The sequence below is a fragment of the Neovison vison genome, chromosome 8, assembly GCF_020171115.1.
Source record: "Neovison vison isolate M4711 chromosome 8, ASM_NN_V1, whole genome shotgun sequence".
In the NCBI taxonomy this organism is placed as follows: Eukaryota; Metazoa; Chordata; class Mammalia; order Carnivora; family Mustelidae; genus Neogale; species Neogale vison.
The window spans coordinates 65,062,699-65,134,787 of record NC_058098.1 but is presented as its reverse complement, the minus strand read 5'-3'; the positions used below and the strand labels follow the sequence as shown (position 1 = coordinate 65,134,787).

The 72,089-nt window shown below is 41.4% G+C and overlaps 1 protein-coding gene across 1 annotated transcript; it reads right to left on the bottom strand.

Annotated features, from left to right (window-relative positions):
• Positions 1-12,809: 12,809 nt before the first annotated feature.
• LOC122915682 (sulfotransferase 1C1) lies at positions 12,810-41,980 on the bottom strand. Its single transcript, XM_044262434.1, has 8 exons — positions 41,932-41,980; positions 37,852-38,034; positions 35,498-35,626; positions 18,876-18,973; positions 15,723-15,849; positions 14,713-14,807; positions 13,156-13,336; positions 12,810-12,922 (listed from the first exon to the last, which is right to left on the bottom strand). The coding sequence occupies exons 1-8, from the start codon at positions 41,978-41,980 to the stop codon at positions 12,810-12,812; spliced, it is 975 nt and encodes a 324-aa protein (XP_044118369.1).
• Positions 41,981-72,089: the final 30,109 nt, after the last annotated feature.

Here is a 72,089-nt window from a genome sequence, read left to right as displayed (position 1 = left end):
CTGAGATTTTCCGGCTGGCCTGGGCTGGGAGTGCCTGGTCTTTCTGGGTCTAAGAGCACCCGGCTTGCATGCGCCTCTCTCAGGGGAGGGTGTGGGTCGTTCACGCATCTCAGGCTCTGAAACAATCCCGGGGGTCTAAGAGCGCTGGGGCTTGGCCTTCCTGCACCGCTCTCAGAGGAGGGTGAAGGGCGCATGCGTCTCAGGCTCTGCAGGACAACTCGGCCCTCTGCCGGCTGGTGAGGTTCCCAGCCCCTCACAGGAGCTGGACCCCACGTGTTCTCGGGCGCGCTGGCAGCTCAGGGACCAAGACCTGGTTTCTCCGCCGCACTCTCTCTGGCTCAGCGCCAGGGGAGGCTGTCCTGGGTCCGGGGACTTAAGCCCCTGTCCCTAGCCGCCCCAATTCCCAAAATCCCCCCCCCCCACGCGATCCTTTGAATTTAGAGTCATTGTATTACGTATAAAGTCACTGTTCTTGTAGGTTGTCTTCGTTCCTTTGTAGTCTTTGTTAGTTCTGGTCTCTCTTTCCACTGAGTCCCCTTCAATATTTCTTGCAGGGCTGGTTTAAGTGTTCATAAATTCCTTTAGATTTTGTCTTGGAAACTTTATCTCTCCTACTATTCTGAATGACAGCCTTGTTGGGTAAAGTGTTCTTGGCTGCATATTTTTCCCAGTTAGTATATTGAATATATCATGCCAGTCCTTTCTGGCTTTCCAGGTCTCTGAGGACAGGTCTGCTGCAAGCCTTATGTATCTATATTTGTGGGCTAAGGACCTCTTCTCCAGAGCTGCTTTAGAATTTTCTGTTTATCTTTGTAATTTTCAAGTTTCACTATGATATGTCATGGTGATGACCTATTTTTTAATTGTTTTAAAAAATATTATTTCTTTATTTTGACAGAGAGGGCACACCCATATGCAAGAGAGCACAAGTGGGTAGGGGAGGAGGAGCAGAGGGAGAAGCGTGCTCCCCAGTGAGCAGAGAGCCTGATGTGGTGGTCTATCCCAGGATCCTGGGATCTTGATCTGAGCTGAAGGCTGACACTTAACTGACTGAGCCACCCAGGTGCCTCTATTTTTTGTTGACTTTGTTGGGAGTTCTCTGTACATCTCGGACTTGAGTGCCTGTTTCCTTCCCCAGATTAGGGAAGTTCTCAGGCATAAATTGTTCGAATAAAACTTTGGCCCCCTTTTCCCACTCTTCTTCTTCTGGTACTTCCATAACACTGATATTATTTTGCTTTATGGGAATTGCTGAGTTCACTAAGTCTAGTTTGTGATCTAGTAGTTTTCTTTCAGCTTTATTATTTTCCATAATTTTATCTTCTGTATCACTGATTCACTCTTCTGCTTAATTCTTCCATGTTTTTATGGCCTAACTTGGGACTACATCTTGGTTGTAACATTTTAAATTTTGCTCTGACTAGATTTTAGTTGTTTTATATCTACAGTAAGGGATTCTCTATTGTCCTTTATGCTTTCTTCAAGCCTAACTGGTATCCTTATAACTGTTGTTTTAAATTTTGTTTCAGACATCTTACTTATATCTGTATTGATCAAATCGCTGGTTGTGAGTACTGCTTCCTGTTCTTTCTTTTGGGGTGAATCTCCCCATCTCATCATTTTGTCCAGAAAAGAAAAGAAGAAAGAAAAAGAAAAGCAACAAGAACAAAAACTAGATCCTGGGTGTGTTTTGGTCTGCTTGTTAAGAGAAACAAGATCTCAAAATAAGAAAAAAAGAAAATATACATGTAAATAAAATAAAATATAACAAAAGGAAACAAAAAATAAAATATGTGAAGTATATATAAAAATTAAAATTAAAAAAGAATAAAAAAGGATTAAAAAAAAGAACATAACTGAACAATAATAATAAAAAATGAAGATTAAAAGTACAGAGAATGCTATTACTGTTTTCTCCCAGAGCTGAAGTTTTGCAACCCTCTATGATCAGTAAACTTGGTGAGAGTGAGTTGTTTGTGCTGGTCTTCTGGGGGAGGGGCCTGTTGGGTTGATTCTCAGGTAGACTTACCCTCATGGAAATGGGCCTCCAGGGTGCAGAGGCAGGGCTCAGTGTATGTGGCTCCGGATTCCAGTAGGTGATACTGTTTTGCTCCCTGAATGCTTTCAGCATTGAATTGAAGGGATGAATATGGCAGTGCCCAGTTCTCTAGCCCTGGAGCTGAAAATTTGTCCTCCCCTCCCTACTCTTCAGTGAGCTCTAACAGAAGAGCAATCAACCACTCTTGTCAACCTGGTTTCTGTCAGAATTCTGTATTCATTCTGATTGTCTGAGCTTTTAAATCTCAGGCACAAGACTAAATCTCAAAACTCCAAATTTTTAGGACTCCCGTGGTGCAGACCCATTCTGCTCCTCCTGGGGGAGGGGAGACATCTGGCCATGCTTCTGCCTTTTGCTGGACCCCTCCCAAGAAAGGGGTGGCAGGACCATGCAGCAATTTGCGGTATATGGAAACAGAGAGCAGAAAGCCAGCACCTAGACATACTATTTTCAGCCACCTTCCCTGCTCCTGTGCCTGGGAACAATGCCGCACTTAGGCATCACCTGTTCTTGTGACTCTGCGGATCCTCCTGCTGTCAAACCTGGGATTCCACCCCACTTCACCACCTGAGCCCCTTTAATCCAGGCACTTCTTCCACCCTAGCAGATTTCTAAAAGATCCAGTTTTGCACTCCACTGCTTATAATACTTTGTGGTAGCCTCCTTAAGCAGGTTCTCTCCCCTCTGTCATATCCTCAGATATATCACCCTGAATTCAAGTCTCCACACCTTTACCTCCCAAAAGGTGGTTGCTTTTCTACTTGTAGACTTGCAGTATTTGTTTTCTCAGAACTCCAGTTGATTTACCAGGTGTTCAGAATGATTTGATAACTATCTAGTTGTATTTGAAGGATGAGACAAACTTAGGGTCCCCCTCCTCCTCTACCATTGTAACTCCTGCCCACCTGGAATTGGGTTTTTAATAATTTTTAAGAGCCTGTAGGGATCCTGAAATCAGAAAATGTGGGAACCACGGATGTAGAGAAAATGGGGGGAGAAATGGAAATATGCTACCATGGCTTTTTTAGTTTCTCATGACAGTGTGTGATTAGTTTGGTGGTCAGCGGGTTACTGTTGAAGGGTTTGAATAGAAGAACAACATACTTGGAGATGGTTTTTAAGAGTAATAAGAAATAGACTATAAAATGAGTTGGAGAAACCAGAGTAAAGGCTGGAATTTTAAGGCTGCTCTAGGAGTCCAGACAAGAGGTTATGTGCTACTGAAGCAAGAATGAGAGTGGGAAAGAGAAGACCAGCAGAGGTGGACATTACCGGACTCAGCATGTGACTAACATGGGGATTGTTAGAGTGAAATATGAAGAATGCATGACTTCAAATGCTTATGATGGTTAATTTTATGTGTCAATTTGATTGAACCATAAAGTGCCCAGATATTTGGTCAAATATTCTGAGTGATTCTGTAGGGTGTTTTGGATGAGATTAACATTTAAGTTGATAAACTGAGTAAAGTAAATTGCCTTCCATCATATGAGTGGGCCACATCTAATCAGTTAAAGGCCTGAATGGAATAAAGGCTGACTTCCCCTGATTAGGAAAGAATTCTCCTGCCTGGTGGGATTTGAACAGGGACACTGGCTCTGCAAGGTTCTGTGATTATATGTACCAATTCTTTTTTTTTTTTTCCAATTTATTTATTTTCAGAAAAACATTATTCATTATTTTTCCACCACACCCAGTGCTCCATGCAAGCCGTGCCCTCTATGATACCCACACCCTCTATGATACCCACCACCTGGTACCCCAACCTCCCCCCCCCCGCCACTTCAAACCCCTCAGACTGTTTTTTCTTTAATACATATACTGGTTCTGTTTCTCTGGAGAATTCTGACTAATAAAATTTTGGTACAAAGAATAGTTCTGGAGGAATAGAAAATTTTTAAAAATTTATTTATTTATTTGAGAGAGTTAGTGAGGGAGAGAGAGAGCATGAGCAGAGGGAAGGGCAGAGAGAGAGAGAGAGAGAGAGGGAGAAGCAGACTCCCTGCTGGTCAGGAAGCCTGACATGGGGGCTCTATACCAGGAGCCTGGGATCATGACCTGAGCCAAAGGCGGATGCCTAACCAACGAGCCACCCATGTGTTCATGGAGGAATAGAATCTTAGCAATGAATTTTCCAAATTGGCTCTGGGAGTTTCTGGAATTGGCTTTCTAATTTGATAAGATTTAAAGACAATAATGATGCTATTTAAAGTAGTAATGAGAAGATTGGCAGCCCATGGCAATATTTAGCTGTAGAGATATACAAAATATCACCATTGGACACACCTAATCAAACACTTGGAAGGAACAAAGATCTGAGCAATCATGCATGTGATATACTCAAACAGTTGTCATTATAAACTGGTGAGTATAATGAGACTGGCTGGTTGTTTGCAATGTCACTGGACAAAGATGTTGCTGGATGAAGTGGGGAATGAAAATGAAAATCTTAGGAGCTTGAATTTCCAGCTCAAGATCTGCATACCTGACCTGAAAGCTTCTATGTCTTCCTTTAAGAAGAATTTCATCTCCTTTAGGTGCAGGGCTAAGATGCTGAAAACCAGACCCAGAATCTCATCCAGCACATTGCTGGATTACAATGCAACCTGATGTAATTATTACAATACAAATTGAATACCCAGCTTCATGGAGTATCTATTGTTAAAGTGAGAGTATTGATGGGAAGGAATGGGACTCTGAAAGTTGGGAAGAGGATGTGTGGGGAGACCTTGGTGGAGCCAGAGACATCGAATCCCTAAATTCTGATGAAACTTCTTTCCCAGCTGAATGGTCTCTCTATATCTGTTGAGGGGATTGACCCTGCATTGCTTAAGGAAAACTGCATTGGCTTTCCCTGAGGCAGTCCTCCTGCAAGATACTGCCGTTTCTCCTCAGGACCCACTCTAGCTCCCTCTGTGCTTCTAGAGCTATAATTAGATTCAAGTCTCAGCAGGGCCTTTAAGGGGAGGCATAGTGTGACCCATGAGGAGATGATTACACTCTCAAAGAAGTACTGGAATTTTTTAACTTATAAGTATGGGGAATATCTGTAGGGATGGATGTAAGGGTGAGGAGTAATGGTGGAAGGAACATAAAGTTTAATTAAGCCAAATTCATGCATGAGGACCCACTAAGCAGATATTCTGCATTTACTGATGCAACTTCAGGGGTTAGGGAGGGCTGCAGCTGTCTCAGTGGTTGCCTAAAGCATGGCCCAAGGCATGGCCCACTCTGAGAGAATGGGAAATGCTGGACTTGCATTGGGGAATAGTTGGATTCTGGGGTAGTGGGACCAAGTGGTGGCACTCAACCACCAGAGACAAAGTGGGTGTGGTTGTCACCAATCAAACTATCACAGTCACTAACTCGGGAAACAAATGGGTGAGCCCTGATGCACTGCTACAGCCAACTTCTCTGACCTAGGGTATCCCAAGGGGGCTGGAGAAATGGAAAGAAGAGCACCTGGCTGGGTTTGCCAACACTGTTGCTGAACAAACTCAGATACGCTCGAACCAAGAGAAGCCAATAACTCAAGAGATAAGAGTTTGGAAAAGAGACAGGGAGAAATTTATTTTGGGTGCCAACAGTTGGGGGAGGTGGCAGGCTCAAGCCTGAACAACCAATGTCTCTAGCAGCAGGATGGACACCTAGAGATCATGCAGAGAATGCATGATCACCAGTGGGAGTTGGTATGTGTTCAACACAGGATCATGGGCAGGGAAGGGGACATGTTAGATGTGGTCTTCTAGGCATTCTGTTTCCATCAGGGCTTCTCTGGTCTGGTCATTGCAAAACATTTGACTTTGTCCATGTCTGAAGAAAGGGTGATAAGAAATAAACACAATGGGTTTCAGTTATAGATGAGTTAAGTGGTCTTCTCTCTTTCCACTTTTAGCTGTTGGGGGCTATTGTTGAGCAAGATGACTCACTGATATAGTTACCACAAAAGATAGCTGAGTCAAAGCAGCACTCAGAATACTCTGACGTGTAAAGACTTAATGGCATTGGCTAGTTGATTGCAGTGTCCCTAGAAGTGAAACACATAAGAATCCTGCTAAATTCTCAGTTGATCTGTATAAGCAGAAAAGTTCTAGGTCAAGTGAACAAAGTCTAACCTCATTTGTCAGAACAGAAAGTCAAGGTTTCTCAGCCAATTCTGAGATGTGCATCTGTTTGCAGATCTAGAATCCCATGGAATGAAGGAAGGCTAGGTTCCCTTGAAGAAGGACTCTGGTAAACTATCAAAAATATATCTTTACTCTTTCTCCCAGCCTTCCCCAAAGGGACCTGTAGCCATTTATTTATCAGGGTAACCATGCATCTGGAAAAAAGGAAAAAATCAGACCTTTCAGGGAATATTGGACACTGTCCCTGAACTGACACTGACCCCAAGAGACCCCAAATATCACCATGGTTCCCCCAGTCAGAGTAGGGGCTTATGGAGGTCGGGTGTTTGATGGAGTCTGTCTCATATCAGTTCCCTGAGTCCTCATACCCATCCTGGGGTTATTTTCCTAAACTCTGGACAATAGGCATAATGTAAATAGGCATAATCAGCAGCTGGCAGAATTTATCCTCATGTTCATTTTCTGATTTGTGGAGTGAGGGCTAGTATGGTGGGAAAGGCCAAGTGGAAGCCACTAGAACTGCCTGCACTCATGAAAATAGTAAACCTAAAGCATTATTACATTGTTGGAGACATTGAAGAAATTAATGCTATCATTAAGGAAAGAAAGGATGCAGGAGTGAGATTCCCACCATATCCCCATTAAACTGTCATATTTGGCCTATGCTGAAGATAGCTGAGCTTGGAGCATGCCAGTGGATTTCTTTAAGTTCAACCAGGTGCTAATTCTAATTGCAGCTGCAGTACCAGATGTGGTCTCCTTGCTTGAGCAAATTAATACATTGCCTGGTACCTGATATATGGCTATTGACCATGCAAATGTTTTTATCTCCATCCTTTATCTTCATAAAAACCACCAGAACATTTGCTTTCAGCTGGGAAGGCTGTCAATATACCTGCACTGTCCTACTTCTGGGGTATAACAACGGTTCTCTAGCTGTATGTCATACTTTAGTCCTTAGGGACCTTGATCACCTTTCTCTTTCTCAAGATAACACATTGATCAATTACATTGATGATATTATGTTGATTGGAACTATTGAGCAAAAATAGCAACCCCTCTAGACACACTGGTAAAACATTTGCATGTCAGATGGTAGGAAATAAACCAATGAAAATCCAGTGGCTTTCTACAGCCATGAAATTTCTAAGGGCCCAGTGGTGCAAGGCATGTTGAGAATTCCTTCTAAGGTGAAGAATAAGTTGTTGCCTCTAGCTCTTTTCTCAAGCAAAAAAGAAAATTTTCAGCTTTTTCTCAGAAGTTAAGCATTTAAGAGGTATTTAATATATCCAGAAAATAAAGCAGCATTTTGTCCCTTTAGTTTAAGTGGTGTTCATCTCTTTGGGAATTTTGCCATCACTGTACTTTAAGGTTCTGGTATTTCCCCCCCAAATCCTTCCTGATGCTCTCTTTCCCCACCCCTCTGTCCCCTTTCCCTGCTTCTGTGCTCCATCAGCTTTGTGTCTCAGTAGTGACCCACACTGGGGCCCTCTCCAGGCCATCTTCTCTGGACATCTTGTCTCAGTCCCTCAGACTTAACTCTTGACTCTGTTCTCTTGATGACAGTAGAACGTATAGTAGGCCACGTTTTCCACGGACCCCCACTGGGTGGGACCCCTTACCCTCTGCACCATGGAAGGGGATTAGAGTGTGTGTCTCAGGTTCCAGGTGGTTTCCACCTGAGTGGCCACACACCAGGTGTTAAGGAGCAGGGTGTGGTGGGAAAGAATGGGGACTTGCACTTGCAGCTGAAACCCTTCCAGCTTGGGTGGCAAAGGCCAAGGCGGGGCTCATGATGCTGAACTGGCAGACCAATCCCTTGTGTGCCCCTACTGCCCCCTTCCTCACACTGAACGTCCATCCTAGACTGTGTTCACCTGACTACCCAGTTCTCAGCTTCAGAATGAAGCATTCCAGTGATGTAGAGCTCAAGGTTCTTGGTGATACCCCATGGTGTGCTTTTCATATGGGACTCAGAGGTGGGTTCCTCCTCACTAAAGTTCTCTGGAAATGGAGCAGTGATTCTGGTGCTGTGCCTGGATTCCTTTAGATTGGCCCCACCAGCCTCTGCCTCATGTTACAGCTGTATGCTTCCTTCCTACAGGCCTGGGCCTGCTTCTTCACAGAAGGAAGTCTGCCCTTGGGCACTGGGACAGCTTTGCCCAGAGGCTCTGGGAGCACAGGAGTCTGGGAGTTGACATATCCCTGGGATGGGATGAGGGCAGGAAGTGAGAGCCCAGCTCCCTGCCCTGCCCCTAGGAGGGACTCTCCCAGGAACCCCTGAGAATGAGGCTGAGGCTGGGACTGTGTAGAATACCTCTCCACCTTCCTTCTTCACTCTCTAATGGTTTCTTCTGGAAACACTTTTTTGAAATGTTGCTTGCACAGGAATCCCCATCCAGGGTCTGCTTCTGGAAATCAACCATAAATAGAGGATGCCATGGGATTCAGGAGAGCCCCGAGAATGTCCTGCTTTGCAAGGCAGCCTGTGCTCAATTCTAGCAGGAAACTGCATCTTCCTACTTCTTCTGGAAGCAGGGTGGTAACCTGACATTCCACCAAATCCCATCTCCTTAGGACCTGAGGGGGCAGTGCTGGGACATGTTTTGTGCTAGCATCCTTGGCTCAGAGCACAGGGTGCTGGGGAGGACACTTGAACTTCTATTTGGGTGTCACAGCCAATCCTGTGCACAGACCTTCATGTGGGAAGCTTGTCCAGCCCACCTTTCTGCACACCGCCTCTCTTCCCTGCTACACATTGCTGATCTTGGTGATGGTCAGGGAGGAGCCAGTGACCTTCTGGTTGAGGCCATGATAGATTGTGAAGTTTTAAGCACAGTGTGGACCAAGCCCTAGCCAGTCCGTCCAACTTTTCCTACCAAACTTTGGACCTGAGCCTGACCCCAACAATGACTTCTCCTGGGAGACTGGTTGCCCATAAGACCCTGGCAATGCAGGGGTTCACTGGGGTGACCTAATACATAGAGAACTACCCATTAGCAACTTGCAGCCCTTCCTGATCCTTGACTTCTTGTGTTTAGGGACACTGCTCCCCCTACTGCCTGAAATCTGTTCCCTGTACTTGCTTCAGAATCCCTCCTAGCCTGGTCCACATCCACCATGGGTCCCTGCTATGCCCACTGGCTTACTCCTAGAATCTGCAACATGTGTACTGCTTCTTGGAGGTACATTCAGATGAGGTTGGCAGAGAAGACCCCGTCTCAGGGCCTGGACATCCCTGCTGACCTGGGCCCTCCCTGGGCCTATATGGATGGAAGTACTACCTGCCCAAGTCTCAGGTGGAGGTGGCTTTCCACCCCAAATGCACACACACCTATTGATGGAGGTGCCACTCACTGATCTTTGGGCAGCAAAGGCAGAAGCTCTGGTAATATCTAGATTTCTGGGGCTTCAGTGTGATCCCACTCAGGACCTCGGCTCTCAGGTTCCAAATGTGGAAGCCTGAGTCTTCACAAATATGGAACTTCAGGATGCCTCCAGACTCATTCACATACAGTCCTGGCCCAGCTAAAGCAGGCCCAGAAACTCAGCTTAGAGACTGGATAGTAGAGGATATTTCAGGCTTTGTGGGTCTCTTCTTCTTTGTTGATGTTTTTGCAATCTTTTTAAAATAGGAAAACCCTCTTAGCTCCTGGGCATACCAAATGAATATCAATTTGGCTCAGGAACTATAGTTTTCCAACCCCTCCATGACCCTATACTGACAATCGAGAAGGAAGAGAGAAGGGGAAGGCACTGACAAAGAGGGGATGGGTGCTTGTCCACTTAAGAGTAAACCTCTCGTAAGAAAGCTGGTCGTTAGACTTTACTAGTATAAACTTGAATTCCTCCAAGCCAAAGGAAAAAAAAAGGGTAGGTACCTAGAAAGATTTGAGTTTTTATTCCTATGACCTAACTTCCTATCTCCATCATTTGTCATTAACATTTAACATATTTGAATTCAGAATATTCCAGCTGAGACAGACTAAATTTGCCACAGATGTTTTGAAGTTCCATTACCAGCAAACCCCACACTTGTTTATTATGAATGAGATGGGAGAGGACAGACGGTACATAGATGCAGAGTAGGGAATGAAGTCCTCTCTCCTGAGGGCAGGCAATGGGCTTGTGCTCATTGGGTTAGGGAAACTGTAGAATACCTAGGAGAAAAGAAGGGCCCAGGAGCCCAGGACAACAGGTGGCTCTGAAGAGCGCATGGGCCTGGCAGGCTACACTCAAATTTGGAAAGGGTCAGTTTTTGCCCAGGGCTACCTCCTGCTCACAGACTTTTCCATGACAACGACATTCTAATCCAGGGCCCTCCCAGGGAAGAACTGCCTTTCTAAAGATATTTCCACCAAGGCTTGTTATTTTTCTTTTTCTAAACGTGCTAATTAGGAAGATTTTGAGATTTGTTAAAAAATCCGACAGGATTCCTTGAATCCCAGGTTGTGATGACACCAATATGAGTGTCCAGAGGAACAGCATAAGGGCCCAGTGGAGCCCAGGGGGAGGTGTGGACCATGGGCAGGGTTCCATGAGGGGGCTTCCTGGGGTGGGGACCCAAGTTCTCAGCTCTGCTGGTGCCAGCCTGTGGATTCGTAGTCTCATCCCAAGTGAGGTCACTGGATGGTGTGACCTGATTCTCCAATTTCTCGTTCTGAAGTTTCAGGATTCCAAGGTCAGTGCCATTTCCCACTGCTTTGTATTTCTCTCCTTCTGAAAGCTTGCCTTCAAATTCCCTTAACCGTGGACATTTATGATGTGATCTTGGATGCCTGTAGTATATAGAGGAGTGTGTGTGTGTGTGTGTGTGTGTGTGTGTGTAAATGTGTAACATGTGATTAGAATAAAAGTTATTTAAAATGTACCCATGGGGTTCACTTCATCACATCTTTCCTCAGAGCAGCTCAGCAGTCTGCAGAAATCCTGTATTGGATTATTTGCCACTGAGGTTAATGATTTTCATACTTACTTTAGAAAGGAGAACATGATAGAATGCAAACAGAGCTTTGTTCCTGGGTGGGGTTGTTATTTTCCTCTATCTTAAGATTTAGTGGCACAGGAAAGCACCACTCCCACAGGCTGCACCTTCCTGGCATTCTTTTAAAATAATACATTGATCTTCACACTACTTATGTAAACAATGCTGTCACTTTCTTGAGACAGGTTTTATTGAAAAAAAAAAGGCAGAACATGATTACATGTGTAGTTGAATAATTTAGCAATCCTGATAATTTTGAAAAGAGCCTCTTTTTTTTTTAAAGATTGTTTTATTTATTTATTTGACAGAGATCACAAGTACACATAGAGCCAGGCAGAGAGAGAGGAAGGGAAGCAGGCTCCCTGCTGAGCAGAGAGCCCGATGCGGGGCTCAGTGTGGGGCTCGATGCGGGGTTCGATTCCAGGACGCTGGGATCATGACCTGAGTCGAAGGCAGAGGCTTTAACCCACTGAGTCACCCAGGCGCCCCCCAAGAGCCTCTTTTTAAGAAACATGAAATGTGATCTTCATAGTTAAGATTTTCTTGAAGTGCATGTGGTGCTGGTATTTTATTTTATTTGGGGGAGGGAAGACTAATTTAAGGATTTTTTCCCCCCTTTCTAGCCCATCTGAAATATAAATATTTTCTGCCTTCCAGCTTTGTGTTGGCCTCAGAAGTGAACTGTTTATTGTTTGTCATGTGCTGCTCATCAGTCATTCCCACTCTGGCCCTTCTCTTTGGTCTTGAGACCATATCCAGCTTGAGACCACCTGAATCAGGCACAGCTCACTAGCACTATCTGTGTCTCATAACCTAATACCTCCAAGAGCTGGACCATCTTCTGTGTTTCATTCTTATTGGTTAAGGATAAACCCTGGTTCCCCTTATGCATTCTCCATAGCATTCACTTCTCCTCTGCTTCTCGTTCACTTTCTCTTGTGTTGAAGTCCTATTATTTATTTCTCTGCTTTCATGAATTCTGCGTCTGTACAGCCAGGCTTTTTTGAGCTAGTGATGGGGTTATGTCATGTGTCTTTCACACACCACCATCCCTTCACATGGTCATACCAGGAGCCCCACAGCACTGGAGGGAAAAAGAGAGAAGGAGGGGGGGACATCAATATCTACTTGAAACTTACAAAATGAGCATGGATATCTCAAATAAAAGGGACAAAGGCAGAAGACAAAGACCCTGGCCAGAATTCCTATTTGCAGAAGACAGGACTTTTTAATATTTAGGGAGAGAATAAAAAGTATTCTGAATTCCTTGGTTTATATTTCAGCTCTTTGATTTATGGCCACATGAAATATTGTGTAGTAGCCAGGAATCATAATCTTTCTTTCCCCTGCATCACTGCATGGTGCCTAGATTAGTGTTACACAAAAGATAATTGTCTATGTGAATGGACATGTTATTTAATTTTAAACTTCTACTCAAGACTTTATTTCATCAATCTTCTACCCAAGATTTGATTTTACTGGGATGAAGTATATTATAGTGGCATAGAATCTATGGGTAGTGTAGGAAAGGTCGGGATTAGAGGATGGGTGTATGGTAGTTTTAAGTATCCTTGATTATGAGGCTCACATGTCTAAAATCTAGGAAGGAAATCCTGACTGACAGATTATCCTCTTGCCCTCAGATCTCTGTGCGGAAGGTCAGGGTGCTCCCTGCCATCTTCTTCTGGTAGTCCTTGTCAAATTCTTCATTCTGGGCCACAGTGAAATAGTTCTTCCAATCCCCAGGCATCCCTGAAATAAGGCAAAATCTCAGAGGTTGCCGTAGGAGTACAGGGAGGAAGGAGCATGCATCCTTGGAACCAGCACAAGAATGGGGGAAAGAAGGAAGTTTGCCTCTGAAAAATTATGCAGTAGTGTCATTGACAGGAATGAATAATGGGGCATAAAACATGATTGGGAAATCTAAGCAGATGATGGATATCACAGAGTCCAATCTGGCACTTGAGAATATAAATCTTACATACCTTTCCTCATAAAAGGGGAGATAGATTGGTCCATGAGGATGGTGGGCAAAGTGGTGTAGTTGGCCATTGGGTTTTGCTTCATTACGTCGAAGGAGGTGTGATAGAGGATTTTATTCAGGACTTCTTCTGGCATTTCTTTCTCTAGGAACTTCAATATCTTCTGAATTTCCCTCTTTGGGTCCTATATGTAGAGCAATTATACAAAGCAAATAAATTTGGGTCTTCTATTACAGATGACATTCTGTTTGGACAAACAATATTTGGGAGGAATAAGTTAAAGGATCAGTTCAAATATATTCAGCAACTACTCCTTAGGTGATAACTATGCGCAAGGCACTGTACCATCTCAGTTGCTGCCATGACACAAAAATGAGAGCTGTTCCTGCCCTCAGGAGTTCACCCTGCAATAGAGGGATGAATGAAGACATAACTAACTGCAAAACCTCACCCAGTGCAGCAGCTCGCACACAGAGAGTGTCATGAGATTTGTTGAAGGGAGTAATTGTGTGTCTTGGCAGAGATCAGGAAAGGTTGAATAAAGGAGGGAAAAAGTTGCAGGTGAAGCACAGTATGATATACTCTTGTATTTGAGCTATAAAAGATGGCAAAAGTATCTTTGAGTTTAATAGAAGCTCAATAAGGGGATAGATACAAGAGATCTCAAGTTGACCCAGAAATGCAAATTATTGTGCACTGGTTCTTTCTGATCAAAGAGTTGCAGAAAAGGAGCTATAACACTTTTTTAAAAAAAGATTTATTTATTCACTTGATAGAGGGCAGGGGGAAGGGCAAAGGGGGTGAATCCTCAGCAGATGACCCACTTAGCATGGAGCTGGACACAGGGATCATTCCCATGACCCATGAGATCACAACCTGAGCTGAAACCAAGAGTCAGACACTCAACCGACTGAGCCACTTAGATGCCCCAGGGAGCTATAGTCTTTAAGTGTATTTCTCAGCATTGGCATGATCAGTAGTTTGCAATTCTAGGATACTAACCCTCAGAGCAGTGAGAGTGAATCTGTCATGCTTCTCATACACAGTGACTTGAAAAGCAGAAATCTGTCTTCTGCCACAGTATGTGGGACCAATCCTGCCAATGTTTATATGGACTAAACTTCATTTCTGATGTGGGTCTGGGTGTGGAACAGGGAGAAGTAAACTTTTCCTGAGCATTCACTGAACACAACTAGGCACTTTACAAATGTAATCTCATAAATCCTTATAATAATTTCATGAGATCAAAATGAGATGATACCCATTTGTAGCTGAAGACACATAATTCAGGAGTGTCAGGATTAATTCAACTATAAAGACATGTGATATTTCCTTAGGGGGAAGGATCTTCTGGAAACTGTGAACTGAAGCAAAGAAATTGAGAAGAGCAGAAAAGTAGCTAGAACTTTTGAGGATAACACTGAGTTGGGAAGAGTGTCATGGAGAGAAAGGACTTGCACTGAAGGCTCTTCTATGACAAGCCCACATGCCAGGGTCCCAAATGTGGTTTGCTGCACTGGAGAACATGGTGGGGCTAATGGAGATTGTACTGCCTTTCACCTCCTTCATGTCCTCATAGAAGAGGTAGAGAATACGATGCTTGTCTTTCGCATCCCACCATCCCTTCACATGGTTATACCAGGAGCCCCACAGCACTGGAGGGAAAAAGAGAGAAGGAGGGGCATCAATATTTACTTGAAACTTACAAAATAAGCATGGACATATCAAATAAAAGGGACAAAAGCAGAAGACAAAGATCCTGGCCAGAATTCTTATTTGCAGAAGACAGGGACTTTTTAATATTTAGGGAGGCAATGACAAGTATTCTGAATTCCTTGGTTTATATTTCGGCTCTTGAATTTACTGCCACATGAGGTACTGTGTAGTGGCCAGGAATCATAATCTTTCTTTCCCCTGCATGGTGCCTAGATTAGTGTACACAGTAAACACTGTCTCCTAGAGGGCTGATTTTCATTCTGAAAAATCTGTACTTACTAGATATTTGGGCACATTTACTCTCTGTAATAGTGACTTGGAGGAAGAGAGGTGCACTGGGTGTCTTTTGTTGGCCCTGCCAAATCCATTCTGCACCCTCCTCCACCCTGCAAGGTTGACCTCGAAGGACTATGTCAGTGGGCTCCTTTGTGCTCAGGCTTCCACCTGGGATTTGCCAACAAATGGCCCTGAAAGGCTTTGGAGGCAGGAGGAGAGTGAGAAGGATGTGTTTATTTCCCTGATGCCCTTCCTTCTGACTCACTGTGCTGGATTCTTTCCCCTACTGGAGGCCTCTGCTCCTATTAAGGGGCCTTGTCCTCTCTCCAGGGGGCAATGGCTCCCTGCTGGTGTTCACCTCAAAACCTGGTTTCTTTAAACTCTGCCTGTGCTTTCTAAATAGTCTCTTAGCTAAATTCTCCCCAAATGATCCAGTTTGTATATGTCATTGACATCCTCCCATGACCTTGATGACCACAATCATTCAGTGAAAACTCTTCCTTTCTGATGTCAGTAGTGAACAAGGAAACGCGAAAAATGAATGAGCAAACATGAGCCCATAATTTCCTTTAACTTACCTTTTCCAGTTTTGAATGACTCAATATACTCCTCCCATGTACCAGGGTCAGGCATCATTTTAGTCATTCTTGAGAAATGGTAGTAGGACACCAGACAGTCCTTTGGATTTCTAGCCACATAGATAATCTGAAATCAACCAGCAAGGCGATTGAGACAGACAGCAAACAAAATAAAGAAAATTATTGCTTAATGCAGAGGACCATGACATTAGAAGAATCTTAGATTATCCTATTTGAGTAACTGAACTTGCATGCATTTTCTGCGAGCAGGATGACCACATCTTCCAATTTGCATAGACAGTGTTCCAATGTATATCTGTTGTCTTAGATAATGATTAGGAGCATGCTTCCCCCCCTCTCAAAAGTATCCTGGTTTGAAGGAGATATACTATAGTTGCCCTAATTATGGTATTTCTGAAGGCTAACTAGGCCACTGTTGTATTTTCCAGTAAGTGAAAAGTAGGACTTCCCTGGCTCATACTAAGCAAGGACTCTAATTCGGTTATTGCACCGGGGTTAGCTAAAGCAGTCAGCCGTCTAGTCTAGTCTCCCCTGTACATGATGATCTTCAGCCTTATAGATGAATGATCATTCATACTTTTCATTTGTGGTAAGATTGTAGGATCTTTGAAGGCAGTGCTAAGTCTGCTTTTGGAACTGCTTGTGATGGTTCTTCTCATTGGAAAAACAGGGTTGTGGTATGGCTGGGGAGAGCTGACCTCTTGGCTTCTTATCCTGCTGTTTCCTGCCCACCTGTGTTGCTGTGTGCACTCTCAGCAGAGCTGGGATGGAGGTGCACATTAATGGTTTCTCAAGCATTTCCACATGATTCACTGAGCAGAATTTCTGTGTCCTAACAGAACCACTCACCCACTGACATTTCCTTCTTAGGCAATTGTCCCAAGCTCTTGCTTTCCCTACTACCTTTCCATAGACTGCTGCTGTATAGGAACATGGACCAGGTCTGTTTCTCTGCCTCTTTTCCTACTGCTCAATTTTTCTCTGATATTTATGAGAGCATGTAGGGAACCCAAAGGTGTGACACAGCTGTACCATCTTGCCATAATATAAATGTCTTTCTTTCTTTTTCTTTTTCTTTTCTTCTTTTATTTATTTGAGAGAGAGAGAGAGCAGTAGCAGGGGGAGGAAGAGGCAGAGGGAGACGCAGACTCCCTGCTGAGCCGGGAGCTGGATGTGGGGCTTGGTCCCAGGACCCTGAGATCATGACCTGACCTAAAGTCCGACGCTTAACCAACTGAGCCATCCAGGTGCCCCTGTAAATGATTTTCTTAATGCTTGTGTTAGTTATTGCCTTTTTGTAAGCCTGAGTAATTGCAAAGGGGAAGTCTGGGCTAGACAGGGAACATATTCATTGTATTTGTGGTAAGAGTCGGATGACCAGGTGTGACATAATGTCCAATACATTTTTTGCTGATCCATCTGTGTGATCCCCTCTGGTTGCAGTAACAAATTCCCAAAGATATTGTGGCTTAAAATAATAAGAAATTTATTTTCTTATGGTTCTGGAGGCTCAGGTCAAGCTGTTGGCAGGGCTGGTCCCTTTGGTGATGTTAGGGGAGAATCCCTTCCCATGCTGTTGCTAGCATCTGGAGGCAACCTACATTCCTTGGCTCTTGACCCAATCCCTGGCTTCACTTGTCACATCTCTAACTTCTTTCTCTGATCTTCTTGTGTCCTTCTTATAAGGGTCCTTGTGATGATATTTAGATCCACCTAGATAACCCAGGATCTAACCTTCCTTCTCAAGATCCCAAACTTAATCACGTCTGCAAGCCCATTATATCATATAAGGTCACATTAAGTTTCTGGTGACTAGAACATGGATATCTTTAGGGGATGAATATTTAGCTTACTACTGTATCATAAAATGAAAATCTTGGGCTAAGCTCTCTAAGGTAACTTCCTACTCAAATAATTCACAACACTGAGAAGATAAAGGGAGGTGGTGTCATTGAGATTTTTACATTTTTAGAAGGCCTAATTTTATAAAAAGAAGGTGCTGGTATGATGACTAACAAGATGTTGTTGTGTCTTCTGACATTGAGTCTACACTATCATTTGGAAACAATATTGCTTCTTGAGCAGCAACAGGCACATATGAGTGAAATTATCGATGTGTGGGCATAAAGCAGAAAGTTTTCACAAGTCAAGGTGATCTGGGTGTAATCCCAGGGAAGCAGGTCAGGAATGGGATAACACTTCGATATATGAAATCCCATTTAATTGTATTGTACCTTGTTTGGAGATGGGCAAGATGAAGAGCTGGTGATTCAGAGAATCCCAGAAAAAAGAGAGTAAAAAACAATCACTTGCACTGTGTATCGTAACACTGCATGGAGGAGAAAGTGTTTTGGCTCACAGACTTGACCCTTATGGTTACCTTGGTAAGGTTTCAATCTGGGTTTCTAAAGTAGCTTGTTCACAAGGAGAAGACATGCTGGTTTAATTGATATAAGCATTTGATTCGGCTGGATGGCTACACTTTTTATGGCAAATTTATAAGTCAATATTTGACTTATATTCCATATATCATTGACTTTAAGAGTCCCTGATGAAGCAGATTAAAAAGAAACACTAGTATATTTGATGTACATTGCACATCAAACCTGAATTTGAAAGTGTCAAAATAAATGAAAATTTTTGAAAATGGAGGACACAGTGGTATAACAGTTCCTAGGAGCTTTGCTCCATGAGATTTTCTCTAAGGGTGGCCAGTGTGGTACTATCTTCCTTTGTCTTGCTCTACCTTTCTCTCCACAGGTTTTCCCTAAATAAATCCCTTTTATGTCTTCCTTGGACTTGACTTCTGCTTCATAGATGATTTGAACTAAGGTAATATCCTTCTTCAGGAAATATGTGCTTTGTTTCACCTCTTGCTCTCTGGCTATAGCATAATCAGCAGCTAGTCAGAATGATTTTGCTGAAAACTTCCTAGTATGTACCCAGAAATAATATTTTGAAGGAAAGCTGGATCCAACATGGAGTATGTGGGAATGTGGGAGTAATCCCACCGTCTGCCCTATACCTCCACTGGTTATTTATCTTTCAATGTCTTTGATTGTTTCTAGTTAGATGGAGATATTCTCTGTCCTTACTGACTCAAACTGGGTTTGAAAAGTTGGCTTTTCCTACCTTTGAATTTTCTTTCCAGAAGGAAGGTGGCAGCAACTGAGCAGGCAGGTGAGTCTTCAAAGTTCTAGGAGAAGGCATTTTGCTGGCCAGATCCAGACCTGGGAAAGAAGGCCACACCATTTAGCTGAACACTTTTTATCAGCTCCACAAATTCAATATTATTGTTTTGTCAAATATCTGAAATGAGGTTTATGAAATAGCTGGCTCTACCTAAAATTATGGTTTTACATGCTTACCTCCTAATGACAACTTTACCATCTACAGATAGAGGAAAGCACTAATGAGATACTGGAAACCATTGAGACAACAGCACTCTCCTTATTTGCTGGGTATTGGTTATACTTGTGTGGGAAGATGAAGATGTTTTGGGAGGTATGAGGTTGGTGCAGCTGTGATCCCAACAAGCACTTGGATATTTTGTCCTTTGGGTTTTTCTATTACTACAATGGGAAGTAGGTTAAGGCTGCTGGAGAAGAGCTGGCTTCCTTAAGAGAGGTGGGTTATTGGTCAGCTCTATAAGGCCAGCAGTTCCATGTATGTAGCTTCAGGCTTTCTTTTAGACTTTAGTTTCCAGGCCAAGAACTGCAACAGCTGCCAAACACCAGCACTGTGCTCTGTGCTGGGATGTATTTTCAGATGAAAAATTGAGCCTTACAGTGGTCAAGTAATTTCTCCAAGTTAGTAAATGTGACAGCTAGGACTGGAAATCCATTCATCTGTGGGTGTGGAAAGCCATAGAGGGGGAGGCCTAAGAAACTTTATGGAAAGCAGCAGAGAGGCAAGGAACAACTAGGTAAATCACAGATAAAATCCTCCTTGGAAACAGAATGTCCAATGCTGAATGTTGAAATACCAAATACAGGCACACATGGGTGGCTCAGTCAGTTAAGTGTCTGCCTTTGGCTCAGCTCATGATCTCAGGGTCCTGGAATCAAGCCCCAAGTTGAGCTCCCTGCTCAGTGGGGTGTCTGCTTCTTCTCCCTCTGCCCTTGTGACTTCCCTGCTTGTGCGCACTCTCTCTCTCAAATAAATAAAATTTATTTCATACAAATAATAAATACAGACTGGGATTTGGCCACACGCAGCACCAAACTCAGGGGAAGTGGCTTGCAAATGAGGCAAACTGGCAGCCTTGGTAGGAGAAGCACAGTCTCTGTTGGAGAATCAGATATATCGAGAAGAGGAGACATCCCCTGGAGACCCAGTGGTGATAAGAAAGAAGAAAGTAAGACAAAAAAAAATTAAAAATCCTGCAGAAACAGAAGACATAGCCCCTAATTCCCCACCCCTCCTCGCAACCACCAATGAATAAAATGGCACAGCAGAGGACAGATTGGACAGAAAATTATGCTTTCAAACTAGGAACTATGGCAATGAAATGAATACAAACAGAAAAAAGCAGGTCTCATGAATGCAAAACTGCTATAAAAACCAGAAAAGGCAAATCAAGGCCTTAACCTGATAAACATTCTACCCCCAAACTCAACTATAAACCTAAACAAAATTGTAACACGATACTCTAAACTTAATTAAATATCCAAAACAAACATTTGGAAATATGAATAACTAACTCAAAAAAATTAGAAACCAAAATAAAATCCTCCACCCCTCTCCCCCAAAAAAGAGGAAAGGTGACAAATGAAAAAAGACTTGATGGAACTCAGGAGAGAAATAGAAGAAGACACAATAACATAATAAGTGAAGATTAAATCATAAGGTTGACAATGAAGGATAGGTTTGAAAGAAAATTTAATGAAAAGGGAGTTGAAGAAAAGCAAGAGATAAACAAGCAACAGGCAGTGAGGAAATAAAGGGGGAAAAATGGTCAGAGAGAAGGTGTCTGAGCTGGAAGACAGGCGCAGTGGCTATAATGTGAACATATACTGCAGTTCTTGAGAAGAAAATAAAAACAGTGAAATAGAACTAGTATTTCAATCTGCAATCTGAGCAAACTTTCTGAAAAGAAGACTTTAATTTGCCTCTCTTGAGATTTTAGCTAAACTACTCTACAATGTTGTCATCTGTTCTGTGTGGTCAAGCAGCCTGCTGAGGCGTTGAACTGAATCTGTCCCTCCTGCAGTTCATGCACCAGCACCAGCTGTACAATAGCCTGCAGAGACACCTCCATGGCCCTGGGATCAACAGTCTCCCCTGCCTCCCAGGGCCTTCCCTTGGAGCACTTCCTTGGATAAGACCTCTGCAGAGCTTACCAAAAACTTCTCCTTTTGGTTTGAATTGACCAATATGGACTTAGCCCAAAAACCCCCAAATTTTCTACATAGGGACACTGATAAGGGCATGTGCCTCATGTCCTGTCTCTCTGCCTGCACTCTGTCTCTACCTTCCTGTTTGGCCCCTAGAGGCATGCACTGTACTTCTTCCAAGATGTGGGAGCAGTAAACCTATTTCAATTCCCTTTGCCCTTTTCTTAAGCTGGGGCTCACCAGCCCACCTGGGGCTCTACTTAACAAATGTCCACATAACAAAGTCACAGTTGGCTTCACAAGTAGAATGGATTGAATTAGTTTGCCTTTGATAATGAAGAATGCATTTTAGCTGCAGAGGGTTTACTGACTAGCTTTCTCAGGTAAGTAGTCCGCTGGGGAGGAGTCCCTTGCCTGCTGGAATTTAGTCGCACTGCTTGTGCTGTTGCATGCTCTCTGTTCGAAGGGCTGCCTCAAGTTCCTAACCCAAAAGTGAAGCTCCAACAAACAAACAAAACAAAACAACCCCAAACCAACCAGAGTTCTCTCAAACCTCAAGACCTCAAGAGTATGGCTAATTGGAATTCATTTGAGAGGCTATAGATGTGTTTCCCATTTATTAATAATGCCCAGGTGGTATCCGCACTGGATGTTAGACTTTGAGTGTGATTCTCAACTCTTTGTACAGATCCAGAGGCTGACTGTTAGGGACAGCTGGCTAAGAATTTGGCAAGGTTCTATTGCCCTTAGTTAACAGAGGTGAACTTGTGAGTTGCAAATCTTGCCCAAGTGTGGGATAAGATAAAGGTGCATTGCCCCTACCAGGAGAGGGAGACTCTCCTGACCTGGTTTTGCTTGTGGGAGGCACTAGGATTCTGAGTTTTAACTTGGATGATAGGGATGCCCTCCCTGGGGAAGTCACAGTCCCTCAAAAAGGCAAGAGTGACTGAGACCTGTGGTCCTTCTGTCACTGGATACTTTGCTGCTGCGGCAGCTTGTCTCCTGACCCTGTGGAATATCGTGGGCCCCACTCCTGGTGTGTAGTCACACAAAATCTAGTGACTAATACAAATGACCTGAACACCTGCTGCCTGCACCAACTAAAATGTTCAAGGAAATTAGCGGGCTCCCCACTAAATGTAAAACACTTGGGGTGTACCAACACGCCAAGGAGCTGGTTCTATATAGTCTTGGGTTCTAGGGGTGAGCCTTAATGATCCTGCCACCACTGGGCTAGTGGAGGATAATCCCAAACCCAATGGGGTGGATTGGGACACTCTGGAGTGGAAAGAAGCTCACAATGACCACTGGGGATGGCTGCCACAGTGACAATTCACAGGGTCAAATCTGTGGGGAGTAATAAAGAATTAGAAACTGAAATTTGAAACTTTACATGACTTAAGATTAAAAATATTTTAGAAGATTGTAGGCAGGAGGAAGGAAAGGGGCTGACTGGCTGTTGAGAGTGTTTAATACTGGCTCTGAGCTATTCAACCCATGGATGTGAGTCAACTAGCCAGTATTTACAAGAACCCCCCATGCTTAACCTTTTAAAAGACCCTCAGTGAGCACTGGATGTTACACAGAACTAATGAATCATTGAACGCTACATTAAAAACTAATGATGTACTCTATGCTGGCTAACTGAACATAATAATAAAAAATAAGTTTAAAAAACTCAAAAAGGAAAAGTTTAGCAGTTACAAAATAAACAAACAAATAAATAAATAAATAACCCCCGAAGCCTGAAGGTCAAATTCTGTAGAGACGCGTGTGACCCAACCTCCAATCCCTCATAGGGACTGTTGCAGGACTAATTCATCCAGAGTTAAAGCAAAAGCTTGCAGCCGCGGATGATCTCAGTGTCATAATTGGGATTTCTAATCACAAGGGAGAATCCAAACCCAAAGACACAAGCCCTAAAGATATAGAGGGACAATCTTGTCTTCTGCTTACTTGGATTTTTATGGCTAGGCAGAGAGTCTGCCCTTCTATCCCCATAGTTATTAATACAAAGACTCAAAGCCAGTGGAAGATATTAGATGAGGCCCAGCCTCTTCCCCACATGACTGATATGGTCCAGTGGGTCTATCACTTCTTTGGATATAGCAACCCATTCTGGATTTCATTTCCAATCATTGAGGAGGCCCAATTGACCTTGAATCCAGAGAGTTCTTTTTCCATGGAGGATTGCCTCCCCTCATGGAATGACAGGGCCGAACTTCATTTTATGAGACCCTCCCATAATATTCAGGAGCCATGCTGGGAATAGACATGACAGCTCTTCATGATGGAGTCCATCTCCCAATTTCTGAAATTTTACAGCACATAAAACATGCCCTCCCTGCAAAATAGATGTGCCCACAACCTCAAGGCCAGCCTGCGGGTGCCAGCACCTTTCTCACAACCTTCCTGTAGCCCCCATTCCAGTCCCAACAGGCAGCAACACCCAGAATGGTCATAAATACCACAGGGATTTATCTTGGCAGCACTGTCAGCTGGGTGTCCCCAATGATCTCATATTTGGACAGTTCTGGCGCAAGTTCCTCTCAAAAACTAGTGATCATCTTGGAACAGAACCCAATTCCAATGGCCCAGATCCTTGCAGGGGGTCCCAAAGCTCTTTCTGCCCCAAACAACATCACTGGCCTGCAGGCCTGATAACCTCCCAGGGCATTATCCTAGAACTGAACAACTGCTGAGCTTGTCATCGCTTGGGGACAACTGCATATTTATGACTATGGTATTCCATAGGAACAAAGGCAATAACCAGATATCCTTGGCTCTCTTAAACATCAGAGACCAAGTCATAGTAATTCCAGGCAATCCTTCTAAATTCCCCAAAGAACCTCCTACAGCCTAGAGTCAGAATAGGTAAAACCACAAAGGTAGTACAAATAAAGTTGGATATGCCTACTGGCACCATATTTTCAAAACAGTTGCCAGTGGTGGTGGCCTTCCTGGCTCTTTTTTTCTATTATAGGTATGGATGCCCTTACCTCATGACATACCTGATGGAATAAAGATAGATTCTGGATTTCTTACAGGGCCTGCTAAAGGAGAACCTTCCGATTGCCCCTACTAAGAGAAACACTAAATACACCACAGTATTGACTCAAGCAGGGTACACAGGGTCTTTGGTCTGTCATTAGAGATATGCTTGACACTGGGGTCATTCGGCCCACCATGTTTCACATTCTGGCCAATGTGAAAACTGCCCACCAATGAATGGAGATTAACGATTGACTAATGAATCTTGAATGTTCAAGTTTCTGCCATTAAGACTCCCATTCTGCCATTATCCTCCCAATATTATAGGGAGGATAGACGACATCCAAGAAGCTTACGGTCCTTACTTTGCTCTCCTAGGTTTAGCCAATGTGTTTCACTTGGTCCTGACAATGGAAGACTGAGAACTTCAACTTGCTTCCAGTTTCAAGTGCACCTTGAACCTTTAGTTAGCTGCCATGGGTTATTTAAGCACACCTGCTATTGCATATAACCTATGCAGACAAGATTTAAATTCATTCAAACCAACCCGCTGCCATCTTTGGTATTATTTAAGTGGCATTCTCCCTCCAGGGCCCTTTGAGGATGCTATCCAGAAGATTTACACCTAGTAACACATTTATAGCAGAGAGGATGGGCCATTACCCTGTATATAATCCAAGGACCAGCCACTTCCTTCAAGTTTCTTGGCATCAGGTGACAGCTGAGGAGTGTGAAATCCCTCTCACATAAAACATCAATTCCTCATAATTAAGCCTCTTATTACATTATGGCGGGCATAGCACATATACGTGTCTTCACCTTTTGGAGGCAACATCTTCTATACTTACCATTTTACTGAAATTTGTGTTGTTTGATGCAAACCAGTTTCTTTCCATTTGCGAGAACCTTACCAAACTGTCTTGTAACTGGTCCAGCAAGCATACAGCAAGCTCTGTTCTTAGTCTCCCTGGGCTCAGACTTCTGATTTGAATCAGTGGAGACATCAAATTAGGCGTTCTGGAGTCTCTGGACTGAGCACAGCTTTAGTGGCTGCCCAAGGGGTTTGGACCAAAAATCTGCCCCAATGGCAATACATACCAAATGAGCAACAAATTTTGGCAGCCCACTAGGCCCTTTTAGAGACAGAGGCATTCACAACCCACACTGTTTTGCAGCAAATCCCCATCTGGCATTGGGTCAGGAATTCGACCCCATGGAAGCTTAGCTTGGCCCCCGAGGCTTCACTGTTAAAATGAAAATGGCACCTTCAAAAAAGGGCTCAATCTGATGTTAGGGGCCTTTTCAGATTACAGGAGGATGTGGCTCCCCCAAATTCAGTTTCTATCCCACTGATAATGGAGGTGCAGCTTGTGGCACCCCCGCTGTTGGCCTCTCTAGTAGTTTGAGAAGCTCCCGGCGACTGACTGTCTGACATGGAAAGGGACACAGTGTTCTTCATCAACGGCAGTGCCACCACTGTGCACAGTGCAACCATTGGCTGGCTGCAGCAAATTATCCTTCTAGCAGCATATCCCTAGTTGAGGAAGGCTCCCCTGGCTTGGTCCAAATAGCATATTTGGTGGCAGTGTGCCTGGCTCTACAACAGGCTACAAAAGGGAGACTCCCAAGGGCAGATGTTTTACTGACTCCTGGGCTGTTGGCCAGTGGGTTTGCAGTCTGGTCAGGATAATGGCAAAAGGATAATTTCATGATTCAGGAAAAGCCTCTCTGTGTGCCTCCATTTGGAGAGTGATATGCCAATTATGGTCACTCATGTCTGTACACATATGCCAACAAATGCCAGAAGCACATTATAATAATGTTGCAGACTCCTTATCCAAATTACATTCTTGTTCCGAAGTCTTGCATGAGCCACCTCCCAGAATATCAGACCCAGCCCCTATACAGCTATTTCTCCAGAGATGCCATGCGGCTATGAGCCCATCTCAAACCAGGTCACAGGGAAGTGACAGCACTCACCTTACGCATGCTAGCAACCTGTTCAAGGGTGGATTGTACAATATGACCCTCTTCTAATAGCCCAATGGGACAAATTTACCAAATTGCTTAGAAATCATGGCTCAGATCACGATCTAGTACCAGCCACAAAGCTAAGGCCACTGGCTTTGCTCATTATTCTGGTTATAAAGTCTATTTCATTAAACCAAATTTGTAAAAAGTTTTGTATGAGATTGGAATTATAGCTTCAGGGTTAACTAGTGGAACTGTGGATCTCAGAGAGAGGAAAAGAAGTGTTCTGCCTGGTGGATGCCAATCACATTAGGAAATGAAGTCCACAAAGGAGTCCCAGAATCCAGTAGTCACTCTCAATGGACACAGGTCAGGTCCCTACCCTGCCACAGATGAAGAGGTATATGATCTCTTGCTGCAAGCCAAGTGCACTCTTGCTTTGGTCGGTATCCAGATTGCTTGCCTTAAAGGACACCCCACAGGCTAGTCAAATGCAAAGGTTCTCCTTTATTGTGGCTAGCCTGGATAATAGGGTTGTTGGTAGATCACTCCAGCCTAGCCATATCTCAGGAAATGTGCTGGAAAAAAAATCAGCCAGGCACACTGTTGCACCAAAGGATGGCTGAGCACCAAAGGCTGCAGGTCCTATTAGAAGGGCTTCTTTTAGCATGCCACCAGGTATGGATTCTGACCCAGAGCTCATCTCCCTCTATATTATATGGTGCCTATGGAAGTGATGCTTAAAAGAGTCATTCCATCCTTACACCATACCTCAAATTATATCCCAGGCTGAATGGCCCTACTGGTGTAACCTAACCAGACCCATCTGGCTGACAGGTTTGTGCTCTAACCATTCTACCATAGTTCTAATCCATAGTTCTAATGGAACTATCTCTGGATTGTACAGCTGTCATCCACAAAATGTCCTTACGATGTGCCTGCCAGTGTGTCCAGAACCTATATGTATTGTGAATGGGGTCCTCACAAACTTTGTCACAAATTGTGTGCTCCTTTGTGAGTTGTAACCCCTATGGAGGATAGCACACACTAGTAGTCTTATCCAGAGCCAACCCTCTAATATACATACTTGGAATTTAACACCAGCAGCCACTCCTACCTTTTATGAATCTCTACCGGGGAAAGCACCCTTTCCTGGCCCCTACCAACCCCAAGCATACCAACGCTTCAGAAAACACTGCCCCAGCCCCAGAGCTCTTGCCACCATTGGAAGTGACTGCCCTACAAACATCAATGCCACCCCAAGGAAAAGATGAGGGAGACAATGTCCCTCAAATTCACGTGATCTTGGGATTCCTACCTCTAGATTGCCTTCACACTAGGAAGGAAATGACTGGGGTGACTGTCACCATAGAGGCCAAGTTGCAAAAATGCCTCCAGTTGATAGAACCTGAGGACCTCATAGAGTTCCACTTTATAAAACTCCAGGTACAGAATACCTGGAGAAATTTGCCTCCATCAAAAACAATTGTAAAACCATGACTGAGTCCCCTGCTGACTCCCTGGTAGCACTAGACATCATTTCACCTTTATGGGAAGCCAAACAATGTATTCTAAACAATTCTAGCCATATTATGGCACTTCCTTACAACATCTTCTTTTTAAAATTAAATTTAATTTTTTAAGACGATTTTATTTATTTGGAACACCTAGGTGGCTCAGTCAGTTAAGCGCTCTCCTTTCGCTAAGGTCATGATCCTGGGTTCCTGGGATAAAGGTCCCACTCAGGCTCCATGCTTAGCTGGGAGTCTGCTTCTGCTGTCTCCTTCTGCCCCCTTACTCACATGTGTGTGCATGCATGCATGCTCTCGCTCTCTCCCCACCAAATAAATAAAAGAGAGAGGGAGAGGCACAAGCAGGGGTGACTCACAACACCTTCTTTACCATGCTTATCAGAAAAAGTTGATTCCTGTTGATCAACTTTGAAACATACCAAAGTATGTATTATTGTATTTTAAGATAAAGAAAAAAAATCTTTAGTGCCTCCAGGTAAAAGAGGAAATGATTCATATAGTCAAGAAAATTAAACTGGCATCAGGTTTCTCTAAAAATAGCATACAAAGCAAGGAAAGAGCAGAGCAACATTTTAAAGAAACTTAGGGAAAGAAAGTGGGAATGGAAGATAAGATACCCAGGCAAGCTGTGCTTCAAGTGTCAAGATTATAAAAAGAAGCTTAGAACATACAAGAACTCACAGAATACAATATATATGTATGTTCCTGAGCAGTTTACCAGGGTGAGTTTGATTCTACCAAAAGATTACCAGGAAACCATTATTACAAAGCTTGATGATGAGCATTTCACAATATTTAGCACTAGAAGTAAAATTTAAAAGGGTGAAGGGATGAGTGGAAGAACATGTAAACCTTAAAGTTTCCAACAAAGCAGAAAGGATGAAATTTAAAATTTAGGGTAAGATTAATGATGGTTGTATATTAACAAGGAGAATAAAAAAATTTCCTTTGAAACTGGCAGATCAAGTAGTAAAAGTTAAAGAGAAAAGAGGATTAAATACTTACAAAAGGTGATAATAATACACAGGCAAACAACCACTAAGAAAAAAATTAAAAATTTCTTAAAAACAAAACAAAAACTCAAAATAAAAACAAAAAAATCCACACAAAGGCATTCAAATTGGTAAGGAAGAAGTAAAACTTTCACAATTTGGAGATGACATGATACTGTGTACAGAAAACCCTAAACATTCCACCAAGAAACTACTTGAACTGATAAATGAATTTGGTAGTGTCACAGGATGCAAAATCAACATACAGAAATCTGTTACATTTCTATACACTAATAATGAAGCAATAGAAAGAGAACTTAAGAAAGCAATCTGATTTGCAATTGCACCAAAAATAGTAAAATACCTAAGAATAAACTTAACCAAGGAGTGAAAGATCTGTACTCTTAAAACTGTAAAACACTGATGAAAGAAATTTAAGACAACACACACACAAAAGACAGTTATTCCATGCTCATGGATTAGAAGAACAAATATTGTTAAAGTGTTCATACTACTCCCCCAAATCTACAGATTTAATGCAAGCCCTATCAAAATATCAACTGCATTTTTCTCAGAAACAAAACAAATAATCCTAAAATTTGGTATGGAACCACAAAAGACCCAGAATAGCCAAAGCAATTTTGAAAAAGAAAAACAAACTTGGAGGTATCACAGTTCTAGATTTCATGTCATGCTGCAAAGCTGTAGTGATCAAAACAGTATGGTGGTGGCACAAAAATAGACGCATAAATTAATGGAACAACACGGAAAGCCCAGAAACAAACCCACAACTATATGATCAATTAATCTTCAACGAAGCAGGAAAGAATATCTAATGGGAAAAGGACTGTCTTTTCAAGAAATGGTGATGGGAAAACTGGGTAGCTATATGCAAAAGAATGAAACTGGACGACTTCTTATACCACACACAAAAATAAATTCAAAATGGATTAGGAACCCATATGTGAGACCTAAAACCGTAAAAATCCTAGAAGAGAACACAGGCAGTAATCTCTCTGACATCAGCCATATCAACATTTTTCTAGATATGTCTCCTGAGGAAAGGGGGGAAAAAAAGCAAATATAAACTATTGGGACTATATAAAAATAAAAAGCTTCTGCACAGCCTAGGAAACAACAGAAAAAATAAAAGACATCCTACAGGATGGGAGAAGATATTAACAAATGATGTTTCTGACAAAAGGTTAGCATGCAAAATATATAAAGAAGATATGAAACTGAACACTTCAAAAAAAATCTTATTAAAATTGGCAGAGGACATGAACAGACATTTCTTCAAAGAAGACATACAGATGGCCAACAGACACATGAAAAGATGGTCAATATCACTGATCATCAGGGAAATGCAAATCAAAACTCTAATGAAATATCACCTCATACCTGTAAGAATGGCTAAAATCAGCAGCATAAGAAACTACAGGAATTGGTAGGGTTGTGGGGAGAAAGGAACCCTCTTGCACTGCTGGTGGGAATGCAAACTGCTACAGCCACCGTGGGAAACAGTATGGAGGTTCCTCAAAATATTAAGAAAATAACTGCCCTGCAATCCTATAATCATACTACTATTTACCCAAAGAATACAAAAACACTAATTTGAAAGGATAGATGTACTCCTATATTTTTTGAAGCATTATTTACAAAGCCAAAGTATGGAAGCAGCCCAAGTATCTATCAATAGATGAATGGATAAAGAACTTGTGGTATACACACACACACACACACACACACACACACAATGGAACATTACTCAGCCCAAGAAAAGAAAGAAATCTGGCCATTGTAATGATATGGATGGAGCTAAAGAGTATTATACTAAGTGAAGTAAGTTAGTCAGAGAAAGATGAGCACCATACCCTCTCACTAATATGTGGAACTTAAGAATAAAAGCAAATGAACAAAAGAAAAATAAAAAGAGAGAGAGAGACAAATTGAGAAACAGACTTAACTATACAGAACAAACTGGTGTTTACCAGAGGGGAGGTGGGTGACGGGCTGGGTTAAATAGCTAAAGGGGATTAAGATAACACTTACCATAACGAGTACAGAGTAACATGCAGAACTGTTGAATCATTATATTATATACCTGAAACTAATATAACACTGTATGTGAACTATATTGAAATTAAAAAACTTAAGAAAACCCAAAACACCCACACTTTTTTTTGGTAGAAAAGATAAACAAAAAGGAAATGCTAAATAGGGAAAGAAACACAGTAAATATTACTTATTGCACATGATAATATTTTCACCAGCCAAACTCAAGGATGTAACCATGCTCACTTGTATCCACCAAACTGTCCCACATTTTTCTTTAAACTCTTCTTTTCAGCTTATCTCTTGACTCATACAAAAGACCTAGTGGGCATAGCATCCTGTGATGGAAAACAAAACTACCCCTCAAGCAGTAATGATTATCCTGTTGGTGAGCTCCAGCTGCTCCAAACCACCCTGACCAGTGTGAGCTAAACCCAAACTCACATCTGTGCAGGTGGATCATGCATTGACTCATAGGTTGACCAACAGTTACTTTTATTTTATCATAATATTAAAACCTCAACCCAAGGAGAAGCACAGGCTACATTAACATAATATGCAATGTATGTATAAGCATGCTTCCTTAAGGCACATGTGTGACCCAACACCTACCCCCCCATTTTTTCCTCACCATAACACATACTTTCCCAATTTCCATCACACTGCTATCCCATCCCTTCCACACCACCTCCCCTCCAGCATCCCTCTGTTTGTTTCCTGAGATTAAGAATCTCTTATGGTTTGTCTCCCTCCCTGGTCCCATCCTGTTTCCTTTTTCCCCTCCCTTCCTCTCACAACCCCCCACCCAGCCTCTCAAATTCCTCATATCTGAGAGATTATATGATAATTGTCTTTCTCCGATTGACTTATTTTGCTTAGTGTAATATCCTCTAGTTCCATCCACATCATTGCAAATGGCAAGATTTTGTTTTTTTGTTTGTTTGTTTGTTTGTTTTTGATGGCTGCATAGTATTCCATTATATATATCCCCCACTTCTTTTTTATCCATTCATCTGTTGATGGACATCTAGGCTCTTTCTATAGTTTGGCTATTGTGGACATTGCTGCTATAAACATTTTGGTGCACATGCCCCTTAGGATCACTACATTTGTATCTTTAGGGTAAATATCCAGTAGTGCAATTGCTGGGTTGTAGGGTAGGTCTATTTTTAACTTTTTTGGTACCCTCCATACTGTTTTCCAGAGTGGTTGTACCAGCTTGCATTCCCACCAACAGTGTAGGAGGGGTCCCCTTTTCCCCCTATGCCTCCCACTTTATATAAATGACAAAACTCTCTTTCTAAATATTCATCTTAACCCTAAATAAAATAAACCCATTTACTCTTGTTGCAAGAGTCATGGCTTTGGAAATTATTCCCCAAGATCTCCTTATTTGCTGCAAATAAAGTTTTCTTTGTGTGACAACTCCACCTGGTGTAATTTCTATCTGTGAATCACTAAGGAGTAAACTCATGTTAGTTTGGTTTCAATATGATATAATTGTAACCAAACATAACAATCATATCATAAATGTGAGTGGGATTAAGATAACTGTTAAAATTGCTCAAGGGGCACCTGGATGGCTTAGTAGGAAGAACATGTGACTCTTGATCTCAAGTTTGTGAGTCTTAGCTCCACATTGTGTATAGAGATGACTTAAATGAATTTTTAAAAATTGTGCAAACTGGCTCATAAGGGAAATACCAACCATATGCAGCATAGAAGACACACCTAAAACACAGAAGGAGTAAAAGTAAGGTGGTGGATAGTGATATAAAATGCAATTGTAAACTATAAAAGAGTATAGATTATGATGCTATCAGACAAAGTAGGATTCAGATCCCAAAGTATTATATAAGATAAAGAAGAAACTTTATATTGCTAAAGACTCCATTATTTCAATAAAATATAAAAATCATGAATATGTACATGCCAAATAACAGAATAACTACTTTTATAGAACAGAAACCACAGTAGATATAAGGAGAAATAGAAACACACTAAAAATTAATTCTCAGTATAATACAAGTGGACAAAAAGAAAAAAGATAATAAATTTAAATAAAATAAAGAATGTGTTAGATCTTTTAGATAATAGAGAATATATTCTTTAGATAAAAGAGAATATATCCAAGTGCACATGAAAAATTCATAAAAGTTGATAATATGGCATAAATAAGAGTTTTCAAAAAACGTGGAATATACAAACAATACTCTTTGATCATAAGTAAAATAAAACTAGAATTTAAACATAAAGTAAAAAAAAAAAAAAGGATGCCTGCGTGGCTCAGTCAGTTAAATGTCTGCTTTTGGCTCAGGTGTTGCTCCCAGGGTCCTGAGATTGAGCCCCACAGTAGGCTCCTTGCTCATCGGGGAGCCTGCTTCTCCCTCTGCCTACTGCTCCCCCTGGTTGTGCTCTCTCCCTCTGACAAATAAATAAGTAAAATAAAATTTAAAAAATTCCATCTGGAAATTAAAAACATTCATTAATATCTCTGGTGTAAAATTACAGAAATTCTGAAAAATGTAAAATGAAATTTTAAGAAAACACTACATATCAAAACCAAGAACATTTAAAATAGCAGTTAGAGAAAAATATATAGCCATAAACAGAAAATGACTGAAAATGAATGGATTAAATCCCCAGCTCAAATAACATTGACAAAATTCAACATTGATTTATGATTAAAAACTCTGACAAAATAAGGAAGGATATGAGCATCTACCAAAAGCAAAGCAAAGCAAAGCAAAGCAAAACAAAACAAAATAAAGCAAAACAAAAAACAAAAAGAAAACAAAAGCAAAACTGCAGCTAGCATCATATTTGATGCTGAATACTTTTCCCTTTGGACCAGGAACAAGACAAGGATATCTGCTCTCATGATTTCTGTTCAACATTGCATTGGAGGTCCCAGGAGGTACAATAAAGCAATAAAAAGAAATAACAAATATCCAGACTAGAAAGGAAGAAGTAAAATTTTCTTTATTCACAGAATATATGATGGTTCATGTAGAAAACCCAAAAGAATGTACAAAAATGTTACTAGAATCAATAAGCTAGGCTACAGGGCACAAGGTCATACAAGTATCAATCATATTTCAGTATACCAGCCACAAATAATTAAAAATTAAAATACAAAAATATGATTTATAATAGTATAAAATAAAAATATTTATAGTTAATTTTAACTGACACTGTGCCAGACGTAAGTAATGGAAGATATAAATTACTGGTGAGGGAAACTAAACAAGGCCCAAGTAGTTGAAGAGATAAATCGCATTCAGAGATCAGAAAGCCTGATTTTGTTAGGTTAATAGTTCTCCCCAAATAGATCAATAGATTCAGTGCAATCCCAGCCAAATAGCAAAAGATTCCCCCCCACCCCCCGTGGAAACTTACAGCCTGATCCTAGAGTTTACAAAGATCCTAAAATAGATGAAACAAATTTGAAAAAGAAAAAAAAATGAAGCGTTTATACTACTTAATTTCAAAACTTACAAACCTACAGTAATCCAAAGGTGTGGTGTTGGCATAAAGATAGACACACAATGGAAAGGAACAGAATAGAAAGTCCAGAATATACCCGTACATATGTAATTCATTGATTTTTAGAAAAGGAGCCAAAGTTATTCAATGGGAAAAAGATAATTTTTTTCAACTAAAGGTGCTAGAAATAGATGACCCAATCAATAATGGGTTTTCAATAGGTGTTACTTTACAAATGAATAAAACTTGAGGTTTGAGAGTTAATAATGTGCTCAGTGCTACCCAGATAAAATATTTGAAGCTGAATTGTTTCATTCCAAAGTCTGGGACTTTCACCACGAGGTTGTCTCCTATTATAAAAGCTACTGTTTGCTACTATTTACTTTATAAAAACATGTACTCTATTCTTAATTGACTTCAGGTTCTTTAAGGGTGCTGCATTTTATGTTTCTTAGTATCTTTGGTATGAACGATAATTATTGACGATAATGATATTATATATAATTTAGTTCATTCTGTGGTAGACAGGTTGTTTGAAGACAATCCTCTATAGGAAGGGAGCACAATGACAGAGGAATGTGGTTCTTCTTTTTTTAATTATTTATTAACATATAATGTATTATTTGCTTCAGGGGTACAGGTCTGTGCATCATCAGGCTTATACATTTCACAGCACTCACCATAGCACATACCCTCCAATGTCCTTAACCCAGCCATCGCCCAGCAACCCTCAGTTTGTTTAGTGAGATTAAGAGTCTCTTATGGTTTGTCTCCCTCCTGATCCCATCCCATTTCATTTTTTTCCTCCCTACCCCCATAATTCCCCTGCCCTGCCTCTCAAATTCCTCATATCAGCGAGATCATATGATAGTTGTCTTTCTCTGATTGACTTATTTCGCTCAGCATAATAGCCTCTATTTCTATCCACATCGTTGCAAATGGCAAGATTTCATTTCTTTTGATGGCTTCATAGTATTCCATTGTGTGTGTGTGTGTGTGTGTGTGTATTTACACACACACACCCCACATCTTCTTTATTCATTCATCTGTTGATGGACATTTGAGGAATATGGCTCATAATCACTGGATGCTAGGAGTGCTCACCCTGCCTTCTCTGTGTTACACATCCATGGTCACTCTGGAATTCCCCATCTCAGTAGGGAATCTGCGGTCTCATGCTACCCAATCATTCGTTTTAGAAGAGAGATTTAAAAGTCTTATTTCCAAGTTGAAGTGAGTACATAGACCTTTACCGCTTTCCCAGTGTCCTTTGGAAATATTTTTCAGAAGACTGATTATAGAAACAATTCTCTTTTCAGTTGCAAATTGACCTAGCAGAGAGGTTGTGGGTCTTCATTACAGCCTCATGGGTTTTATTTGGGCGAGCTTACCTGAGTTGAGGGGCGGAGGTAGAGTCCACTCAATGAAAGGATGACGGTCAAAGGTGTTGGCCCTCTGGCACTTCTGCACATCTCCATCATTTTGGATCATGTCCACAATTTCTTGAGTCCAGGTTGTGCCTAGAGCATCAGTTATTGTCAATTCCATCACTCACTGAACAATTTAATTCATTTCCTTGATTATTTATGTATTCAGTGAAATTCACATAGGCTGAATGTTAAGTGAAATCACCTCACTTATCACCTCCTCTTTAATCCCTAATGCCTTGCATAGGGCTTTGCACCTAGTAAATGTAGTCTGAATGAGTGAGTCTCGAATCAAATGAATGTAGGGAGATACAAAGATGAATTAACTACTGTCCATGTTCTAACAAGTTTATGATCTTTTTGGAAGAGGTAAGTTAGGACAGAGACTACCTCTTGCCTAGCTTATATCAATTCTTCCCTTCTTTCTCAAATTAATAGATCCTTAATTTTTAGCTGGGCGTACAGCTACTTGCCTCAAAGGTAATATTTTCCAGTCTTTCTTGCATGATGTGGCCATGCCATTTTGGGAAGTCCCCCTCCCCCCCAAGGGAAGGAACATGACCTTATTCCTCCATTCCTACCTTCTTGCTGCTTTTTGGAATGTGTGCAGAAAGTTAGAAAGACCCAGGGTCTTGGATGATCAATACAGACACCATTTCAGCCCTGACTACTAATCCCCAGATTGCTTTTCCTTTTGGGTTTTCTGACACTTGTAGCCAAATTGAATCCTAATGGACACAGAAGAGGAATGCAACTAGGCATACAGGTCAGCAAAGAACTAGACTGTGCTCACTGCCCACCGGATATCCATTGTCCTTTTTCCACCGAAACTATTCTGTGTCTCTCTGACTCTTAGCCAAACCTGCTGCTCACTTATACATATGATCACACAGATACAGAGATAAATATACAGATAACTAGAAGATGAACAGTATACAGTAAGAGCCAAAAAGGATGTGCAAAGGGTTGCAGGAGTTTGGAGGAGGCGGCCAATTTGCTGCGAAAAGGGTCAGTGAGGCTCAGTTCAGATGGTAGCTTTGGAGTGAAGAGTCAAAGCATGACTGGAATGTTCATCTGCATTGAGAAGCCAGGACATTCCAGGCTTCTGGGGTGGGGGGTGGGGCGGTGTGGGCATTGGGGCGTCTCAGGAACCAGGATAAAGACAGTCACATTTCCAGAATGGGAAGTGTAAGTGGGCTCACAGAGGGTAAGAGGTAGTAGGGGAGATGAGGGAATGACTGGAGATGTGGGGACTGTCCAGAGGGCCTTGGGATTGACTGCATAATTTCAAGGGTGAGCTGAAAAAAAGCTCCGGCTCTGAGGTATAATGCAAATTCAAGTTCAGTTCTGGGCAGAAGTGTCCAGTGCAAACCAGACAGAAACAGAGATTCTTGAGGAATTAAGCCCTGCTGACAGGAAGTCCCTGCCCTAGTTTTAAGTAATGTGAGTCATGAGAACAGAGTGAGGCTAAGGAGGGACTTCCCAGCCACAGAGAACAGAAACAGTCTGAGGAGGTTTTGAACTATGGTGAATGAACTCTTTTCTGAAATCTTTCTGGTTGTGTATACTGAGAGTTCCTCTTGTGAAGTTAAATGGCCACTGAGAGATCTTCTCAAACTGGTTACAGCTTCAAGTTCATCACCTCACTTGCTTGCATGCCTTGATGTTACAAATACAGGCAGTGCAGGGGGACGGTCCTTCTATTGGCCTCCCTGGTTAAGATGTTCTCTGTTCCTCCAGAGAAGGAAACAATGTTCCTCATGTTCCTGCACAAGCCTCGCAACCCCTTGCCTTTGCAGTCCCTCACTTTTGTCATAGCCTCCTCTTCATTTTATAAGATCCTGGTTAAGTGTCACCTCCCCATCCCCAGATCCTTCCCACTGTACTTGCAAGGGTGTTGGACCCAAAGCTATTAGAACATTTCATATTGGGGTAAAAGCCTTCATTCTCACATTGGTGTCACCCCACAAAGAGATGCTTCTTACGGGCAAGGAATGTGGTCACTTTCCAGATTGCTTAGCTGATGGGAACAAGGAGTGGCTGGGTTGGCAAGATGACTGTGAGAACTTCTGTATAATTTCTCAGACTCTGTTTTAAAATAATCATGTGATTAATTCGGTCCTTCAGGATCTGAGATTCTACCCAAGTAAACAGGAGGACCTTGGATCCTCAGGGATTGGTGCTCAGAAGCAAGTCTGGTTTCATTTCTCCTGGGGGCCAGCCCTGGGGAAAACCTGCATTTTTAAAATAGGATGGCCCCTCCAAGCATCCCTAGTCCTCTACAGCTGACTTCCCCACCGCCAGTTTCCCAAACCTACCTGACTTTGCATAGGATGCAATGAGAAGATCATCAGGTTTTGCTTGGAAATTCCTGATTTTGTCCCAATTATCACTCATTATCTTGGTCATAAGGACTCCATTCACTTCCGTGGTTTCTGGTTGTATGTATTTTCCCACCAGCTGGAGATCTTTCATTTCATCCAGGGACATCTTAACAGATGCTTAAAAGAAAAGAATGCTTGTGTTAAAGCTCAAAACAGTCATTCCTATCAAGAAAAATATTCTCTGAAAAAGGAGAGGTGTCATGGGCATTCATTATTATGCTTATTAATATTAATTTAGGTGCAAGAACTCAAAGAGGGGGAGCCAGCAGCATTTTCAATAGCTTCGTTTCAGGGTAACAGGATGGTAAAGGCACAAACATATTTCAGAGGAAAGCACATTGGGAAATGTGCTAGACCAGATGGGTTTTGATGGGCTTGTTAGAGATGGCCTGAGGCCTGAGTGACAGGAAGACTTCAGGTCAGAAGACCGGTAAGCTCACAGGCCCTTGTCAAGTTTGAGCAGTAAGAGAAGGTCAAATGGAATCAGCACTTAGGCTGGCTGTCTACAGATCAACATCAAAGCGGGCTGTGGGTGGGTTGGTGAAATCCACATCCGATCTAGAAATCCACATCCGATCTAGAAATCCACATCCGATCTAGATAGCTCAAGAGCTGGCACGAGTCACAGAGCAGGTGGGGCAGAAATACACTCACATCAGGGTTCCCTTTCCACACAAAGGCCATCAAAAGATTTCAGTGGGGCCGATCTGGAGTACATCAAAGTCTCTCTGTGTGTCAATAGCTCCAGGTGTCACTCTGCCCCAGATCTCTGGCTGAAGAGCAACATATGCTAGCTGAGGAGGTGACCCCAATTTGCTTGGGGAAGCAATGCCCACTGGCATGGCATGCCATAGTGGTTCCTTTCGCGGAGAGCTTTGTTTCTGTTTCTTTATTATAGAAATGTAGCACACTGAAGCCAACTACAGCATTACTAGTTTTCGGAGTAATCTTGGCACATTTAATAAGTACTTTTTATATAGGAGCAATGTTAACATATTGGAATATCCAACAGATGAGCTTGTAATTAGAAGTCAATGTATTATTGAGGATTTTAATATGGAGACTCAGGATTTTAGGTTGAAAGTTTAGTTAATTTTACTTAGCTTACAAATGTTTAAGAGAATTTAAGAATTAATTCATAAACTTAATTTTACAAGATTTGTGAGGTTTAGTGAAGTAATTAGAATTTCTTTCTCTTTTTGTTATTATTAGACAACTGAGGTCCTTAAAGAGAGTAAATGCAACTGAAAATATTTAGGGAATTTTATTAACTAGGTTGAATAAGCCTTTGTAAGTGGAAAACATTTACCCGTATGCCCCTGATACTCTGTGATCTGCTGTAGGGTGCAAGACTCTGGTTTTAATCTGAATTCTGAGTTTTGCTTTCCCCTCTGTAGAATGGCGGGGGAAGGGTCAGTCTGTAACTCTAAGTTGCCTCTGACGTAACTATATATCTAGTTGTACATATTCCTTAGCTGAAAGTCAAACAAAATAGTGACCACTCCCTTTACAGGAGGTTTTTGCTTTTTGTATCTGATTCATTTTGAATAATTTCTATTGTCACCTCTCCAAGTTTACTAATTTTTTCTTCAACAGTGTACAGTCTGTTGTTTATCCTGTTCAGAGTGTTGTTCATATTTGACATTGCTTCTTTTTTTAAGTTCTAGGAGTTTAATTGGGTCTTTTTCTTTTTTCTAAGATTTTATTTATTTATTTGCTAGAGAGAGAGAGAGAGATCACAACCAGGCAGAGAGGCAGGCAGAGAAAGAGAGGGAAGCAGGCTCCCTGCTGAGCAGAGAGCCTGATGCAGCGCTTATTGCCAGGACCCTGAGACCATGACCTGAGCTGAAGGCAGAGGCCACCCAGGCGCCCCTGGGTTTTGTTTTGGTTTTGTTTTTGTTTTTGTTTTCCTATCTTACATACATCTTCTATCATGCTTACACCTTATCTTTTTGAACATATTTGTGGGGGGGATTTTTAAAAATTTTATTTTATGTAACCAGAGTAGTTGATCCATTTCTCTAACACCTTCTTCTCACCTGTGACAACCACCAGTCTGTTCTCTGTATCTATGAGCCTAGTTTTAAAAATACATATTTTTTCTACATTCCACATGTAAGAGAAAACATATAGTATTTTTCTTTTTCTGTCAAATTTATTTCAGTTAACATAATGCCCTTGAAGTCCATCCATGCTGTTACAAATGGCAAGATTTCATTCTTTTTTTTTTTTTTTTTGTAATCTCTACACCCAGTGTGGGGCTAGAACTCACAACCCTGAGATAAAGAGTCACATGCTTTATAGACTGAGCCAGCCAGATGCCCCTCATTCTTATTTTATGGCTGAATAATATTCCGTTGTGTGTGTGTGTACATACACACTAAATGTATATACATATGTATATGTATATACACACAGATATATATGATAAATCCCTTATGTGTTTATTCTTTGAGGTTCATTTAAGTTGTTTCCGTATCTTGGGTATTATAAATAATGCTGAAGTGAACATGGGGATGCATATATTTTTTCAAATTAGTTTTTCATTTTCTTCATTAAATATGGAAAACGGAATTGCTGGATCATATGCTAGATCAATTTTTAATATTTTGAGAAATTTCCACACTGTTTTCCACAATGACTGCACCAAATCGCCTTCCCGTCAGCAGTTGCAGGCTCTCTTTCCTCCATATCCTCGCTATCGCTTGCTGTTTGTTTCTGTTATAAGCAGGTGAGCCTCCTTCACTCCTTCACTTTAGGTCTGGGCCTGATCTGTTGTCTCTGTGCTGGGACCAGGGTCAGGAGTCTGAGCACATGAGCCACTTAAGAGCTGTTTCTCAGTTCGCTATATGGTCTTGTGGGTCTTGGGACTGGAGCTTCCTTGGTTTGCAAAGTTAGATGTTTTGGAGACCCATCGCCCAGGTGTATGCCTTAAAAGTTGTGTGGCCCGATGTAGGGTGTGAACAATTTTCTCCTCAAGGAGAAGCTCTGGGTTTTGAGTTCCTTTCCAGTTGTGGGTTGTGGTGCCGAAGATAGGTTTTATGGTGAGATTGTGTCCCCCAGCCTGTCTCCCACTTCGATGTGGTCTTCTCATTTGCCTGATGTGTCGCTGTCACTCAGTCAAACTTTAGGTTTTTATAGAGGAAATTGTTCCATTTGTAGCAGTGGACTCATTGAGTTCATGAAAGGAGGTGAGTTCATGATCTTTCTACAATGCTACCTTGAGCCAGAACTCAATCTTGGATGAGGAAGCATATAAAAATAAATCCTCTCCACCCAGAATGTTCAAGTAAACTTGATCCTTCAGAGGTATGTAGTCTGTTTCAGGCACACCCTGGCCCACTGCACATATTTTCTGCAGCACTTGTGTTATTTAAAAATAAAATTAATAGGTTATGAGTATGGCAGGATGGCTTTAATAGGGCTTTACTCTTCTTTGTCTGATTCAACATTTATGGACTAGAACAGCCACTAAGAGTATAAAATTTGCCAATTTCTTCTTGTATTTCTCTCAATTTTTACTCTTTATACTTTGAATATGCTAATGAGTGCATACTAGTTCAAACGTTTAACCTTTTGAATCAATTTTTCTTTTTATTATTATGAAATGCCACCTTTATCTCTGATATTGCTTTTTTCTTAAAGTTTTCTGTGTCCTATACCAATGGCCACAATAGTAGCTACTCTTTAGATAGTATTTTCCAGGTGTATATATTTCCCTAGCCTTTTAATTTCAATCTTACTCATTTTATTGTTCTCTGGTTTCTTTCTGCTACCAGGAAATCCACTGTCTTAAACATGTATATTTTTTCTAACATGTCTTTCTTCCCTACTTTACAAAATAGTGTTTTATCTGGTGTTCTCAGATAAAGATATTGTCTGGTGGAACAATATCTATGCTTATATTTATTCTTATTTATCGTTGCTGGAGCTTGTACTTTCTGATATCAAGGATTTGTAAATTTCATAGATTTTGGAACATTTTCAGCTCTTCATATATTGTCTTTCTCTTACCTTGTGGAACTAACTGGCTTTGTGTCTGACCTGCTGATTCTGTCTTCATCTCTCTTGGTCTCTCCTTCACAGTTTCCTTTGCTTTGTTTCCCTGGCTCCAGTCTATTGGGGAGATAGGCGAGCCAGGTGAGCCCAGCTGATGAAATCACAGGGCTGTGATTTCTCTAGCCCTGCCTTTCATTTGATGAATTCCCTCTTCAGCTGGAGAGCAGCAGTGTGCCATCCTGCCCGAAGCACAACAGTTATCAAAGATGGCTTGCTGGGCTTGTAGTGGTACAAAGGGTTATGCAGAGTGGTTTGCCCATGACAGGCCTCTTCTCTAGGGTTTTTCTGACCATGGGCAGCTGTTAATGGTCTCCAGTTTGGTTAGGCTAATGGCAGCTGGACGATTTTCACATTCAAGGCCATCCTATTTGGGGGGTGTCTTAATTTGGAGGGAGATTGCCCAGAAACCAGTCACAATGAAGGTTACCCACATTTCGGCACATGTGAATGACCACACCAGAGGCTGTACTTAACCACAAGGTACATACATTTCCCTTAGTCCAGGTCACTGGCTGTGGGGACTCTCAACTTCTGACTTGCCCAACTACTCTGCAGGTTCCACCCTTCACCACAAAACTACAGCTTATGACCCCACCCTGGCCCATCAGTCCGCGGCTCTTCAGCTCCACCATTCTGGCCTGTCACAGTCACCACCCCAACACTCCTTATTGCTCCCATGTCTCTGCAGGTCATGTGGGGGCTGTTGCCACACTGGTCTGGGCTCACTGCGGCGCACTATACTTACGACAGTGCTTGCAAAATGCATTGTTTTGAATTGCAAATTATACTCTTAAACCATATTTTGCCAATATAAGCCAATAATTGCAAATTAAACTCTTAAACTAGAAACTGTCTGGTCATGCTTCTGCTCAGGGAGTTCAGCAACTGGTAATTTGATTTCATTGGACCACTGCCTCTGTAAGTGGCACCACTGGCTTTGCTATTATGTGTATGGATGCTATTATGTGTATAGGAACCAGCCTACTGCTTCCTATACCCACAAGGAACATCCCTGCAGAGCAGATAATCTTGCTTTTCTAAGGATGTCCTGCCCCCATTCAGCCTTCCTGACACCATTCACTCAGATCAAGGATCTCATCTTATTGCCCATATAACAGGGTCCTGGGCTCTCCTCTGGGACATCCAATGGAATTTTTACCTCCTGTTCCACCACAGACCTCTGGCATTACTGAATGCCTTGGTGGTCTTTTAAAATTATCATATGGTTTCACTTATTAGTGGAGCGTAACAAATAGCATGGTGGACATGGGGAGTTATGAGAAGGAAGTTGGGGGAAATTGGAAGGGGAGCTGAACCATGAGAGACTATGGACTCTGAAAAATAATCTGAGGGGTTTTAAGTGGTGGGAGGTGTGGGAGGTTGGGGGAACCAGGTGGTGGGTATTAGAGAGGGCACGGATTGCATGGAGCACTGGGTGTGGTGCAAAAACAATGAATGCTGTTATGCTAAAAATAAATAAAAAATAAATTAAAAAAAATAAAATACTCGCTTCTCAAGTTGCAGGGCAGTACATGGACTCCTAAATAGACTTCCCTGCTGCAGTGACACTTTAAACTCTTGGTCATATGGCCACCATTCTCCTTAACACCAATTGGACTCGCCTGGCTATGCTGCCTGATTATTATCAGAAGGGAATCTGTTGCCTTCATCTTATGGGAAGACATTCTTTACAAGTTTCCCAATACTTTTGAGTCCTCTTACCTATTTAAAATGTCAATCATGGGGCGTCTGGGTGGTTTAGTTGGTTAAGCATTTGACTCTTGATTTAGGCTCAGGTCATGATCTCAGGGTCCTGCATCAAGCGCCAAGCTCAGAATGGAGTCTACTTGAGATTCTCTTTCCCTTTCCTCCTCTCCCTGCTTGTGCATGCTCTCTCTCTCTCAAAATAAATAATTAAAAGTAATAATAAACCAAAGTAAAATGTCCATCATCTCTCCTTCCAATACTCATTGGTGATCTAATGGGGGAATGCATGGTTAACAATGACTCCCTGGTTGTAGACAGTCCTGGCCCATTAGACCACATCTGGACCACACCTACCCACTTGATATGCAAATTCCAGCTGAAATTCCAAAATTCAGTGGCTTTAGTGGATGGCTCATATCTCCTAACCACAACTCCCTATAGGAAGTGGAGGCAATTGCACTTGGACCCCCCCAAGGGAATGGCATGGATCCCTAAAAGGGGGAAAGAGGCCCTCAGGTTGGCTGACACCAGCACCATTAGAAGATGATGGCGTGGTGCAACAGTCACAACAGTTGGTCCTACTCCACTTTGGAGGAGACCATCAATGGGCTGCTGACACACAATGGCCCCATAGTAAATACCTACATGGGGTAGGGACTGCGCAGGCACAAAACTATAAAATGCAGATACTCACTGCTGCGGGCCTTATTCTGTGCCTCATGTGCCAAGTCATCTGGGTTGTGGGGATTCTCCTAGACCCCAGAGGGCAACTCCAGAAAGTTGTTGAAACCGTACAATCACTCGCCTGCATTTGCCATGTTTACCCTAGGCCTCCTTGCTTGTTGCTTGACTGTGATGCAGGCTGCTTTCTGTTGTGACTTGAAGCTGTGGAAAGCCAAATTATGTGTCCAGTCTTACAACATTGTGGGGCCCCTTTAAACAGTTTACTCAGTTGCTGTGCTCTCACCACATCTGTTAGATTGGTCCACATTATGTGTCCTACTAGGAGTTAGTAAATTTATTTACTGTTGAGAGGACCCTCCCTTGCTGCAGGTGACACCACCACCACGGAACCTCTATTTCAGGAACAAAGCTGCAGGGTTACCTTCTTAACCCCAACGGGACCCTTCCCCACAGTCACCACTCTGGGCTCCATAATCTCCCTGTTAATAATCCCTCTAATAGACTTTCTTGTCAGTGCATTCCTTTGTGATTTCTTAGTGCAGATGGTTTTAGATAACTATTTAGCTTTAGATTACTTAACAGGTCCAGCAAGGACATGTGTGTGCTGTAAAGGCCACCACCTGCTGCATACATGTGAGTTATTCTGGACAAATTCAGACAACCCAACAGGTGAAAGTGTTCTGCAATCTCATCCTAGTTATCAAACACCTACCTTCACGTTATCCAAGGGCTTTGATGTATTTTCTTGGCTGAACTCAGTAAATGAAGGGACTGGTTTGTCAGGATTTCAAACTGTGGTTTGTTTAATGATATTATTGATTGGCATTTATGCTTTGCTCACATGTTTCATATACTGTGTGACCAGTCCCTGTTAGCAGCTTTTAATATCTCTGCTGCCTGGACAGTGCCCATGATTTTCCCTAAAGTCTAATGCCTGGCCATCTCAGGGTCAATTGTGATGAGAAAACAGCTATTTTGAGTTGTGCATAGGCAATTTATAGTGTGACAACCCTGTTCACACCCAGGGTCTGCAATTCAGATAAGGACCTGGATTTAGGGTGCCCACCATAAGTTCCTGCTTCATTTTCCCCCGGGACATTTCTAAAATAACTACTTACAGTTAAGCCCACAAAAAGTCATTGACCTCCATCCTTGTAAGTAAGAGGTGCTTGCTACCCTGCTCTTGATCTACTTCTTGCATGTAACTTAGGACCAGAAGAATGCCCTTCCCCCAGCTCATTGCAACACCTCCCTTCTGGGATCGCTAAATAATGAATCCTGCGGCTTTATTTCGTTTGTGTGGGTGTGCTGAAACCATATCTTAATTCAAAATGAATCCAGGGTTTTCACTTCCTTGAAGTGGGAGCTCAGATGTCGAGGAAGATACCTGTTGCTCCTAAGTGGGTGGCGTGTGCCTCCTTATTCAGCAGGTCAGAGTTCAACACACTTGCTCAGACTTCTCAGCGCAATTCACCATCAGTAACCCTTTATATGTGGGATTCCTTCACTCTGTTTTAAAGGTAGGCTCCCCCAGAAAATATTTTTCCTTGCTCTGCTAGGCTGAGTGGCTGCTTTTTAAGGATTTCAGCTTATCTTCTTCAGGGAAGAATGAAGCTAGTAAATGTAAAAGGAATGATAGGTATAAAGACAGCACCAGTAGATGCTAAACACCCTTGGATACAATGTTGAGAGAAATGCGATATTCACAGAGTTTCAAAATATCCACTCCCAGCAGATTACAGAGGTGGAAATGTGCCTTCTAATGATCACCCTGCCCAAGTGTAAATTAGCCTGATAGCAGGATGACCTGTACTGCCAGATGTGATGCAGTGAGATATCAGAAGCATGACTTGGGGTATTTTCTGGTAACAGTGTTTTTCATTCTTCATCTAATCATGAAGAAACAATTGGATACAACCACAATGAGAGATGTTCTATGAGACAATTGACCCAAAAATTTCAAAAGCATCCCCATTAGGAAAAATAGACAACAAAAGAAACCAAAATGGTTAGGGCCAGGGGCATTCTTCCAGACTATAAGAGACAAAAGAGACATATCAAAATGCAATGCAAGGAGGAGAGGAGTCAAAATGGCAGAGAAGTAGCAGGTTGAGATGACATCAGGTAGCAGGAGATCAGCTAGATAGCTTATCTAACCATTGCAAACACCTATAAATCCAACAGGAAATCAAAGAGAAGAGCAATAATTTTAGAAACAGAAAATCAATCACTTTCTGAAAGGTAGGATCTGCAGAGAAGTGAATCCAAAACGATGGGAAGATAGACCGTGGGGGGAGGGGCCGGCTACCAGCAAGCGGCAGAGCAACGGAGCACAAAATCAGGACTTTTGTTAAAAGTCTGCTCCATGGAGGGACATCGCTCCAGAGGCTAAACTGGGGGGAAGCCCATGCGGGGTCAGCATAACCCCACATCCCATGGGGTCACAGAAGGACTGGGGGTGTCTGAGTGTCACAGAGCTTGCAGGTGTTAGAGTGGGGAAGCCGGCTACAGTGACAAAGCCGAAGAGTGAGCTCTCAGCTTGGGGTTACCTTGAACTGGTCACGGGCTGGGTGAGGTTGGAGCGCAGCCGGAGGCCACAGAGACAGAAGCAACCAAGCGCTTTTCTCCAAGTGTGACAGATTGAGCGCTTTCCTACAAGCACAACCAGAGGCTAGGGAGATGGCGGCAGATGGGCGCTTTTTTCTGAGGGCACACTGAGGGGCGGGACCCTGAGTTCTCTGCTCCTCTGTGCTGGATATTGGGAGACTGCCATCTTCATTCCCATCCTCTGGAACTCTATGGAAAGTGCTCAGGGAACAAAAGCTCCCGAAAGCAAACCCGAGCAGATTACTTAGCCCGGCCCCTGGTAAGGTGGTGTCCTTCCGCCTGGGGCAAAGACACTTGAGAGTCACTACAACAGGCTCCTCCCCAAGAAGATCAACAAGAAACCCAGCCAAGACCAACTTCACTCACCTAGGAGAACAGCGGAATTCCAGAGGAGGAGAAAGCAAATCTTATCTGGACAAAACGACAAGGCAGAAAAACTCACCACAAAAAAAAAAGAACAAGAGGTAGTACCAAAGGCTGGGGACCTAATCACAGACATTGCTAATACAACAGATCTAGAGTTCAGAATGATGATTCTCAAGGTTCTAGCCGGGCTCGAAAAAGGCATAGAAGATATTAGAGAAACACTGTCTGGAGAGAGAAAAGCCGTTTCTGGAGAAATAAAAGAACTAAAATCTAACCAAGTTGAAATAAAAAAAAGCTATTAATGAGGTGCAATTAAAAAATGGAGGCTCTTACTGCTAGAATGAATAAGGCAGAAGAAAGAATTAGTGACATAGAAGACCAAATGACAGAGGCTAAAGCAGCTGAGCAAAAGAGAGACAAACAAATACTGGACCACGAGGAGAGAATTCGAGAGAGAAGTGACACCATAAAATGGTACAACATTAGAATAAGTGATATTCCAGAAGAAGAAAGAGAGGAGCGCCTGGGTGGCTCAGTGGGTTAAGCCTCTGCCTTCAGCTCAGGTCATGGTCTCAGGGTCCTGGGATTGAGCCCCACGTCGGGCTCTCTCCTCAGCGGGGAGCCTGCTTCCCTTCCTCTCTCTCTCTGCCTGCCTCTATGCATATTTGTGATTTCTGTCTGTCAAATAAAAAAAAAAAAAGGAAAGAAAGAAAAGAAGAAAGAGAGAAGGGAGCAGAAGGTATATTGAGGTGAATTATTTTAGAGAATTTCCCTAATATGGCAAAGGGAAGAAACATCAAAATCCAGGAGATGCTAAGAACGCCCCTCAAAATCAATAAAAATAGGTCCATACCTCATCACCTGAGAGTAAAATTTACGTCTTAGCAACAAAGAGAAAATCCTGAAAGCAGCCCGGGAAAAGAAGTCTGTAACATACAAGGGTAAAAACATTAGATTGGCAGCGGACCTATCCACAGAGACCTGGCAGGCCAGAAAGAACTGGCATGATATATTTAGAGTACTAAACGAGAAAAACATGCAGCCAAGAATACTATATCCAGCTAGGCTATCATTGAAAATAGAAGGAGAGATAAAAATCTTCCAGGACAAACAAAAACTGAAAGAATTTGCAAACACCAAGCCAGCTCTACAGGAAATACTGAAAGGGGTCCTCTAAACAAAGAGAGAGCCTACAAGTGGTAGATCAGAAAAGAACAGAGACAATATACAGTAACAGTCACCTTACAGGCAATACAATGGCACTAAATTCATATCTCTCAATAGTTACCCTGAATGTGACTGGGCTAAATGCCCCAATCAAAAGACACAGGGTATCAGAATGGATAAAAAACCAAACCCCATCAATATGCTGCCTACAAGGTACTCATTTTAGACCCGAAGACACCCCCAGATTTAAAGTGAGGGGGTGGAAAACAATGTACCATACTAATGTACATCAAAAGAAGGCTGGGATGGCAGTCCTTCTATCAGATCAATTAGATTTTAAGCCAAAGACTATAATAAGAGATGAAGAAGGACACTATATCATACTCAAAAGGTCTGTCAAACAAGAAGACCTAACAATTTTAAATAACTATGCCCCTAACATGGGAGCAGCCAACTATATAAACCAATTAATAACAAAATCAAAGAAATACATTGACAATAATGCAGTAATAGTAGGGTACTTTAACACTCCCCTCTCTGAAATGGACAGATCATCCAAGCAAAAGATCAACAAGGAAATAAAGGCCTTAAATGACACACTGGACCAGATGGACATCACAGATATATTCAGAACATTTCATCCCAAAGCAATAGAATACACATTTCTTCTCTAGTGCACATGGGACATTCTCCAGAATAGATCACATCCTCGGACATAAATCAGGTCTCAACTGGTATCAGAAGTTTGGGATCATTCCCTGCATATTTTCAGATCAGTCTGAAATATGCTCTGAAGCTAGAACTCAATCACAAGAGGAAATTTGGAAAGAACCCAAATACATGGAGACTAAACAGCATCCTTCTAAAAAAATGAATGGATCAACAAAGAAATTAAAGAAGAATTGAAAAAATTCATGGAAACAAATGATAATGAAAACACAAAGGTTCAAAACCTGTGGGACACAATAAAACCAGTCCTGAGAGGAAAATATATAGTGGTACAAGCCTTTCTCAAGAAACAAGAAAGGTCTCCAAACCCTACACTTAAGGAGCTGGAGAACGAACAACAAAGAAAGCCTAAACCCAACAGGAGAAGAGAAATCATAAAGATCAGAGCAGAAATCAATGAAATAGAAACTAAAAACACAATAGAACAAATCAATGAAACTAGGAGCTGGTTCTTTGAAAGAATTAATAAGATTGATAAGCCCCTGGCCAGACTTACCAAAAAGAAAAGAGAAAGAACCCAAATAAAATCATGAATGAAAGAGGAGGGATCACAACCAGCACCAAAGAAATACAAACAATTATAAGGACATACTATGAGGAACTCTATGCCAACAAATTCGGCAATCTGGAAGAAATGGATACATTTCTAGAGACATATAAACTACCACAACTGAACCAGGAAGAAATAGAAAACCTGAACAGACCCATAACCAGTAAGGAGATTAAAACAGTCATCAAAAATCTCCAAACAAACAAAAAAGCCCAGGGCCAGATGGCTTCCAAGGGGAATTCTACCAAACATTTAAAGAAGAATTAATTCCTATTCTCCTGAAACTGTTCCAAAAAATAGAAATGGAAGGCAAACTTTCAAACTCATTTTATGAGGCCAGCATCACCTTGATCCCAAAACCAGACAAGGATCCCATCATAAAAGAGAACTACAGACCAATATCCTTGATGAACACAGATGCGAAAATTCTCACCAAAATACTGGCCAATAGGATCCAACAGTACATTAAAAGAATTATTCACCATGACCAAATGGGATTTATTCCAGGGCTGCAAGTTTGGTTCAATATCCACAAATCAATTAATGTGATACAATGCATTAATAAAAGAAAGAATAAGAACCATATGATACTCTCAATAGATGCTGAAAAAGCACTTGACAAAGTGCAGCATCCCTTTCTGATTAAATCTCTTCAAAGTGTAGGGATAGAGGGCATATACCTCAATATTATCAAAGCCATCTATGAAAAACCCACTGCAGATATCATTCTCAATGGAGAAAAACTGAAAGCTTTTCCGCTAAGGTCAGGAATACGGCAGGGATGGCCATTATCACCACTGCTATTCAACATAGTACTAGAAGTCCTAGCCTCAGCAATCAGATAACAAAAGGAAATTAAAGGCATCCTAATCGGCAAAGAAGAAGTCAAACTATCACTCTTCACAGATGATATAGGTATGTGGAAAACCCAAAAGACTCCACTCCAAAACTGCTAGAACTTGTACAGGAATTCAGTAAAGTGTCAGGATATAAAATGAAATACACAGAAATCAGTTGCATTTCTCTACACCAACAACAAGACAGAAGAAAGAGAAATTAAGGAGTCAATCCCATTTACAATTGCACCCAAAACTAAGACACCTAGGAATAAACCTAACCAAAGAGGCAAAGAATCTATACTCAGAAAACTATAATGTACTCATGAAAGAAATTGAGGAAGACACAAAGAAATGGAAAAATGTTCTATGCTCATGGATTGGAAGAATAGGGGCGCCTGGGTGGCTCAGTGGGTTAGGCCTCTGCCTTCAGCTCGGGTCGTGATCTCAGGGTCCTGGGATCGAGCCCCATGTTGGGCTTTCTGCTTGGCGGGGAGCCTGCTTCCCCCTCTCTCTGTGCCTGCCTCTCTGCCTACCTGTGATCTCTCTCTCTATGTCAAATAAATCTTAAAAACAAAAACAAAAACAAAACCAAAAAGAATAAATATTGTGAACATGTCTATGCTACCTAAAGCAATCTACACATTTAATGCAATCTCTATCAAAATCCCATCCATTTTTTTCAAAGAAATAGAACAAACAATCCTAAAATTTATATGGAACCAGAAAAGACCTTGAATAGCCAAAGGAATATTGAAAAAGAAAGCCAAAGTTGGTGGCATCACAATTCCAGACTTCAAGCCCTATTACAAAGCTGTCATCATCAAGACAGTGTGGTACTGGCACAAAAGCAGACACATAGATCAATGGAACAGAATAGAGAGCACAGAAATAGACCCTCAACTCTATGATCAACTAATCTTCGACAAAGCAGGAAGGAATGTCTAATGGAAAAAAGACAGTCTCTCAACAAATGGTGCTGGGAAAATTGGACAGCCACATGCAGAAAAATGAAATTGGACTCTTTCCTTACACTGCACACAAAAATAGACACAAAATGGATGAAGGACCTCAATGTGAGAAAGGAATTCATCAAAATCCTTGAGGAGAACACAGGCAGCAACCTCTTTGACCTCAACCACAGCAACTTCTTCCTAGGAACATTGCCAAAGACAACAGAAGCAAGGGCAAAAATGAACTATTGGGACTTCATCAAGATCAAAAGCTTTTGCACAGCAAAGGAAACAGCCAAAAGACAACTGACAGAATGGGAGAAGATATTTGCAAACGATATATCAGGTTAAGGGCTAGTATCCAAAATCTATAAAGTGCTTAGCAAACTCAACACCCAAAGAACAAAAAATCCAATAAAGAAATAGGCAGAGGACACGAACAGACATTTCTGCAAAGAAGACATCCAGATGGCCAACAGACGTATGAAAAAGTACTCCACATCACTCAGCATCAGAAAAATACAAATCAAAACCACAATGAGATATCACCTCACACCAGTCAGGATGGCTAAAATTAACAAGACAGGAAGTGACAGATTCTGGCGAGGATGCAGAGAATGTGGAACCCTCCTACACTGTTGGTGGGAAAGCAAGCTGGTGCAACCACTCTGGACAACAGCATGGAGGTTCCTCAAAAAGTTGAAAATAGAGCTACCATATGACCCAGCAATTGCACTACTGGGTATATATCCTAAAGATACAAATGTGGTGCTCCCAAGGGGCATGTGCAACCGAATGTTTATAGCAGCAATGTCCACAATAGCCAAACTATGGAAAGAGCCTAGTTGTCCATCAGCAGATGAATGGATAAAGAAGATGTGGTATATATACCCAATGGAATACCATCCAGCCATTAAAAGAAATGAAATCTTGCCATTTGCGACGACGTGGATGGAACTAGAAGGTATTATGCTTAGCGAAATAAGTCAATTGGAGAAAGACAACTATCATATGATCTCCCTGATATGAAGAAGTGGAGATGCAATGTGGGGGGTTGAGGGGAAGGAAAAGAAAAAATGAAAGAAGGTGGGATTGGGAGGGAAGCAAACCATAAAAGACTCAATCTCAAAAAAAGACTGAGGGTTGCTGGGGGGAGGGGGGAAAGGGAGAGGGTGGTGGGGATATGGACATTGGGGAGGGTATGTGCTATGATGAGTGCTGTGAAATGTGTGAACCTGGTGATTCACAGACCTGTACTCCTGGGGATAAAAATATATTATATGTTTGTTAAAAAAATAAATTTAATAAATAAAAGAAAAAATGCAATGCAAGGAACTTAACTGAATTCTGAATAGAAAAAGAAAAAAAAAAAACAGCATTAAAGGACATTATTGGGACAGTTGGGGAAATTTGCCCAGACTGTATGTTTAGTAATGTTATGATAAGAGAGGAGAATATCCTTACTTCTAGGAAATATCAGCTGAAGTATGCAGGGGGTGCAGTGTCAGAGTGACTTCAACTTACATCCTGATGTTTCCTTAAAATAGTGTACATTTATTTGTATATATGGGTGTGTGTACCTATACATATATGTAGAGGGCAGATGGAGGAGAATGAGTGCAGAAAAATCTTACTAGTTGCTGAATCTGGGTGAATGTTTGTAGGTATTCTTTGAACTATTTTAAAAATTTCTATGTAGTTTTAAAATTTATAAAGAAAATATAAGAGAAAAACAAGTCTCATTTGTTTTTCTGACACCTAGATAGTAGGAGCATGGGCTTCTAACACAGGTGAGAGCCAGCAGGTGTTTTTCATGAGCAGGGAGATTTCTCCTCCTTCTTCCCAACCCCCAAGCCAAGACCAGGGAGTTCTCTTGCTGCACCTCTTCTCAGGGTGGGCTCTTCTGGGAGTTCTGCCTCTGCTCAGACTCCCACCTTGTGTGACGCTGGGCTTTCTTTACTAGCTCTCCACTCCCATTGGTGTCAGCAGCAGAGCTCAACTTCGGACACCTTCCCCCCAACCCACTTTTATCTTCCTGGGGAGCTTTCGTGGTTATGGATTTTCCCTAAAGTTTTGCTGGATCAACAATACATTTTAAAATTCATATTTGAAAAATATTTTGTCTAGCTTTTTTAAAAAAAGATGTTCTGCCACTATAGGCTTGTTCTGGGTATTTACTTCTCTAAACATATAATTCTCCCTTTGGCTATGCCTTCTCTATACTTTAAAGTATTGATGGCTTTCTATATTTATATTTCTATATTAAAGTTCTAAGAAGTGTTCATATGCTTTTGTCCTTTCTGCTGGTCCTTTCTAATGAGTTTTTAATTTTGGGCTGTGAGTTCATTTTCTGTGGGGACACGTGTCAGAGTCTTCTGCGGTCTGGTCCAGGTTTTGGGTGTGCCCCTGCTAGGTGGCCCAGGGGTATTACTAATCTGTGATTTATTTTTATATTAAGTTATTGGGCCAAGTGTGTTGTATAATTTGATCTGTAGCACAGACCCATGCTTACAAATTCCAAGGGGACACTTCTTTTTCATCCACAACCCAGAATGACAGTAGTTAAGTTTCCTCACTATTTCCTGGTACAGAGGCCAGTTTTCTCCAGAGCACTTTGAAGAATCCAAGTTCACAAAAGAGCTGTATTTCAGGTTCCCTGAGGTCTCCATTCCTGACCTTCCTAAGCTTTAAGACAGAGATGGGCATTTTACCCACCACACCCAGAGCGAGTGTCCTGCTATGCCAAACTTTTTCCCCAGGTACTTTAAAATGTCCTGTTCTTTCTCTGTGCTCAGTTCCACATTTAATAGATTGTCTGTTGTATGTAACAGAATTTGTTGGTGTTTGCATTGGCGGGATTTTCAAGTAATCTTGTCTGTTATTGGAACAGGAAATTCCTTAATCTATTATTTTTGGTTTAAGTAAAAAACCATTATTCTTTAAACTGGCAGAAAAGACCTCCCTGAGTACATGTTTAAGCTTTTTAAGCTTTTTACATTGAGTAAAAAAATAAATAACATTCATTTAAAAACAAAATTATTTCTTAAATTAAAAGATCATCTAAACACGTTAAGTTTGGTGAAAATTTTCCACGACATAGGAAAACAGTGATACTGAAGCAAACTTTGCCCTGAAACTGTTAACAAACTCATTTCAGCTTCCTGGTCACAGGAAAAAGGTTCTATTCATCTTGGTGCCTCTAGTGCTGGTCTGATGACTGGCACAGGGTGGGAGCCTGATTTTTTGTTTTGTCATTAAATGGATTTGTACTTGTTTATTCACCCACCAAATTGGAAGACACATATTTTTCTTCTTGAATCACAGGTTGCGTCTGCACAATCCTGACCCCAAATGTATGTCATCCCTGCTATTACTTATAGACAAAGCCTTAGCCTGTGGATTTCCTTGGCGGAAAATGGAGTTGGCATGTGGCCTGTTCTCCTGTACCCTGTGGAGGTGGGAGTTTCATCCTGGTCCCAGGGGAGTTTCAGGTCCTCTGGGTACAATCTCAATTACAGCTAAGCCAGTGGAGGCATGTGTCAGGACTTGCCTGGAACACTTAGCCCATAGGTGCCCACCATAGACCCCTCGTTCTGGTCCCCCATCCTGGTAGAATATGAATGTGTACCTTTGGGTCAGGGATATATCTTGCTTCCCCATCTATCTATTTATTGCATTTCCATACAACTTTGTTGAGCTCCAAGACAAGGTGAAGTGCCCAGGAACCCACACTGTCCTACAGAATAGCCTTCTGTTACTGGGAGGCTACTGGGAGGCAGGTCCCTCCAGAACACTAGCAGTGCAAACTTGAGGGGAGAGATTCAGCTCTGGAAGGTGACAGGGCAGTTTTCTGACTTATCATGCTGGCCACACAGGGATTGCTCCACCACGCAAGTCCGGCATCTTCGGGTGCGTAAGGGAGTTTTTAGTAACAGGTCAACTAAGTTAAAGGGTGAGCTGTTACAGAAACTTTGAGTTTGGTTATGCAAGATGTAGATTATACACTCCCTTGGTCTCCTCAGCCTCAGACTCGGGTTTCTCCTGTGGCTTTGGAATGTCACAACTACCTGGGCTGAGCCTCCAAGATGCCTGGTACCCTCCTTCTGCTCATTGCTCTCCCACTCCCGTGATAAGGAACTTTGCCAGAACTTCAGTGATTCCAGAAGGTCAGAGCAAAGTGTCTATGATTGCCTAGCTGGAATCTTTTCTGAAGATGGTAAATTGGGGGAGGGAATTTTTCAGCAGCCACAGAAAAGAAAAGAAGGCCTTTGGTCAGCCCTTCAGGCTTTACCTGGCCTTCTGAATCTGCTGTCACTTTGCCCTTTGATTTTTTCTAAACAACTTTCAGTGAATAGGCTCAAGTGACACCCTTGGCAGAGAACCTGGGATCCAACTGTCCTTGGTTGGTCTGACCCCTGTCTTAGGGTGGCTGACATTGTCTGACAGACACAGATTGGGAACCTTTCTCCAGGGAGGTGGACCGGCAGTGTTTCCCACCTGCAGGGAGGGGAAGGACCTGGTAATAGTGTGCTCAGGGGGGATTTAACTTAACTCTGAGGAAAGAGTTATACTTTAATTTAATAAAGCCACTGTAGGACCAATGGACAGAGGCCTTGGGAAATTTGGGACTGGGGGCAGAAAAGTATTTTTTTCCCCTTTAGATCTTTGAAAAACATGTTTTTCCTTTATGAGCTGGAGAAAATGATCTATTTTTCTCCCATCTTTCTGACCTTTCTCTCTTTCCTCTTAGAAGGAGAACAAATCTAGTAATTCCATATAAGGACTTTCAGGCAGTACTTACAAGATTATTCCAGGCGAGTGGGTTTAGGAGACCTTGATCTTTTCTTTCTGTTTGTTGACACTTGATGACTCTGTTTCCTTTAGGCTTTTCCTCCAGAATGCTTTGTCCCTGTAGCCTCAGATTTGTGCCACAGATTAGGAGGGCCGTTGGAGAAGGACTAACATTGATCCTGCCCCTTCCTTCCCTTGATATAGGACCTGCTTAAGGCAGTTCAAGGATCAGGCTACATATAAGCACTTGGCAATGGAAAGAGGAGGTGAAGGAAGTAACCAATGAAAGCCTGGGTGATTATCTCCTGCAGATCTTACTGATGACACAGACAGACCTTGGATTCCAAACTGTTTTGGCTTTATGGCTGCCTATTTTCTGGTGCTGGCAAACTATTTTGGAATTGCAGATTTGGAATTACAAGGAGTAATTATGTGGTATGCACAGTGTCACTTTCCCTCCAGTACCTCAGTGTACTTTGATAATTGATTGGGGTCCAATGAACTCAGATGTGTTCTCAGAATCCTCCTTAAAAATTTTTCCAGAGAGTCACTTTCAGTTGATAATATTTGGCTAAAAGAAGAAAACTGCTTGCCATCCCTAGCTTATAGTGTACATAATGCTCTGATAGAATATAAGTTAAAGGTTAAAACTGCAATCAACTTTCTTTGTTTAGAATTCTATTTATTGATAATTGCAAACCAAGAATTTTTATTTTGTTTTGCTTGTTTAATTGAACTACCTGGGAGCCTCACATAATTCCATTATCATAAAATGTCCTTGTGGACACACTGAGTGGTTATCTTGCACATTTAAAAAAATCTGCTTGCTTTTATTTATTTCACAAAGGGATAGCTACATTGCTTAGGATTTTATTCCACTGTAAGTGGAAAAATGATTTTATTCCACTGAGTACCTTCGATGTCCCAGGCATCTCCTCCCATCCAAGTACTAATCAGGCCCGACCCTGCTTAGTCCCAGGCATCTCCTGAGTATTGGTGTGGTGGGATGAAGTTTCACACCTGGTACAGGGAGACAGACAACAAAGTGATAAGACTGTAGCAGATGTTGTGTTATGAAGAAATAAGGAAAGCTAGAGAGGGAGAACAATGGGGTCATGGCTAAGAAGCTGAGATTCATGGAAGTGCTCTTGAAGATGGTGGAATTCAGGCTTGAAGGAGGCCAGAGAATACCAGGTCGACAGAACTGCAAGTCCCAAGACTCAGGGCTTAACTGCTCCTGAGCCAATAGAGGGCCAGAGTCTCCAGTGTACTGACCAGGGGCTAGCTCAGAAATGTAGATGGGGATTAGGAAAAGTAGACTTTGGGACCGAAAGTGAGTGTGGGTTTAGTTCTAAATTAAGATGGCTCCTTTGAAGGGTTTGAGTCCCTTGCTTAAAATCAGAGCTGAGATTTACACCAGACAGGGAACACACTGGCTGCTGTTGGAAAAGGGTTATTAGGGGACAGGAGCAAGAGCAGCGAGAGCAAGAGCATCTCAGAAACTCTTCCGCAGTCAAATAATTAATCATTGGAATTTGTTCAACCTTGGAGTAATGCTACAGAGGCATTCACTTCATAGACTCATTCTGGAGGACAAGTTTTGGTAACAGTTATGGGAACATGCACTCTGGCTAATGCTATTACAAACTTGTGGTGTCAATGGGGAAAGAACCAGTAATAGATCACAGCTGCCTTATCTGTTGGCTTCTTTTCAATGAATACACCTGTTGGGGTGTATTGATTTACCATTTGGAAACCTGCAATGATTTTTAATTTCTTTCCACAATAGAAGCGTAGAGTCAAACTCACTACTCAGTTATTTGCGGGACGTCACATGATTTCATCATTGGTGGACGTAAGCTCAAACGTATACAACAACAAAAGGATTAGCGAATTTTTTTTTACCTGATCATGAGGAAATAGAGAGCATGTGGGAACCTGTGAACACATATATGGACTGTGGGGAGTGGCTGCTGGAGCTGCCCACTGACTTTGTCCTTCTTTACAGGTGAAGAGGAAAAATGCGGTTGAGTGAAACTCATTTCTCAGAAAGGGACAGGACTATAATTTAAGATAAGTTTGTATCTGAAACCAAAATGAAACAAAACAAAAAACTTTTTAGGGGAGGAAAGTAAACTTTTCTTAGAGATGAAGTCTGACTCCCAGGAAACTTGCTACCCCAATGTGTATTTCCTTAATAGATTCTTCTGTAATTACTGAACTTCTTGAGATAAGAGCCCTCCTATCTGCATGTCTCTAGTGCCTATTATTGGTCCTAGTTTTGAGGGGCGGTTATAGGACAGTGTGTAAGAGAGGGAGTCTGTGGGGATGGATCCTGGAGTTGTTCTAGGGATCTTGGGATTTTAGTGGGGTTCATGTCCCTTCAAGGGGAGACTCATGATTGTCAAGTTGGATGGCTGGCTTGGGAAAAAGCACCTGATTTGGCTCTAGAGTTGAACTAGAACCAAATAAGCCTTGGGTGGTTGGACACCCATGATGATGACATGGAGACTTTTCCCAGCAATGCTATAGGTAGGACTCTCTCTCTTAACCAAGCAGGAAAATGAACACAAAGAGTCTCTCCTGGATGGCTTGGAAGTGCCTGGCCCTCAGCTTGTAACCACCCTTGGCATGTGTAGCTGGGAACTAGCCAGTTTGAAAGAGATTTCTAGAAATAAATTCAGAGACATTTGCTAAAGGTCAAGAGAAAATGGTATTTTCATTGTGATCTTTAGCAAGATACTATTGCCTCTGCCTGGACCATCACCAACTTAGTTTCTGGCCAGGATCTTATTATAGGTTCAACTGTGTCTCCCCAAATTCACATGTTGAAGTCCTAACCCTTAGTACTTCAGAATGTGTATTTGGCGATGAGGTCTTTAATTAGTTAAAATGAAGTAATTAGGGAGGACTCTAATCTAGTCTGACTTGTGTTCTTATAAGGGAGTTGAGTAGGGCAGAGAGCACACAGAGGGAAGAACATGTGAGGACACAGCAAGATGGCAGCTCTCTGCAAGCCAAGGAGGGAGGCCTCAGGAAAAAACAAACCTGGTAATATCTTGATCTTGGATTTCTAACCTCTAGAACTGTAAGAAAATATATTATGTTGTTTGAATCACTCAGTGTACAATATTTTGTGTATCAGTACTATCAAACTACTATAGACATTCTTAAGACTCAGCTGAAGCTTCCTTTTCTTTGGTAGTCTTCCTTGACCGTATCCCCTGATCTAAGCTGTTTTGTGGCCTTCTCGTCATATAATTTATCACTTACTGGAGTGAAAGGGGATACTTTCAGCAATTCTCACAGGACAGTGGATTTAAAATGGTTATTTCCTGGGTAAAGAGGGGATGTAGGGTCATCCCTCTCCTCTCTGTGTTTCCATGACATTTTATGATATCATCTGTGATGTCACTTAACATGTTGTCAGTAAATCTCTTACTGAACATCTCTCCCTCACCAATAAGACCATAAGAATCTTAAGGGCTGGGTTGTGCTTTGGTGACTTTCTGTCCCAAGTCATTGGAACAGTGGCTGGCACATTGTAGACACCCAGCACATGTTTATTGAATGAATGAATGAATACATTTATGTATAAACTTGATAGCTTGATAGACTTAAAACATTAATAATATATATTCAGTTAAAAAAATCTCCAAAGTGCAGAAAAAAAAGGAAGTTGACATAATTCTATGGTCTGTAAACTTGTTAACATTTATTGAAAACTGAAAGTAAGAAAAAATTTAAGAATGCAAAGGCAATATAGGATGGAAAGTAATATTTCTCCCTTCTATTTCTACTCTCAGCTCTTCTCACTGAAGGTAAACAATTGTCCATGGTTTCTAGTGTATCTTTCCATTAAAAAGTTACTCATGAGGAATTTGAGAGGCAGGGTTGGGGTAGGGGTCATGGGGGACAAGGAGGGAAAAAATGAAACAAGATGGGACCATGGAGGGAGACAAACCATAAAAGACTCTTCATCTCAGGAAACAAACTGAGGGTTGCTGTAGGGGGGGAAGGATAGGGTGGCTGAGTTATGAACATTGGGGACAGTATGTGATATGGTGAGTGCTGTGAACTCTGTAAGACTGATGATTCACAGACCTGTACCCCTGGGGCAAATAATACATTATATGTTAATAAAAAAAAGTTACACATATATGTCTGTAGGTCTACTATCTATCTATTATCTATCACTTATCAATCACCTTTGTCTCTTTCTCTCCTCTATTTTATTTCATTTATCCAAAAGAGATCATCCTAAACACACTGCTCTGTACCTTGCTTTTAAAAAATTTTTATTTATTTATTTGGGGGGCAGGGGCAGAGGGAGAAGGAGAAAGAATCTCCAGCAGACATCCCTCTGAGCACAGAGCCCAACTTGGGGCTCAATCTCACAACCCTAAAATGATGACCTGAACCAACATCAAGAGTCAGATGCTTTACTGACTGAGCCTTCCAGGCGCCCCTATATCTTGCTTTTTAAAAACATAACATAGTCCATGTATCTTTTGATATGAGTGCTTACAGATGTTCCTTCTCAACCACTCTTTTATAGGAGTCGTCTTTATTCCATTAGATAGATGCACCCATAGTTTATTTAAGCAGTCGCCTATGCTGTAGAGGATTTTTTTTTATATGTTTTGTAAAGTTTCATGATCAGGTCTGCAATGCAGATTGCAGGGCAGGGAAATGTACCTTGAAAATTTTGAGGATGTCTGGCTGGCTCAGTTGGTTAAGCGACTGCCTTTGGCTCATGTCATGATCCCGGAGGCCTGAGATCGAGTCCCACATCAGACTTCCAGCTCCATAGGGAGTCTGTTTCTCCCTTTCGCCTTCTCCCCTTTTGTGCTCTCTCTCTCTCTCAAATAAATAAATAAAATCTTTAAAAAAACAAATAAAAATTTGATGGATACAGCCAAATTTCCTCCAAACAAAGGAGTATACTCTCACTACAGGATGAGCATGTGACGGCTTCATCATACCTCTTTTGGTACTTGATGTTCTCCAACTTTGTGATGTTTATCAGTCTCTGAGGAGAAACATACCTTGTTTGTAAAAGCCATTTACATCTAAGAAAGCAAATATCTTGCCCGTATATTTCAGTGTTTTTTTCCCCCCAGTTTGTTATTTGTCTTTTAGCTTTGTGGCATATCTATCCTGAAGTTATTATATATAAATATTTATATGCTTAAAGTGTCAATATTTTCCTTTATGGCTTCTGGGTTTTGTGTTCTGCTTTGGAAGAGCTTTTTTATTTTGAGATTTTAAATAAGTTAACTCTCTAATTCTTTGATTTCTTTTTACCTTCAAATCATTGGCTCCTTAGGAATCATTAAGAATTGATTCATTTTAATAGGAAGACTATGGTAAGATGTCTGATTTATTTGGTTCAAGTGTTAGCCCCTGATTTTTTTAAATTTAAATTCAAGTTAGTTAACATATATATCATTATTAGCTTCAAGTAGAATTCAGTAATTCATTGGGTTGTGTAACACCCAGAGCTTACTACATCAAGTATCCTCCCTAAGACTCCTCACCCAACCACCCCACTCCCGCACTCACATTCCCCACAGCAACCCTCAGTTTGTTCCCTATGGGGAAGAATATCTTATGGTTTGCCTCCTTCTCCATTTTTATCTTATTTTTCCTTCCCTTCCCTTTCCCCTATGTTCAAATGTCTTGTTTCTTAAATTCCAATATGAGTGAAATCATATAGCACTTGGCTTTCTCTAACTGACTTATTTCACTTAGCATAATACCCACTAGTTCCATCCATGTCATTGGAAATGGCAAGATTTCATTCTTTTTAATGACTAGTAATCCATGTATGCGTGTGTGTGTGTGTATTTGTATCCCTCTCTGGTTTCATTTTGTTTCATTATTCCCTCCCTTCCCTTATGATCCTGTCTTATTTGTCAAATTCCTCATATCAGAGAGATCATGTGATAATTGTCTTTCTCTGATTGATTTATTTTGCTTTGCATAATACCCTCTAGTTTCAACCATGTCATTACAAATGGCATGATTTCAGAGGTTTTGATGGCTGCATAATATTCCCACGTGTGTGTGTGTGTGTGTGTGTGTGTGTGTGTGTGTGTGTATGTACCACATTTCTTTATCCATTCATCTGTTGATAGACATCTAGGCTCCCTCAATAGTTTGACTATTGTGGACATTGCTATTAAAAACACTGGGATTCACGTGTCCCTTTCGATCACTACACTTGTATCTTTAGGGTAAATACCCAGTAGTGCAATTGCTGGGTTGTAGGGTAGCTATATTTTCTTTTTTTTTTTTTTTTTTTTCCAATTTATTTATTTTCAGAAAAACAGTATTCATTATTTTTTCACCACACCCAGTGCTCCATGCAAGCTGTGCCCTCTATAATACCCACCACCTGGTACCCCAACCTCCCACCCCTCCGCCACTTCAAACCCCTCAGATTGTTTTTCAGAGTCCATAGTCTCTCATGGTTCATCTCCCCTTCCAATTTACCCAAAAGCACATACCCTCCCCAATGTCCATAAGCCTACCCCCCTTCTCCCAACCCCCCTCCCCCCAGTAACCCACAGTTTGTTTCGTGAGATTAAGAGTCACTTATGGTTTGTCTCCCTCCCTATCCCATCTTGTTTCATGGATTCTTCTCCTACCCACTTAAGCCCCCATGTTGCATCACCACTCCCTCATATCAGGGAGATCATATGATAGTTGTCTTTCTCTGCTTGACTTATTTCGCTAAGCATGATACGCTCTAGTTCCATCCATGTTGTCGCAAATGGCAAGATTTCGTTTCTTTTGATGGCTGCATAGTATTCCATTGTGTATATATACCACATCTTCTTGATCCATTCATCTGTTGATGGACATCTAGGTTCTTTCCATAGTTTGGCTATTGTGGACATTGCTGCTATAAACATTCGGGTGCACGTGCCCCTTTGGATCACTACGTTTGTATCTTTAGGGTAAATTCCCAGTAGTGCAATTGCTGGGTCATAGGGCAGTTCTATTTTCAACATTTTGAGGAACCTCCATGCTGTTTTCCAGAGTGGTTGCACCAGCTTGCATTCCCACCAACAGTGTAGGAGGGTTCCCCTTTCTCCACATCCTCGCCAGCATCTGTCATTTCCTGACTTGTTGATTTTAGCCATTCTGACTGGTGTGAGGTGATATCTCATTGTGGTTTTGATTTGTATTTCCCTGATGCCGAGTGATATGGAGCACTTTTTCATGTGTCTGTTGGCCATCTGGATGTCTTCTTTGCAGAAACGTCTGTTCATGTCCTCTGCCCATTTCTTGATTGGATTATTTGTTCTTTGGGTGTTGAGTTTGTTAAGTTCTTTATAGATTTTGGACACTAGTCCTTTATCTGATATGTCGTTTGCAAATATCTTCTCCCATTCTGTCAGTTGTCTTTTGGTTTTGTTAACTGTTTCCTTTGCTGTGCAAAAGCTTTTGATTTTGATGAAATCCCAAAAGTTCATTTTTGCCTTTGCTTCCCTTGCCTTTGGCGATGTTCCTAGGAAGATGTTGCTGCGGCTGAGGTCGAAGAGGTTGCTGCCTGTGTTCTCCTCAAGGATTTTGATGGATTCCTTTCTCACATTGAGGTCCTTAATCCATTTTGAATCTATTTTTGTGTGTGGTGTAAGGAAATGGTCCAATTTCATTTTTCTGCACGTGGCTGTCCAATTTTCCCAACACCATTTATTGAAGAGGCTGTCTTTTTTCCATTGGACATTCTTTCCTGCTTTGTTGAAGATTAGTTGACCATAGAGTTTAGGGTCTATTTCTGGGCTCTCTATTCTATTCCATTGGTCTATGTGTCTGTTTTTGTGCCAGTACCATGCTGTCTTGATGATGACAGCTTTGTAATAGAGCTTGAAGTCCGGAATTGTGATGCCACCAACTTTGGCTTTGTTTTTCAATATCCCTTTGGCTATTCGAGGTCTTTTCTGGTTCCATATAAATTTTAGAATTATTTGTTCCATTTCTTTGAAAAAGATGGATGGTACTTTGATAGGAATTGCATTAAATGTTTAGATTGCTTTAGGTAGCATAGACATTTTCACAATATTTATTCTTCCAATCCAGGAGCATGGAACATTTTTCCATTTCTTTGTGTCTTCCTCAATTTCTTTCATGAGTACTTTATAGTTTTCTGAGTATAGATTCTTAGCCTCTTTGGTTAGGTTTATTCCTAGGTATCTTATGGTTTGGGGTGCAACTGTAAATGGGATTGACTCCTTAATTTCTCTTTCTTCTGTCTTGTTGTTGGTGTAGAGAAATGCAACTGATTTCTGTGCATTGATCTTATATCCTGACACTTTACTGAATTCCTGTATAAGTTCTAGCAGTTTTGGAGTGGAGTCTTTAGGGTTTTCCACATAGAGTATCATATCATCTGCGAAGAGTGATAATTTGACTTCTTCTTTGCCGATTTGGATGCCTTTAATTTCCTTTTGTTGTCTGATTGCTGAGGCTAGGACTTCTAGTACTATGTTGAATAGCAGTGGTGATAATGGACATCCCTGCCGTGTTCCTCACCTTAGTGGAAAAGCTTTCAGTTTTTCTCCATTGAGAGTGATATTGGCAGTGGGTTTTTCATAGATGGCTTTGATGATATTGAGGTATGTGCCCTCTATCCCTACACTTTGAAGGGTTTTGATCAGGAAGGGATGCTGTACTTTGTCAAATGCTTTTTCAGCATCTATTGAGAGTATCATATGGTTCTTGTTCTTTCTTTTATTGATGTGTTGTATCACATTGACTGATTTGCGGATGTTGAACCAACCTTGCAGCCCTGGGATAAATCCCACTTGGTCGTGGTGAATAATCCTTTTAATGTACTGTTGAATCCTATTGGCTAGTATTTTGGTGAGAATTTTTGCATCTGTGTTCATCAAGGATATTGGTCTATAGCTCTCTTTTTTGATGGGATCCTTGTCTGGTTTTGGGATCAAGGTGATGCTGGCCTCATAAAATGAGTTTGGGAGTTTTCCTTCCATTTCTATTTTTTGGAACAGTTTCAGGAGAATAGGAATTAGTTCTTCTTTAAATGTTTGGTAGAATTCCCCCGGGAAGCCGTCTGGCCCTGGGCTTTTGTTTGTTTGGAGATTTTTAATGACTGTTTCAATCTCCTTACTGGTTATGGGTCTGTTCAGGCTTTCTATTTCTTCCTGGTTCAATTTTGGTAGTTTATATGTTTCTAGGAATGCATCCATTTCTTCCAGATTGTCAAATTTGTTGGCGTAGAGTTGCTCATAGTATGTTCTTATAATAGTTTGTATTTCTTTGGTGTTAGTTGTGATCTCTCCTCTTTCATTCATGATTTTATTTATTTGGGTCCTTTCTCTTTTCTTTTTGATAAGTCTGGCCAAGGGTTTATCAATTTTATTAATTCTTTCAAAGAACCAGCTCCTAGTTTGGTTGATTTGTTCTATTGTTTTTTTGGTTTCTATTTCATTGATTTCTGCTCTGATCTTTATGATTTCTCTTCTCCTGCTGGGCTTAGGGTTTCTTTCTTGTTCTTTCTCCAGCTCCTTTAGGTGTAGGGTTAGGTTGTGTACCTGAGACCTTTCTTGTTTCTTGAGAAAAGCTTGTACCGCTATATATTTTCCTCTCAGGACTGCCTTTGTTGTGTCCCACAGATTTTGAACCGTTGTATTTTCGTTATCATTTGTTTCCATGATTTTTTTCAATTCTTCTTTAATTTCCCGGTTGACCCATTCATTCTTTAGAAGGATGCTGTTTAGTCTCCATGTATTTGGGTTCTTTCCAAACTTCCTCTTGTGGTTGAGTTCTAGCTTCAGAGCATTGTGGTCTGAAAATATGCAGGGAATGATCCCAATCTTTTGATACCAGTTGAGTCCTGATTTAGGACCGAGGATGTGATCTATTCTGGAGAATGTTCCATGTGCACTAGAGAAGAATGTGTATTCTGTTGCTTTGGGATGAAATGTTCTGAATATATCTGTGATGTCCATCTCATCCAGTGTATCATTTAAGGCCTTTATTTCCCTGTTGATCTTTTGCTTGGATGATCTGTCCATTTCAGTGAGGGGAGTGTTAAAGTCCCCTACTATTATTGTATTATTGTTGATGTGTTTCTTTGATTTTGTTATTAATTGGTATATATATTGGCTGCGCCCACGTTGGGGGCATAGATATTTAAAATTGTTAGATCTTCTTGTTGGACAGACCCTTTGAGTATGATATAGTGTCCTTCCTCATCTCTTATTATAGTCTTTGGCTTAAAATCTAATTGATCTGATATAAGGATTGCCACTCCTGCTTTTTTCTGATGTCCCTTAGCATGGTAAATTCTTTTCCATCCCCTCACTTTAAGTCTGGAAGTGTCTTCGGGCTTAAAATGAGTTTCTTGGAGGCAACATATAGATGGGTTTTGTTTTTTTATCCATTCTGATACCCTGTGTCTTTTGATTGGGGCATTTAGCCCATTAACATTCAGGGTAACTATTGAGAGATATGATTTTAGTGCCATTGTAATGCCTGTAAGGTGACTGTTACTGTATATTGTCTCTGTTCCTTTCTGATCTACCACTTGTAGGCTCTCTCTTTGCTTAGAGGACCCCTTTCAGTATTTCCTGTAGAGCTGGTTTGGTGTTTGCAAATTCTTTCAGTTTTTGTTTGTCCTGGAAGCTTTTAATCTCTCCTTCTATTTTCAATGATAGCCTAGCTGGATATAGTATTCTTGGCTGCATGTTTTTCTCGTTTAGTGCTCTGAAAATGTCATGCCAGCTCTTTCTGGCCTGCCAGGTCTCTGTGGATAAGTCAGCTGCCAATCTAATACTTTTACCATTGTATGTTACAGACTTCTTTTCCCGGGCTGCTTTCAGGATTTTCTCTTTGTCACTAAGGCTTGTAAATTTTACTATTAGGTGACGGGGTGTGGGCCTATTCTTATTGATTTTGAGGGGCGTTCTCTGAACCTCCTGAATTTTGATGCTCGTTCCCTTTGCCATATTGGGGAAATTCTCCCCAATAATTCTCTCCAGTATACCTTCTGCTCCTCTCTCTCTTTCTTCTTCTCTGGAATCCCAATTATTCTAATGTTGTTTCGTCTTATGGTGTCACTTATCTCTTGAATTCTCCCCTCATGGTCCAGTAGCTGTTTGTCCCTCTTTTGCTCAGCTTCTTTATTCTCTGTTATTTGGTCTTCTATATCGCTAATTCTTTCTTCTGCCTCATTTATCCTAGCAGTGAGAGCCTCCATTTTTGATTGAACTTCATTAATAGCTTTTTTGATTTCAACTTGGTTAGAATTTAGTTCTTTTATTTCTCCAGAAAGGGCTTTTATATCTCTGGAGAGGGTTTCTCTAATATCTTCCATGCCTTTTTCAAGCCCGGCTATAACCTTGAGAATTGTCATTTTGAACTCTAGATCTGACATATTACCAATGTCTGTATTGATTAGGTCCCTAGCCTTCGGTACTGCCTCTTGTTCTTTTTTTTGTTGTGAATTTTTCCGCCTTGTCATTTTGTCCAGATAAGAGTATATGAAGGAGCAAGTAAAATACTAAAAGGGTGGCAACAATCCCAGGAAAAATATGCTTTAACCAAATCAGAAGAGATCCCAAATCGTGAGGGGGGGATTTCTCCCCCCTCACGATTGGGTGAGGGATCTCCTCTGATTGGGATCTCCTTTGATTGGGATCTCCCAATCTCTTCTGATTGGGATCAAGGCAACTCCGAGCTGCGAGCTCACTGTCGGCCCCGTCCCTGCAGCCGGCTTTCCCGTTCCAATAACCGCAAGCTCTGCGACACTCAGACACCCCCGATCCTTCTGTGACCCCGCGGGACCCGAGGTCACGCCGACCCCGCGTGGGCTTCGCCCCCGTTCAGCCTCCGGAGCGATGTCCCTCAGCGGAACAGACTTTTAAAAGTCCTGATTTTGTGCTCCGTTGCTCTGCCGCTTGCCGGGAGCCGGCCCCTCCCCCCGGGGTCTATCTTCCCGTCGCTTTGGATTCACTTCTCCGCCAGTCCTACCTTTCAGAAAGTGGCTGTTTTTCTGTTTCTAGAATTGCTGTTCTTCTTCTCTTCGATCTGCCAATGGATTTGCAGGTGTTTGCAATCTTTAGATAAGCTCTCTAGCTGATCTCCTGCTAGCTGAGGTAGTCTCAGCCTGCTACTTCTCCGCCATCTTGACTCCTCCCCCGGGTAGCTATATTTTCAACTTTTTGAGGAATCTCCATACTATTTTCTAGAGTGCTGTACCAGCTTGCATTCCCACCAACAGTGTAGGAGGTTCCCCCGTTCCCTGCATCCTCACCAACACCTGTCATTTCCTGACTTGTTAATTGGTGGCCATTCTGACTGGTGTGAGGTGGTATCTCACTATGGTTTTGATTTGTGTTTCCCTGAAGCTGAGTGACGTGGAGCACTTTGTCACATATCTGGTGTCCATTTGGATGTCTTCTTTGCAAAAATGTCTGTTAATGTCTTCTGCCCATTTCTGGATTGGATTATTTGTTCTGTGAGTGTTGAGTTTGATAAGATCTTTCTAGATTTTGGATACTAGCCCTTTAGCTGACATGTCATTTGTGAATATCTTCTCCCATTCTTCAGTTGTCTTTTGGTTTTATTAACTGTTTCCTTTGCTGTGCAAAAGCTTTTGACCTTGATGAAGTCCTAATAGTTCATTTTTGCCCTTTCTTCCCTTGACTTTGGTGATGTTTCTAGGAAAAAGTTGTTGCAGCTGAGGTTGAAGAGGTTGCTGCCTGTGTTCTCCTCAAGGATTTTGATGAATTTCTTCTCACATTTAGGTCTTCCATTTTGAGTCTATTTTTGTGTGTGTGGTATAAGGAAATGGTCCAGTTTAATTCTTCTGTATGTGGCTGTCCAATTTTTCCAACACCATTTGTTGAAGAGACTGCCTTTTGTTTCCATTGGACATTCTTTCCTGCTTTGTCGAAGAGTAGTTGACCATAGAGTTGAGGGTCCATTTCTGGGCTCTCTATTCTGTTCCATTGATCTATGTGTCTGTTTTTGTGCCATTACCATACTGTCTTGATGATGACATCTTTGTAATAGAGCTTGAAGTCTGCAATTATGATGCCTCCAGCTTTGACTTTCTTTGTCAGCATCCCTCTGGCTATGTCTTTTCTGGTTCCATAGAAATTTTAGAATTATTTGTTCTATTTCTTTGAAAAAAGTTGATGGTATTTTGATAGGGATTGCATTAAATGTGTAGATTGCTCTAGGTACCATAGACATTTTCACAATATTTATTCTTCCAATCCATAAACATGGAATGTTTTTCTATTTCTCTGGTCTTCCTCAAATTCTTTCTTGAGTTTTCTATAGTTTTCTGAGTGCAGATTCTTTGCCTCTTTGGTTAGATTTATTCCCAGGTGTCTTATGGTTTTGGGTGCAATCATAAATGGGATTGACTCCTTAATTTCTCTTTCTTCTGTTCTGTGTTGGTGTATAGAAACGTAACTGATTTCTGTGCATTGATTTTATATCCTGACACAGTTCTGAATTCCTGTATGAGTTCTAGCAGTTTTGGAGTGGAGTCTTTTGGGATTTCCACATAAAATATCATACCATCTGCAAAAAATGAGTGTTTGGCTTCTTTGCTGATTTGGATAACTTTTATTTCTTCTTGTTGTCTGATTGCTGAGGCTAAGACTTCTAGTACTGTGTAGAGTAGCAGTGGTGTTAGTGGATATCCCTGCCATGTTCCTGACCTTAGGGGAAAAGTTCTCAATTTTTCCCCATTCAGAATGATATTTGCTGTGGGTTTTTCATAGATGGTTTTGATGATATTGAGGTATGTGCCCTCTATCCCTACACTATGAAGAGTTTTGATCAGGAAGGGAGGCTGTACTTTGTCAAATGCTTTTTGTGCATTTATTGAGAGTATCATATGGTTCCTGTTCTTTCTTTTATTAATGTAGTGTATCACATTGATTTTCAGGTGTTGAACCAACTTTGCAGTCTAGGAGTAAATCCCAGTTGGTCGTGGTGAATAATTCTTTTAATGTACTGTTGGATCTTATTAGTAGTATTTTGGTGAGAATTTTGGTATCCATGTTCATCAGGGATATTGGTCTGTAATTCTCCTTTTTGATGGGGTCTTTGTCTGATTCTGGGATTTTTGGATCCCAGGTAATGCTGACCTCATAAAATGGGATCAGGTTTTGGGATCAGGTAATGCTGACCTCATAAAATGAGTTTGGCAGTTTTCCTTCCATTTCTATTTTTTGGAACAGTTTCAGGAGAATAGGAATTAATTCTTCTTTAAAGGTTTAGTAGAATTCTCCTTGGAAGCCTTCTGGCCCTAGGCTCTTGTTTTTGGGAGATTTTTGATGACTTCTTCAATTTCCTTACTGGTTATGGGTCTATTCAGACTTCCTATTTCTTCCTGTCTCAGTTTTCATTGGTTATACATCTCTAGGAATGCATCCATTTCTTCCAAGTTCTCTAATTTTCTGGCATATTGTTGCTCATAATATGTTCTTATAATTGTTAGTATTTCTTCAGTGTTGGTTGTGATCTTTCCTCTTTCATTCATGATTTTATTAATTTGGGTTCTTTCTCTTTTCTTTTTGGTAAGTCTTGCCAGGGGATTATCAATGTTATTAATTCTTTCAAAGAACCAACTCCTAGTTTTATTGATCTGTTCTACTATTCTTTTGGTTTCTATTTCATCGATCTCTGCTCTGATATTTATTATTTCTCTTCTCCTGTCAGGTTTAGGTTTTATTTGCTGTTCCTTATCCAGCTCTTTTAGGTGGAGGGTTAGGCTGTGTAGTTGACACTTTTTTTGTTTCCTGAGAAAGGCTTGTATTGCTATATACTTTTCTTTCAGGATCACCTTTGCTGTGTCCCAAAGATTTTGAACAGTTGTGTTTTCATTTTCATTTGTTTCCATGAATTTTTCAATTCTTCTTTAATTTGCTGTTGACCAATTCATTTTTTAGTAAGATGCTCTTTAGCCTCCCTGTATTTGAGTTCTTTCTAACTTTCCTCTTATAGTTGGGTTCTAGTTTCAAAACATTGTGGTCTGGAAATATGCAGGGAATGATCCCATTCTTTTGGTGCCAATTGAGACCCGATTTGTGATCCAGAATGTGATCTATTCTGGAGCATGTTCCATGTACACTAGAGAAGAATGTGTATTCTGTTGCTTTGGGATGGAATGTTCTGAATATATTTGTGATGTCCATTTATGTGGACATAAATGTGTCATTTAAGACCTTTATTTCCTTGTTAATCTTTTGCTTGGATGAATTGTCCATTTGAGTGAGGAGGGAGTTAAAGTCCCCTACTATTGTATTATGGTTGATGTGTTTCTTTGATTTTGTTATTAATTAGATTACATTATTGGCTGCTCCCATGTCAGGAGCATAGGTAGTTAGATCTTCTTGGTGGACAGACCTTTTAAGTATCATATGGTGTCCTTCCTCATATCTTATTATAGTCTTTGGGTTAAAATCTAATTTATCTGATATAAGGATTGCCACCCCAGCTTTCTTTTGGTGTCCATTAGCATGGTAAACTGTTTTCCACCCCTTACTTTAAATCTGGAGGTGTCTTTGGGTCTAAAATGAGTTTTTTGTAGACAGCATATTGATAGGTCCTATTTTTTTAACCATTCTGATACCCTGTGTCTTTTGGTTGGAGCATTTAGCCCATTTATGTTCAGAGTAACTATTGAAAGATATGAATTTTGTGCCATTGTATTGCCTATAAGGTGAC

What these genes read in the sequence shown, in the direction of transcription:
- LOC122915682 (XM_044262434.1), bottom strand. Translation starts at nt 41,980, where the DNA reads ATGAAGACAGAATCAGCAGGTCAGACACAAAGCCAGTTAGTTCCACAA. An exon ending in TGCATCCTATGCAAAGTCAG is followed by an intron (nt 35,627 to 37,851) that starts GTAGGTTTGGGA and finishes CTGATGCTCTAG; the next exon opens with GCACAACCTGGACTCAAGAA. An exon ending in TCTGGAAAGAAAATTCAAAG is followed by an intron (nt 15,850 to 18,875) that starts GTAGGAAAAGCC and finishes GGTTGATTTCAG; the next exon opens with ATTATCTATGTGGCTAGAAA.